The sequence below is a fragment of the Cryptomeria japonica genome, chromosome 9 (assembly GCF_030272615.1).
Source record: "Cryptomeria japonica chromosome 9, Sugi_1.0, whole genome shotgun sequence".
Lineage (NCBI taxonomy): Eukaryota > Viridiplantae > Streptophyta > Pinopsida > Cupressales > Cupressaceae > Cryptomeria > Cryptomeria japonica.
The window spans coordinates 582,596,690-582,668,778 of NC_081413.1; the positions used below are offsets into that span (position 1 = coordinate 582,596,690).

At 37.0% G+C, this 72,089-nt stretch overlaps 5 protein-coding genes across 5 annotated transcripts; all 5 read right to left on the reverse strand.

Annotated features, from left to right (window-relative positions):
• Nucleotides 1–6,410: 6,410 nt before the first annotated feature.
• On the reverse strand, nucleotides 6,411–8,068 carry LOC131858528 (cytochrome P450 71AU50-like). The gene is made up of 2 exons (XM_059211788.1): nucleotides 7,193–8,068; nucleotides 6,411–7,031 (listed from the first exon to the last, which is right to left on the reverse strand). Exons 1-2 carry the CDS (start codon nucleotides 8,066–8,068, stop codon nucleotides 6,420–6,422), a joined length of 1,488 nt encoding a protein of 495 aa, XP_059067771.1. The 3' UTR covers nucleotides 6,411–6,419.
• A 9,853-nt stretch (nucleotides 8,069–17,921) lies between these two features.
• LOC131032535 (cytochrome P450 71AU50-like) lies at nucleotides 17,922–19,570 on the reverse strand. Its single transcript, XM_059211789.1, has 2 exons — nucleotides 18,695–19,570; nucleotides 17,922–18,533 (listed from the first exon to the last, which is right to left on the reverse strand). The coding sequence occupies exons 1-2, from the start codon at nucleotides 19,568–19,570 to the stop codon at nucleotides 17,922–17,924; spliced, it is 1,488 nt and encodes a 495-aa protein (XP_059067772.1).
• Nucleotides 19,571–29,418: 9,848 nt separating this feature from the next.
• On the reverse strand, nucleotides 29,419–31,067 carry LOC131032534 (cytochrome P450 71AU50-like). Its single transcript, XM_059211790.1, has 2 exons — nucleotides 30,192–31,067; nucleotides 29,419–30,030 (listed from the first exon to the last, which is right to left on the reverse strand). The coding sequence occupies exons 1-2, from the start codon at nucleotides 31,065–31,067 to the stop codon at nucleotides 29,419–29,421; spliced, it is 1,488 nt and encodes a 495-aa protein (XP_059067773.1).
• Nucleotides 31,068–47,304: 16,237 nt separating this feature from the next.
• On the reverse strand, nucleotides 47,305–49,087 carry LOC131032532 (cytochrome P450 71AU50-like). The gene is made up of 2 exons (XM_059211791.1): nucleotides 48,212–49,087; nucleotides 47,305–48,050 (listed from the first exon to the last, which is right to left on the reverse strand). Exons 1-2 carry the CDS (start codon nucleotides 49,085–49,087, stop codon nucleotides 47,439–47,441), a joined length of 1,488 nt encoding a protein of 495 aa, XP_059067774.1. The 3' UTR covers nucleotides 47,305–47,438.
• A 16,386-nt stretch (nucleotides 49,088–65,473) lies between these two features.
• LOC131858529 (cytochrome P450 71AU50-like) lies at nucleotides 65,474–67,131 on the reverse strand. The gene is made up of 2 exons (XM_059211792.1): nucleotides 66,256–67,131; nucleotides 65,474–66,094 (listed from the first exon to the last, which is right to left on the reverse strand). The coding sequence occupies exons 1-2, from the start codon at nucleotides 67,129–67,131 to the stop codon at nucleotides 65,483–65,485; spliced, it is 1,488 nt and encodes a 495-aa protein (XP_059067775.1). The 3' UTR covers nucleotides 65,474–65,482.
• Nucleotides 67,132–72,089: the final 4,958 nt, after the last annotated feature.

Below are 72,089 nucleotides of genomic sequence, written 5' to 3' on the forward strand. Positions count from 1 at the left end.
ATTGTTCTTCATTCCCCAATCAAGGAAGGTCACCTAGAAGAAGGGAACACATGTGTCTTTTGAGTCAACATGAGAGAGACAAAAGAGATCTCAGTGCTTTGCATCATCCTCAAGTAGACAACACTAAGGACGACAAATAGAAGAATGAGAATAACATATAGAAGAAGTAACAAAAGAGAGGGGGAAAGAATTTGCTATGCTAATGTAACTAGTCTAGCATGTCATCTACCCCCCGATCTTGCTGATCAATGTTTCGGGAAGGCAGGGAACACGCTAGAGGAGGAACATCCAACACAGCAGATGGAGCTATCACAAGATCCAAACAAGGGCTATGTTCATGTTCCGAGCCACATTGTTCTTGTCTAGGAGCTAGGATAAGTGCTTTAGAAAATTCATTAGATAAATGGTTATCAATATCAACAAGTTCATATTCACTATCAAAAACAAGAGGAGTAACATTTTCATTATGAATAACATTTTCATCAAGATCATCATCAAGATTTATAAAAATAGGATCTTTAACTCGCACAGGATCAAGACCATCATGCATCTTATGGTTAGGAGATTTAGGCTCAATGTCCGGCTGAGGAGAAAATGGAATAATGCTTATTGAAGGTGTTTTTGGAGATTCCAAAGTTTGAGAAGCGGCTGCTTGAGCCCTAAGATGACGCTTTCGTCGGCGTTCACGTGCAGAATGATTTCGTCTAGTCTTAGTAGGAAGTGGAGAAGATAGAGGAGGAGGAATGTTCTCATCCTTATCACTTGGGTGTTTAGGTTGTGGTCTTTTAGGCTGGATAATAGGAGAAGAAGAAGGTCGCTTCTCTCTATAAAAGGAAGGAGGAGGAACTGCTCCATATAAAGGAGGAATTTTTGGTTTAGGAAGAAGACCAAGTTCATTATGACGAGGAGGTATAGGTCTACTTTTAGAAGGTTTATTAGGCATAGACATAGTCACATCCATAGGGATGGGTTGAGAATCTTCTTGAGGAAAGACATTAGTTTTATCTTTCAAAGGAAGAACTTCCTTCTCAAGAACGATAGGAATGTCGAGTTTGGGTGTTCTAGGTTCACTTAGAGATAGGATCATATCTATTTTCCACTTTTGATAAGATTTGAAAAGATGATCACTTCGCGGAGGAAGAGATTGGAATTGTTTAGGCCAAAAGTAATCAATAGGAACACTAGAAGTTCTTTCAGCTGGTTTAAAGAGACTATGATTGACAGTAACAACTTCACCATTATGGGGAAATTTTAAACTTTTATGAATAGGAGAAGCAATAGCTTTCATGGAAGATAGCCAAGGATAGCCAAGCTTCACACGAAATTGTTCGGATGAAGGGATAATAGCAAAGTTCACATCAAGAGATTTGTTATGGACCTCAATAGGCAATGTAATAGAACCAATTGCAGGAGAAGAAAATGCATCAAATAATTTCACAACCACATCTGTTTTGTCATAGATCACTTGATTCAATTGCAAAGTAAAAAGAAATTCCTCAGTAATAACATTAACCATGCAGGAAGGATCAATAAGCACTCCACGGCAAGGTGTATTCTTGACTTTTGCAACTATGTATAAAGGACCATCAGGTGCCCTGATAGTTTCACTAGAATCAAATGTGATGGAAGGTTCTTTAGGGTTTTCTTGCTGCTCTATAAAGTTAATCACATTCGGAGTCATAGACACAAGACCATCAGATGATAAAGAGGAATCATTAGTCTCAATCGCATTAGAGGTATGAGAAGGTAATGGATCAGTAAAAATTTGAAGATTTTGGTTAGGAGGAGCTACAGATGTGTTGCCTTTATCATTCACTCCAGAGACAGAAATAGTATTATTATCAATCAAATCTTGAATTTTACCCTTTAAAGAAAAACATTTTTCAGTATCATGACCAAGCTGATGATGAAAGTGACAAAAAACTTTATGATCAAAATAAGGTGAAGTAATCTTTGCAGGATCAATTTGCCTTATAGGAGGAAGAGTAAGCACATTTTGTTCCAATAACTTATTCATAATACCATGCAATGATTCATTCAAAGGAGTATACTTTCTTTCTTTCTTGAAAAATTTAGAAATAGGAGGCACACCTGATGCTGCATTCACATTGTTGTTGATGATGTTTTCATTGAATTTGATGGAATCTCTGTTCGGTTTAAACTTTCCAAATGGTTGTTGACTGCTATCACCCTTATCACTCGGAGCCATAGGATGTGATTGTTCCATTTGACTCACAGCCAGTTGATAATTGTGAAGAGTGGCACACAATTGTTGGAAAGAAGTAAACTCAGAAAACAGAAGTTTGTCTCGAATATCTTTTTGCAAATTAGAAATAAAGATTCTTTGAATATCATTATCAGGCACTGGAAAAGAAATTTGAGCATACAAATGCTTATATCTACCAATAAAATCAGTCAATTTTTCTTTAACACCTTGTTTACAATGCATTAAATCAATCAAAGTAACTTTAGGACTTATATTGTTTTGAAATTGTTGAATGAAAGCATTTGCAAGTTGTTCAAAAGAAGTAATAGAATAAGAAGGTAACGAGCAATACCATTGTAGGGCTTTATCTCTTAATGTTCTAGTGAATAGTTTTGCAAGCAACCTTGGGTCATAAGCAAAATCAGTACATATTGTTTGAAAAGTCTTAACATGTGTTAGAGGATCACCTTTACCATGATAAAGCTCCAAATGCGGGATTTCAACATGTTTAGGAGGGATAGCTCGAACAATGTCAAGAGAAAGTGGGCTTGCAACATCAAATGTGGGCACACTAAACTTAGATTGATTCATAGAGGTAATTTGTTGCTGTAAAGAAGAGACAGTTTGTGCAAGATTATTAATGGTCGCTTCAGTCGAAGAGTTCATATTAGGTGTGTTAGATTGAGATGGAGGTGTTATGTTATTGAAAGAAGGTAGAGAATAAGGTGGTGGGACCCTATGATAGGTAGTCATAGGAGATGATTGGATAGGAGGAACACTACAAGGAGGAATGGAATGATTAAATGAATTGCCCCCTTGCGTCATGTTCATTTGTGGAGATGTAATAGGGACACTCATTGAAGGAATGAATGAAGAAGTCGGATTAAATGAAGGAATAGGGTTAATTGAAGAGGAAGGATTGCCCCCATGACTAGTGATCACAGGGGGAATGTCTTGTATAGAAGTAGCCATGATGTTTGATGTAAAGGTAGGTATGCTAGCAATAGGAGTTGTCAAAGGAATAGAATGATTGGCTTGTGTGGGAGGTTGTGTATAACCTAAAGATTCAGCACAACTCTTCATAGGCATCACATTCGAATTCACAATGTGTGAAATACCACGCAAAATATCAATTCCATTCTTATCACTTTGAAGCATACGTTTTAGACCCTCAATTAAAGGAAGAGCTTGACTATCGGGATACTCATGAGACATCCATTGGTGAAAATCGTCAAATTGGTTATCCAATTTCGAAAGTTGTTCTACAGAAACCTCATGGAGAGCTTCTTCATCATTAGGAGGATTAGAGGAATTTCCCATGTCCTCGTTAAAAACCCTATTCAAATTAGGTTCCATCTCCTCGGTAGTTAAACCTCGGAAAGACTTAATTCTACGGCTTCGTCTAACGGGAAAAGTGTAAGTAGGGCTTGTTGTTGTAAAACTCATGCACTAGAGAGAGAGAAAAGATTTTGATTTTAGAGGTAGCAATTTCCAGTAAAACCAGCCAATCTTCCAAATTTAAGCTGTTAAATGCAATCACGACAGTCTCCCGAAATTTTGGAAAAAATGTTCGGGACCGTGGCGCTCGGAGTGCAACACGGTCCTTGCAACTTTTTTCGAAATTTGCAGGGATGAAAGGTATGATGATTTTAGAGCTAATCTGAAAAAATTGAGTGATTTTACGATCTGTAAATAGGCCTAATTAAAGTTGCAAATTCGAAATTGAACCCTATCAAGATTGTCAAAAAATGCAAAATTTGAATTTTGAAAAAGAGAGGGAAACTGAAATTTTGAATTTTATGATTTTACAGGGAATGTCAAAAGCAATGCAAATTTTGAAATTCAAAAATTCACTCAATTTCACGCAAAATTCAATTTTGAAAGCGGAAATCGAAGTTGTTGTAATTAAGCACTTAATTTCAAAAGTCACAAATTGCAAGAATTTGAATAAAGCACTAAAATTTCGAATGAATGCAAACACACTTTTCAGATTTAGGACAGTAAGAAACACAATTTTGACACAAAGTTTCAATTTCCACAATTTTTGAATGATTAGGAGCCTTAATCCAAGCAATCACAAGACCAACTTTGACTGTAATTTTGAAAGTGTTATAATTGATAAAATCAGCCAAAATTTTGGATTTTAGCAGGAAAATACAGTAAGATCTCGCTCCCGAAATTTCAGAAAAAATGTCGGGGACGATGGCGCTCGGAGTGCACACGGTCCTCGCAACTTTTTTCCAAATTTTCAGGGATGAAAGATATTGTGATTTTATTGCGGAATCCAAAGTTACAGCTGATTTGGAGATGTTTTGATCAGTGAAATTGTCGGACAAAGGTTGAATCAAGAGGGTTTCAAAAATTAGGGTTTTGACACTTAACCACTTAATTTTCAAAATTAAAGCACAGATATGAATTGATAATTTGTAATAGAAAAGTAGATCTGAAGCAAGCATTAACAATTAAATATTTCGCAAGTTCAATGTTCAAAAAGAAAATTTAGGGTTTGTATGCAATCACCTCTAAAATTTTGCAAAAGATCAAACATGGAAATGTAATCAAGGAATCAATTTTCAGATCTAAGCATGAAAAATCAAAAAGGATGTTCACGTTGGGTTCACCAAAATGTAAAGCGGAAAATCGCGATCAAACCCTAGTTGTCCTCCCCTCTTCCAACTCCGAGGAGAGAGAAGGGAGGTTTGCTAGGATTCGATAGTTTTCACTTAAGGGAGAGACTTTACATTCAAAAGAGGGGTTGAAACTCATAAGATCCAATCCCACACAATGCAAGATTGGATGCTAAATGAATTTCAAGGGTCAAGACAGCAAGGCTACCCTCTTTTGTAAAGAATGTTGATAGAGGAATTAAGCTAGGAATGCATAGAAAGTGAAAAAAGATTTGCTTATAAACTGAGTTCGGATTATAGGATGAAGCTGTGGACCTGAAATTAGCAGTAAAATGTCGATACGGCGCTGTCCTGCAAATTTAAGCAAAAGTTGTCGGGACCAATTGTCAAATTGTTTTTTTAATAAAAGCTGAAGTAATCTTATTAAACTCAAAGTATTTAGGTTAAATAAATTATTAATTTCCCTCTAAATTGATTTAAATAATTTAAATAAAAAATATTATTAAATTTAGAAAAGTATTATTATTATTATTCAGCCCATGGGGAAATTTTGATCTCCCTCAAGATATATGTATTGGTTGCATGGGATTTTATGGGTTTGATGGTTTTCTTTCCTGGTTCTTTCAATAACTTAAGCCGACAGATATAGATGCTTTAATTGTTCTATTATTTGAATAACTTAATTTTATTGCTTGAAAATTAAAGCCTCCATATTAGTTGGCTTAATTTATATATATAATAATATATATGCTAATTTATGTTTAATTCAAACATTATAAATTACCTATTATATCATTCATCTCAACAAGAATCTCAAGATGAAAAGAAGCTATGTTACATTAGGAAACTCCTAAAAGAAAAATTTCTTTCAAAATGGTAAATTAGTTTCTAATTTGAACTTATCAATTTTCAAAGACATCCAAAATAGTTGTTCAACCCACTATAGTTGAAAAGAACATTTACTAGCAATTATTGTACTCTTTATCATAACATGTAATATTGCTCAAAATTCTTTCATTTCATATAAACATTAATCTAACTTATTCACAATATTTAAGAAAATGTCTTTTAGAACAACTAACACTTATTTTACTCTTTACCACATGTTACATGTGTAACATGTAATATTGCTGTTTCTTTCTCAATTAATATAGGCAATACTTTAACTTATTTATAATGGTTAATCAAAGCTCTTTTAGAACAATTATCAAATATTTTCTTAAGAAAATCATAGAAAATAATTATATAATCAATTAAGATCAAATTAAACAAATTTTCCAAATAAAATAAATTATAAAATAATATTTCAATTCTACTTTTAAAAACAAATAAAAATCAACATCCGCCATTTATTTATGTTATCTTCAAAATAATGTGAATGCCAATTCATAGCTCTTCAAGTACATTAAATAAATTAATTTTAATCACATTTATCTAATTTATTATTGATATTAATATTCAGTACTGGAAAGGACTTAAGTATTCGCCAACTAATAGATGGCAGTGATAACCTATATTCCCAGTTAGAGTGGTGGGATGGTTTTTATTGTCTATATTAATAGTTTATCTCTCAACTCTATCCAAGGCTATGGTGGCCCTTCAGTGGCGAGCCTCCAGGAGGGAAGAGCAGAAAGAGGAAACTTTTTAGGTAAGCTCAAACCAAACTCTTCTTCCCTATTCACCTCACCCTCCACACTCCAATCAAAGCAATGTATGAGCTGAGCCACAGCCAAGTGAACAACGGAACTCCCCATGGACATTCCGGGGCATCCCCTCCTCCCTGCTCCGAATGGCAACAATTCAAAGTGTTGGCCTTTCAGATCTATGCTTGACCCAATAAATCTTTCAGGCTTGAATTCTAAAGGATCTTTCCAAATACAATCATCCCTTCCCATTGCCCAAACATTCACAAGCAACCTTGTTTTTGGTGGAACGTAATATCCTCCCACATTGCAACCCTCAGTGGATTCGTGTGGCACCATAAAGGCCCCTACTGGATGTAATCGAAATGTTTCCTTCATCACACACCGCAAGTAATCTAAGTTTACAAGATCACTCTCCCTTACAATGCGATCTCTCCCAACCTGCAATTCAATCTCTTGTTGCGCCCTTGCCATTACTTTAGGGTTTCTCAGCAGCTCAGTCATCGCCCATTCTATAGTTATAAGAGATGTGTCTACTCCAGCAAGTAGCATATCCTGCGAAAGCATTGAACTCGTTGGTTAGTGAGATCGTAGCAGAAAATTGTAATTTCACAATTTGACTAGAGAAAAAGAACAAATCCTAACATTGAACTAGCAATGGCAATTATTGAAACTGAACCGACCAAGATGATTGCTTTGATTGAAAGGCGAGAGACTTGAATCTCGGAACTTTCGCTCTCACCCATGTCCAGCATCACGTCCAAAAGGTCCGGATTGTCCGACCTTTTACTCCTCCTCCTCCTCAGCTCAACGCGCTCATCGATCAGCTTCTCGGCAAACGCATCGTATGCTTTATGAACGGCCTTCATACGGCGGCGGTAGCCTTGCAAATCAAGAAAGGAAAGAGAGGGAATGTAGTCCCCCACAATAATTACTCCCAACAGATGCATAATTTCAGTCATTATCTCTAAAAACGAATCGCCTCCGCTCAGTTCGGAGTATCTTCTGCCTGCAAACATTCTGCAGATAGTGTTGAGTGAGAGGGTGGAGATGAGATTCCGCAGTTCGACGGAACGCATGCCCTTCTCACTTCCTTCCCACACAGATCTCACCATGGCTGTCGCCTCTTCTTCTCTTACCCACCTGAATGACTCCGTTCTCTTGGTCGTCAGTAATTCCATCGTGCACAACTTTCTCATCTGCCGCCAGTATTCTCCATAGGGGGCCAGCGCCACGTCTCTGCGCTCGTAGCCCAGGTACTTGGCCCCCGATGTAGCTGGTCTGCTGGCGAAGATCAAATCATGGGTTTTAAGAAACTCTTTGGCCATGGCAGGAGAAGAGGCCACAACCGTGGGTACCGAGCCCAGGCGTAGAAACATAATGGGTCCGTACTTTTTTCCGAGCTGAGTCACGGACTTGGGAGGAAAGGTTCCCAAGAGATGGAGATTGCCTACTAGTGGCCATGGCCGTGGCCCTGGTGGCAATCCCAACTTTCCTTTGTTTCTCTTGCTTGCTGTCAGAAATCTGTATATTATCCAGAGGAAGATGAGCGAAAAACCCAGCTCCACTGCAGGGAAATTGAGCCATGCCATGTTTCGTTTGGATAGCCCGGCTTGCATATCTTTGATATCAACTTATCAGTATTTAAAGCAACTTGCCGGCCAAAAGTCGGGCACGTTCTTGGACTAAATTCTGCTCATTGAAGACTAACTTTCCTGCTCAATGCTGCACCAGATTCAATTTCCTACGGGCCGGCTTAACCGGCACACTCTAAGCATTCACTTAGGTGGCCAGGCCCACAAGCCTCAATTGCTGATGCTGAATTATCAGAAATCTAATAAAAAAGACAACAAAATAATAACAATGATCACATAAGATGCATAACATCTTTATGTGCTGTGTGTTGAGTTCTTTATCTCACATACATTGAGAGAAACAAAGCAAAAGTTAAATGTGCCTAGAAAACCTCGTTTGTTGGCTTGTTGTATGTGGTTTCCCTCATATTATTACTAAACCGAAAGCTTTTGTATGTTAACTAAACAACTGATGTGTTTTTTTTCACTTTAACCTACAAGTATTTTCTTTTAAGTTTGACTTTACAGATCTTAATTAATTACAAACAATAAATTAATAATAATGATTAACATAAAATTAATTAAGAAAATTTATTTTATTTTAAACAATAATTTTTTATAATGAATATTGAACTTTGAATATTTTTTAGCATGACTTTGGAGATCCTAATTTATTACAAACAATAAATTAATAATGACTAATATGAAATTAATTAAAATTTTTGATTTTATTTTAAATAGTATTTTTTATACTAAGTTATTCATAATAGATATTTAACTTTCAATATTTTATTCTTGTTTTGACATAAGCATGGTAATTAATTACTAATAATAAATTAGTAATGATTAATATTACACAAAATAATTTAAATTTAAAGTTTAAAAATAATTTTTTTAATAAAATTATTTATAATGAATATTAACACTAATTTAATTTTAAAGATTTTTAAACAGTAATAATAAGATATAATTATTAATATTTTAATTATTATATATAATAATTAATTATTGATTATTAAATATTTAAAGTTAATAAATTTATAGGACTGATACTAAAGTCCACTAAATACTTCTTTTTATTAAGGATAAGATAGGAGAGCAAGGAACACATCAAACTATTTTAGTAAGGGGTAGTTGTGAGTTTCTTGCTTTGCTTTTATCTAGTTCCTATGAAGAGAAATCGCTCGCTGTACAGATAAAAGATGATTATTCAATGTTGTTTTGTGTTTTGAAATGAAAGTTTAAATCTAAAGTTCTATGAAAATTGATATATAGCCAAATTAATATCTTATTCATAGCATTTTCTTCCTTTATATACTTTGAATAAAGAGTAAATCTATCATGATCATTTTCTTTATGAATATGGGCATAAAATTTCATTAGTTAAAAATTAGAATACATATTAAAAGAATAAAGGTAGATGAACACACGAGACACCTCAAGAGTCACAGGTGATAGAACAACAAACCAAAAAACTAGTCAGAGAGGTAAATCCCAGAGCATAAAGCATAAAAATCCTAAAATTTGCTAAGTGGTGAGAGCAATTCCTGTCAGTAGTAGGGAAAAATCCTTATCATTTGATTTAGGTACCCCATGTATCACTGGGTGTGGAGTGACGTTAGGAATATACTAGCAAGCATCATCTTTATCATCTTTTTCTTCTTTAGGAGCCACAAAATGCTAAGGAGTAATAGCAAGGGCAAGTCAAGGTAACCCTTTGGAGGGCACGGTGGTGGGGCAACCAGAACCACGTCCCTAGGAGGATCCAACACATCCAGTAGAGAAACCATCACCACCAACAGTAGAGGCTCCAACTTCTCCCCAAGGAGGTGGAGAAGTGGAGCGAAATCATATAGCTTTGGTGGACCCACGAATAGACTGTCAAGGGGTAGCCTGAGACCTGGGAGAGTGAGACCATCATGCAAAAAAGATCTACCCCCACCACCGACCCTAGGAAGGATAATGGCAGTGAGGGGATGAAGGGTCAAGAGTAATTGTAAGAAAAAAAATTACACCTTGTACAATTTAGCACAATAAATGTCATAATCCTCCTCGTCATCAGAGGTCATGTACCACTACTATTATCTTTTGGCCCACCTAGATCGCTCCATCATCTCTATACTAGAATCTTACCAACTCTGCTGACTTGTCATGCTCGATGTGTTAGTGTCCTATGAATCTGATAGTCCATAGGTGGCCATTTGTGTGTTTCAACTACACCTAGAAGAAATCCAAACACCTCTACAAGCACCCATTGACATCCATTTTCCTTCTAGGGCCTATGTCTCTCCCATTTAAAGCATTTCTGAGAATTCTACATCATTTCTTGTAGACAAAAGCTATTGGCAATCTTCTTGAGCAATATTAACAGGTTTTCATTAGTCTGCCATTATTGCAAGATTAGAGAACACACAACATTTTCAAAGAATCTTATTTTGAGCTCCATGGGGGAGTTATCTCTTTTGACCTCTCTCTCTCTCTCATATTGTTTTATAAATTCTCCTTTAATCTATATTTCGTTAATCTCTTATTATTTATTATCTATCCTTATTTATCTACCTTTTTTGTTTGAATTTACTTTGTTGTCCATACAGGTAGAAAATCTAAAACACAACCCCCAACATTTTCCTCCTTTGCATTTGTGCAGGTTTGTGTTCATGAGGAGCTCACTTAGCGGAAGGCCTCATAGCTTGGACCTCTTGTGTGTTCATCTTTTGCCTTACCCTCCGTCCTTTTATTTTATTTCTTATATCTGAATTTTTTTACATCTTTCAGTTATTTTACCCTTTTTGCATCCATACAGACATTTAGTGTCGTATGCAACTTTCTATTTATGTCCGTACAGGACGTCGTCATGTTGTAGTCTTAGATACACACACTTGTCATTTGCATAGAGACTTGTTAGGGTTGTCTGGGGGCTCTTTCTATCTTGTGCTAGCCTACCTTTTTTATTTGGTATCCCTTGACTCACCCTTTTTGCCAGTATAGAAGATGTACTAGAGGGTCGATTTGTTCTCTAGGATCCATCATCCTTGAGGTAACAAATTTGCTCCACTATATTTTGGTGAACCTGATGTGAAGCTTTTTTCTTTATTGTATCATGTATTTATCTTTTAGTTCATTGCATATATCTAAAATCTAATAAAAAAGAGAGCGTATCTTCCATCTCCATTTTTAGCATTTGTATTTCTTTTTCTTTATCTTTACATATAGAATTGTTTATTAGAAAATGAAACCCTCCGTGTCCCTATATTGTCGTCTAATTGTTGTGAGGCTTATTTATGAGCTTTACAACCCATACTTCCATAGGAGTCATAGTGAGGAGGACATCTAGATGGACTTTTCCTCCTGATCGTTGTAGTCCTCCTCTACCTAGTGCAATGATCACAAATCCTCTACCTCACGCAAACAAGCAATTCACCTCTCATCCTCTCTAGATTCCTTTAATGGGAGACTCATCATCTGGTAGCTCTCAGATTGACTTCCTGGATTAACTCTCTATTGCCTTCTCCTCCTATCATTGACCATGACCTTGTTGTCACTATTGACTTTGATTGGATTCCTTCTCTACTGGAGAACCTTAAGAGATTTTGGAGAAGGGTTCCTTTAACCTGGAGAATGTGCTCCCTCGGGCTGGGAATGTGATTATCATTTGAAGAGACATGCCCATCTTAGATAAGAAAGGGTTAGAGATGTTGAGGTTATTGTCCATGATTGTTCTATGTCGTGTACCCTTGGAAGATGCACCCCCTCCTGACATCTAGTCTGACTCCTCTGGTTCTCTGATTGATGTTAATATATCAGGGTTGAATATGCATATGGTGGATTCTACTTTTCCTAGCATCAATGCCTCATCCACTCCATTGGGTTACATGGGTATGTCTAGTAGCTTGATCTTTCCCTCCATCACGATACATATCTCTATAGTCAGTACTAGTACTACATCTTGTACTGGCACTAGTCATTTTGGGGATACTAGTGGAGATGGTGGCATATTTGGCACACCTCTAAATCCTCTACCCTCTAATTGTGTCTTGAACACTATCTAACATAACATGGGACAGTTATAGAACACAACTTACAAACATGTCCTTTGCTTCTATTCAATCATCTAGATGTGCATACTATAGGAAGAGTCCCCTTGACCTCACTATCCTGAACACTATCCTTCCTCCTGCGATGCGATCATTGAATTTCAATAGGTTCAATAGTGATTGGGAACCTAATGTGCACATTTACTCTTTTATGACCATGTGTAGTTATTACCACAATCTAGATTTTGTATTGCTTAAACTGTTCTCGTGGTCCCTTAAGGGAAGCACGTTAGAGTGGTATACCTCCTTGCCAGATAATTCCACCTGTATCTTAGATCAACTTATAGATCTATTTGTTAAATGATTTTAGGCTAACATTGGCAAAAGGGTTAATATCAGTGACCTTGTTCACTGTAACAAAAAAACCCAACAAAAAAGTCAAAAAAATTATCTTGAGATATCAGTCAATCTCTACCAAGATCCCCTTTGCCAACCCTGATAGTGATTTCTAGAGGATGTTCATTGGCAATCTGCAACCGACATTGAGGGAGACGTTGTCTCTTGATCGTTACCAGAACTTTTCCAATATGTTTTCTGCACTCACAAACTACCAGCACACCATGGCGTTGTTCAAATATTCTACTTCGAACCCTCGCGTTGGGTCCTTCGCAGGCACATCCTTGAAAGGGTCTATAAATAACAAACTTGTAGCTAATGTTGTGGTTGTTCCTTTGTTTTCTACTACAAAGGGATCACAATAGAATATTCTTCTCTAAATTGAATGAATCCTACTTAAGCATAATGCATCGATTGCTACAAGATAATCTGATTACCCTTCTTGAGGTTAGACCATTGTCCGATAACAAACCCTATCTACATTGATACGACAAAAAAATTTCATCACCATTGTGTACCTAGTCATGATAATGATCAATGTTATCATCTTTTAAATATTGTCCAAGGCCACATCAACAATGGTTGGATTAAATTTGGTGAGAAAAATCATAAGTAAAACAAGTTTATTGATAAGGTCAATAGTGATTTGTAGATCTACACCAATTCATTTCACCCACATTTGACAAATTTTATTTCTTCATCAGAGCCTCCTTCAGATGATGGTCTATTTATGAACATGGCTACCATCACTCCTATTTTTTTTCCTCCTAGCTAGAAGGGGAAGGTGTCTCACACGTCATTATCATTCACCCCCCTAGATTCCCCATATTGTAGAGAGCTTGCTTCTCTATACATCCCTGCTAAATTTAATGGTCAAATTATCATGGGTGTAATAGTTGACCCATTTTGCAGAGTCGATGTCATCATAGAGGAGACTATTCATGAATGGTTGGCATAGGTTTGCATATGACAAATGTTGAGCAACCCAGAGGACACATGGTGGTTTCTCTATCCCTCCTTTTGGAAACATGTTCTTGATGGTCCTCGTCGGCCACAAGATGGTTTCATCAACCTTTTCTATCATTTCCAAGTCAGAAATATTTTACATTAATTTGGGCATTACTTGGCTAATACAAGTCGACGTAGTCCCGTTAGTTGTGTATAAAATTTTGAAGTTCTCATGAGCATTGGATCCATTTCATCTAGGACACTTGATACGAAACCCTAATAGCTTGGGGAGATTTTTTATTCGATCATATTTTCCCTAGTCTAGTGGAGCCCATGCTTTCCTGTGTTGATTTGATGTACTGTGCTTACTATCAGTATAAGACAAGAGATTTATCCCCTAGGTCAGTGTAGCCTAGTTATTCGTGATCACTTCCTACATTGACTTTTGCTTCATCCATTTTGGTGCTGGAGCGAGTGGTGTCTTCTACTTCTTAATCATCAAGGGATGAGGTTAAACCCAATCCCTCGAGTAGACCTTTTTGTTTGACCTAGATTGTGTGACTTCTAGTGGTGTGCTCTATTCCCATGTCCGCCCTTAATGCAGATACGGGAAAGGCACCCACAACATCCAAGTCTATGACCCACCCTCCCTTTGAGCTCCAAATCTTGGTTGATATCCCTTGGCCTTCTCATTATCGTCCGAAGATGTGTTTCCCTTTCTCCCATTTATCTATAATAACTTCTTCACAGGCCACGCCAGCACCCCTTATTCCTCCAATCATTCCTCAGGAGGAGCAAGGTAGGGTTCCTGCTACTATAAATATCATACTAATCACATCTGTTGGGCCTTCTCTTGTTCCTAAATAGTTTAAGTGGCCTCACCTATGGAGCATGATGCTCTTCAATCCTCTTGGGCTTTAGTTGTTGGCCCTCATATTCATCATAATCAACATGTGCATGTGCATAAGCGCTATAGATGGACTAGGGCTCGAGAATGCGATATTTCTCTACAATCTACTGATTTATCTTCAGCACCAAGTTTTGTCGCATCGGATATTGTTTCATGAGCTTCTCTTATTTTTGCATCATCTTTGGTTTTACTTGCTGCTGGTTGAGGGCCTATTGATGAACTTCCTTCTAAATGGGTGCAGGATTTTATTACTCCTTCTTTGCGACCACCCCTAACTACCTCCTTGCCAAACATACCTCTATTGTCTGGGCCTATTGATATGTTGTACATGCAGGTAGTGTCTAGCACAACTTTATCTTCTCCTTCTGTTTCACAGTCGTTAGTGCATCAGAGTTTTCCGAGGGTTATTTAGCCTATTACGGTTGATAGAAGACCTGTTTCTCCACCAAACACAAGTTTGAGCAGGGGCCCATCCCAAATTTTTTATGATGAAAATCCTCACAGGTATGCTTCTTGTCCTTTTCTTTACCTCCTTCACTATCTGTTGCTTTTCCTATTTCTATGTGTTTCATTGAGAAGGCTCCACCTTTTCCTAATTTTTTCATTGTCCCTCCTTTGGAGAATGACAATCCTATTCTTGTTTTATCTCCTCCGATTAAGTCACTAGCTTCCTCTATGGAGGATATCTTCTTCATCTCCTTTAAGGAAGTCTCAAAATTGTCTATGATATATTTTTGATCATTCACCCTTGCCTCCTCCAAGTTTATGGACACAGACGTTGCTGTTGCTTCGCCCCTCACCCTTGCTGCTGGTAACATTCTTAGTGATGTTATTTTAGGTAGTTCCTATCCAAGCTTATCCTCCTTCTCCCTATGATCTAGATTGGGAAAATGATGATATCCTATGGGATAACCTTTAGGATGTTTATCTTTTATCTCCATGTTTTTTCATGTGAGCTTGATTGTGTATCTCCGCACTTGTTTTATATGTTTGTCCCCTCCTTGAGGACCTAGGTTATTGCATAGGTTCTAGGATACCAGAGGCTCACTGTCTTTATCTATTATGCTTTCCTATAGGACCCGAGTTACTCCGTAGATCCTTAGATACAGGAGATTTTTCAATCATGCACCTTCTTCTATTTGTCTCTCTACTTCTTCTATGATTTTTCCTATCTTGCTTAATTATGTTCGAGAACGATGAAAAAAAATGGGGCCATCTTTGGTCTACTTCCATGTTGAACCAAATTTTTATTTTATCCGTCTTCATGTGTTGTTCTTCAAATTTGATAAGTTTGGCGCTATGACGATATACCCATCTTGCAATTTTATTACATTTTTTTTCTCACTGCTATGGGTTTTGACGCCAAACTATCGAAACCCCCTATCCTCTTGCATTCATCTTTGATGATGTGGATATTTATGTATCACCAGCTAATGGTGGCATTCCACGGAAACATCTTAATATGTTTATGTACCACAACTGCTCTTCTCCTTACAATAGCATAGTTACTTTTTGACCACCAGCTGTTATAAATTTTGATCAGTTCTACAGATATCCTAAAATCACATAATTAATCAGTTATGAAAATTGTGATCCATCAGATGTACAATTTGTTTCAGGAGAAGTTTAGTTTGAGTCGCCTCCAATGAGACCTGAAATCGACTATTAAACTATATTTGAAGGAAATGGGCCGCTTTCTTTAACAATAATGCTTAGAGGACCACATATGAGTACTATTGGCCCATCAAACCTACACTATCATGGACAACCATTTTGTATGCAATTTGCATCTCAAATGGACACTATTTGGAATCAACAACTCATAAATAGATGGGGCGCACAAGGAGTTTTTTATAAATACACAATTGCATTGTGTCGGTTGACAAAGAATATCATCAAATTTGTAAAATAGAAATAGATAATGAAGAAGGTGAAGAAACATATAAATGGTCTCCTTTACACATCGATTTACCTAAGATATTTTACAAGTAGAAGTAAATAATAATGGATGAGAGAGGTTTTAAAACATTTCAAAATATATTTGGTTTCTCTATTTCTAGTAAATTTTCTGTAAATTTTATATTTTTCTCAAAAAATTAAGTTTACAAGGTAGAATAAATTGGGGTTTTATTATTCCACTTTATATGTTTATGTTTCTTTGTGATTAACACAAAAACAAATTTAAAACTAACACTATATGCAACTCAATGTTATTTTAAAATAAAAAAGAGAAATCTTGATCTAAATAAGGAATAACATAAATTAAACCATAATATTAAAAGAATTACAATTCTTCATATAAACCTAATTAAACATCAGAAAGAAATCAACATTAAAGTTTTATAATGATTATGTTTTAATTTGGGTTTACCCTTACTAAAGGTCAAATTGTTTTTTTAATAAATGCTGAAGTAATCTTATTAAACTCAAAGTATTTAGGTTAAATAAATTATTAATTTCGCTCTAAATTGATTTAAATAATTTAAATAAAAAATATTATTAAATTTAGAAAAGTATTATTATTATTATTCATCCCATGGGGAAATTTTGATCTCCCTCAAGATATATGTATTGGTTGCATGGGATTTTATGGGTTTGATGGTTTTCTTTCCTGGTTCTTTCAATAACTTAAGCTGACAGATATAGATGCTTTAATTGTTCTATTATTTCAATAACTTAATTTTATTGCTTGAAAATTAAAGCCTCCATATTAGTTGGCTTAATTTATATATATAATAATATATATGCTAATTTATGTTTAATTCAAACATTATAAATTACCTATTATATCATTCATCTCAACAAGAATCTCAAGATGAAAAGAAGCTATGTTACATTAGGAAACTCCTAAAAGAAAAATTTCTTTCAAAATGGTAAATTAGTTTCTAATTTGAACTTATCAATTTTCAAAGACATCCAAAATAGTTGTTCAACCCACTATAGTTGAAAAGAACATTTACTATCAATTATTTTTCTCTTTATCATAACATGTAATATTGCTCAAAATTCTTTCATTTCATATAAACATTAATCTAACTTATTCACAATATTTAAGAAAATGTCTTTTAGAACAACTAACACTTATTTTACTCTTTACCACATGTTACATGTGTAACATAAAATATTGCTGTTTCTTTCTCAATTAATATAGGCAATACTTTAACTTATTTATAATGGTTAATCAATGCTCTTTTAGAACAATTATCAAATATTTTCTTAAGAAAATCATAGAAAATAATTATATAATCAATTAAGATCAAATTAAACAAATTTTCCAAATAAAATAAATTTTAAAATATTATTTCAATTCTACTTTTAAAAACAAATAAAAATCAACATCCGCCATTTATTTATGTTATCTTCAAAATAATGTGAATGCCAATTCATAGCTCTTCAAGTACATTAAATAAATTAGTTTTAATCACATTTATCTAATTTATTATTGATATTAATATTCAGTACTGGAAAGGACTTAAGTATTCGCCAACTACTAGATGGCAGTGATAACCTATATTCGCAGTTAGAGTGGTGGGATGGTTTTTAGTGTCTATATTAATAGTTTATCTCTCAACTCTATCCAAGGCTATGGTGGCCCTTCAGTGGTGAGCCTCCAGGAGGGAAGAGCAGAAAGAGGAAGCTTTTTAGGTAAGCTCAAACCAAACTCTTCTTCCCTATTCACCTCACCCTCCACACTCCAATCAAAGCAATGTATGAGCTGAGCCACAGCCAAGTGAACAACGGAACTCCCCATGGACATTCCGGGGCATCCCCTCCTCCCTGCTCCGAATGGCAACAATTCAAAGTGTTGGCCTTTCAGATCTATGCTTGACCCAATAAATCTTTCAGGCTTGAATTCTAAAGGATCTTTCCAAATACAATCATCCCTTCCCATTGCCCAAACATTCACAAGCAACCTTGTTTTTGGTGGAACGTAATATCCTCCCACATTGCAACCCTCAGTGGATTCGTGTGGCACCATAAAGGCCCCTACTGGATGTAATCGAAATGTTTCCTTCATCACACACCGCAAGTAATCTAAGTTTACAAGATCACTCTCCCTTACAATGCGATCTCTCCCAACCTGCAATTCAATCTCTTGTTGCGCCCTTGCCATTACTTTAGGGTTTCTCAGCAGCTCAGTCATCGCCCATTCTATAGTTATAAGAGATGTGTCTACTCCAGCAAGTAGCATATCCTGCGAAAGCATTGAACTCGTTGGTTAGTGAGATCGTAGCAGAAAATTGTAATTTCACAATTTGACTAGAGAAAAAGAACAAATCCTAACATTGAACTAGCAATGGCAATTATTGAAACTGAACCGACCAAGATGATTGCTTTGATTGAAAGGCGAGAGACTTGAATCTCGGAACTTTCGCTCTCACCCATGTCCAGCATCACGTCCAAAAGGTCCGGATTGTCCGACCTTTTACTCCTCCTCCTCCTCAGCTCAACGCGCTCATCGATCAGCTTCTCGGCAAACGCATCGTATGCTTTATGAACGGCCTTCATACGGCGGCGGTAGCCTTGCAAATCAAGAAAGGAAAGAGAGGGAATGTAGTCCCCCACAATAATTACTCCCAACAGATGCATAATTTCAGTCATTATCTCTAAAAACGAATCGCCTCCGCTCAGTTCGGAGTATCTTCTGCCTGCAAACATTCTGCAGATAGTGTTGAGTGAGAGGGTGGAGATGAGATTCCGCAGTTCGACGGAACGCATGCCCTTCTCAATTCCTTCCCACACAGATCTCACCATGGCTGTCGCCTCTTCTTCTCTTACCCACCTGAATGACTCCGTTCTCTTGGTCGTCAGTAATTCCATCGTGCACAACTTTCTCATCTGCCGCCAGTATTCTCCATAGGGGGCCAGCGCCACGTCTCTGCGCTCGTAGCCCAGGTACTTGGCCCCCGATGTAGCTGGTCTGCTGGCGAAGATCAAATCATGGGTTTTAAGAAACTCTTTGGCCATGGCAGGAGAAGAGGCCACAACCGTGGGTACCGAGCCCAGGCGTAGAAACATAATGGGTCCGTACTTTTTTCCGAGCTGAGTCACGGACTTGGGAGGAAAGGTTCCCAAGAGATGGAGATTGCCTACTAGTGGCCATGGCCGTGGCCCTGGTGGCAATCCCAACTTTCCTTTGTTTCTCTTGCTTGCTGTCAGAAATCTGTATATTATCCAGAGGAAGATGAGCGAAAAACCCAGCTCCACTGCAGGGAAATTGAGCCATGCCATGTTTCGTTTGGATAGCCCGGCTTGCATATCTTTGATATCAACTTATCAGTATTTAAAGCAACTTGCCGGCCAAAAGTCGGGCACGTTCTTGGACTAAATTCTGCTCATTGAAGACTAACTTTCCTGCTCAATGCTGCACCAGATTCAATTTCCTACGGGCCGGCTTAACCGGCACACTCTAAGCATTCACTTAGGTGGCCAGGCCCACAAGCCTCAATTGCTGATGCTGAATTATCAGAAATCTAATAAAAAAGACAACAAAATAATAACAATGATCACATAAGATGCATAACATCTTTATGTGCTGTGTGTTGAGTTCTTTATCTCACATACATTGAGAGAAACAAAGCAAAAGTTAAATGTGCCTAGAAAACCTCGTTTGTTGGCTTGTTGTATGTGGTTTCCCTCATATTATTACTAAACCGAAAGCTTTTGTATGTTAACTAAACAACTGGTGTGTTTTTTTTCACTTTAACCTACAAGTATTTTCTTTTAAGTTTGACTTTACAGATCTTAATTAATTACAAACAATAAATTAATAATAATGATTAACATAAAATTAATTAAGAAAATTTATTTTATTTTAAACAATAATTTTTTATAATGAATATTGAACTTTGAATAATTTTTAGCGTGACTTTGGAGATCTTAATTTATTACAAACAATAAATTAATAATGACTAATATGAAATTAATTAAAATTTTTGATTTTATTTTAAATAGTATTTTTTATACTAATTTAGTCATAATAGATATTTAACTTTCAATATTTTATTCTTGTTTTGACATAAGCATGGTAATTAATTACTAATAATAAATTAGTAATGATTAATATTACACAAAATAATTTAAATTTAAATTTTAAAAATAATTTTTTAATAAAATTATTTATAATGAATATTAACACTAATTTAATTTTAAAGATTTTTAAATAGTAATAATAAGATATAATTATTAATATTTTAATTATTATATATAATAATTAATTATTGATTATTAAATATTTAAGGTTAATAAATTTATAGGACTGATACTAAAGTCCACTAAATACTTCTTTTTATTAAGGATAAGATAGGAGAGCAAGGAACACATCAAACTATTTTAGTAAGGGGTAGTTGTGAGTTTCTTGCTTTGCTTTTATCTAGTTCCTATGAAGAGAAATCGCTCGCTGTACAGATAAAAGATGATTATTCAATGTTGTTTTGTGTTCTGAAATGAAAGTTTAAATCTAAAGTTCTATGAAAATTGATATATAGCCAAATTAATATCTTATTCATAGCATTTTCTTCCTTTATATACTTTGAATAAAGAGTAAATCTATCATGATCATTTTTTTTATGAATATGGGTATAAAATTTCATTAATTAAAAATTAGAATACATATTAAAAGAATAAAGGTAGATGAACACACGACACACCTCAAGAGTCACAGGTGATAGAACAACAAACCAAAAAACTAGTCAGAGAGCTAAATCCTAGAGCATAAAGCATAAAAATCCTAAAATTTGCTAAGTGGTGAGAGCAATTCCTGTCAGCAGTAGGGGAAAATCCTTATCATTTGATTTAGGTACCCCATGTATCACTAGGTGTGGAGTGACGTTAGGAATATACTAGCAAGCATCATCTTTATCATCTTTTTCTTCTTTAGGAGCCACAAAATGCTAAGGAGTAATAGCAAGGGCAAGTCAAGGTAACCCTTTGGAGGGCACGGTGGTGGGGCAACCAGAACCACGTCCCTAGGAGGATCCAACACATCCAGTAGAGAAACCATCACCACCAACAGTAGAGGCTCCAACTTCTCCCCAAGGAGGTGGAGAGGTGGAGCGAAATCATATAGCTTTGGTGGACCCACGAATAGACCGTCAAGGGGTAGCCTAAGACCTAGGAGAGTGAGACCATCATGCAAAAAATATCTACCCCCACCATCGACCCTAGGAAGGATAATGGCAGTGAGGGGATGAAGGGTCAAGAGTAATTGTAAGAAAAAAAATTACACCTTGTACAATTTAGCACAATAAATGTCATAATCCTCCTCGTCATCAGAGGTCATGTACCACTACTTTTATCTTTTGGCCCACCTAGATCGCTCCATCATCTCTATACTAGAATCTTACCAACTCTGCTGACTTGTCATGCTCGATGTGTTAGTGTCCTATGAATCTGATAGTCCATAGGTGGCCATTTGTGTGTTTCAACTACACCTAGAAGAAATCCAAACACCTCTACAAGCACCCATTGACATCCATTTTCCTTCTAGGGCCTATGTCTCTCCCATTTAAAGCATTTCTGAGAATTCTACATCATTTCTTGTAGACAAAAGCTATTGGCAATCTTCTTGAGCAATATTAACAGGTTTTCATTAGTCTGCCATTATTGCAAGATTAGAGAACACACAACATTTTCAAAGAATCTTATTTTGAGCTTCATGGGGGAGTTATCTCTTTTGATCTCTCTCTCTCTCATATTGTTTTATAAATTCTCCTTTAATCTATATTTCGTTAATCTCTTATTATTTATTATCTATCCTTATTTATCTACCTTTTTTGTTTGAATTTACTTTGTTGTCCATAGAGGTAGAAAATCTAAAACACAACCCCCAACATTTTCCTCCTTTGCATTTGTGCAGGTTTGTGTTCATGAGGAGCTCACTTAGCGGAAGGCCTCATAGCTTGGACCTCTTGTGTGTTCATCTTTTGCCTTACCCTCTGTCCTTTTATTTTATTTCTTATATCTGAATTTTTTACATCTTTCAGTTATTTTACCTTTTTTGCATCCATACAGACATTTAGTGTCGTATGCAACTTTCTATGTATGTCCGTACAGGACGTCGTCATGTTGTAGTCTTAGATACACACACTTGTCATTTGCATAGAGACTTGTTAGGGTTGTCTGGGGGCTCTTTCTATCTAGTGCTAGCCTACCTTTTTTATTTGGTATCCCTTGACTCACCCTTTTTGCCAATATAGAAGATGTACTAGAGGGTCGATTTGTTCTCTAGGATCCATCATCCTTGAGGTAACAAATTTGCTCCACTATATTTTGGTGAACCTAATGTGAAGCTGTTTTCTTTATTGTATCATGTATTTATCTTTTAGTTCATTGCATATATCTAAAATCTAATAAAAAAGAGAGCGTATCTTCCATCTCCATTTTTAGCATTTGTATTTGTTTTTCTTTATCTTTACATATAGAATTGTTTATTAGAAAATGAAACCCTCCGTGTCCCTATATTGTCGTCTAATTGTTGTGAGGCTTATTTATGAGCTTTACAACCCATACTTCCATAGGAGTCATAGTGAGGGGGACATCTAGATGGACTTTTCCTCCTGATCGTTGTAGTCCTCCTCTACCTAGTGCAATGATCACAAATCCTCTACCTCACGCAAACAAGCAATTCACCTCTCATCCTCTCTAGATTGCTTTAATGGGAGACTCATCATCTGGTAGCTCTCAGATTGACTTCCTGGATTAACTCTCTATTGCCTTCTCCTCCTATCATTGACCATGACCTTGTTGTCACTATTGACTTTGATTGGATTCCTTCTCTACTGGAGAACCTTAAGAGATTTTGAAGAAGGGTTCCTTTAACCTGGAGAATGTGCTCCCTCGGGCTGGGAATGTGATTATCATTTGAAGAGACATGCCCATCTTAGATAAGAAAGGGTTAGAGATGTTGAGGTTATTGTCCATGATTGTTCTATGTCGTGTACCCTTGGAAGATGCACCCCCTCCTGACATCTAGTCTGACTCCTCTGGTTCTCTGATTGATGTTAATATATCAGGGTTGAATATGCATATGGTGGATTCTACTTTTCCTAGCATCAATGCCTCATCCACTCCATTGGGTTACATGGGTATGTCTAGTAGCTTGATCTTTCCCTCCATCAAGATACATATCTCTATAGTCAGTACTAGTACTACATCTTGTACTGGCACTAGTCATTTTGGGGATACTAGTGGAGATGGTGGCATATTTGGCACACCTCTAACTCCTCTACCCTCTAATTGTTTCTTGAACACTATCTAACATAACAAGGGACAGTTATAGAACACAACTTACAAACATGTCCTTTGCTTCTATTCAATCATCTAGATGTGCATACTATAGGAAGAGTCCCCTTGACCTCACTATCCTGAACACTATCCTTCCTCCTGCGATGCAATCATTGAATTTCAATAGGTTCAATAGTGATTGGGAACCTAATGTGCAAATTTACTCTTTTATGACCATGTGTAGTTATTACCACAATCTAGACTTTGTATTGCTTAAACTGTTCTCATGGTCCCTTAAGGGAAGCACGTTAGAGTGGTATACCTCCTTGCCAGATAATTCCACCTGTATCTGGGATCAACTTATAGATCTGTTTGTTAAATGATTTTAGGCTAACATTGGCAAAAGGGTTAATATCAGTGACCTTGTTCACTGTAACAAAAAACCCAACAAAAAAGTCAAAAAAATTATCTTGAGATATCAGTCAATCTCTACCAAGATCCCCTTTGCCAACCCTGATAGTGATTTCTAGAGGATGTTCATTGGCAATCTGCAACCGACATTGAGGGAGACGTTGTCTCTTGATCGTTACCAGAACTTTTCCAACATGTTTTCTGCACTCACAAACTACCAGCACACCATGGCGTTTTTCAAATATTCTACTTCGAACCCTCGCGTTGGGTCCTTCGCAGGCACATCCTTGAAAGGGTCTATAAAGAACAAACTTGTAGCTAATGTTGTGGTTGTTCCTTTGTTTGCTACTACAAAGGGATCACAATAGAATATTCTTCTCTAAATTGAATGAATCCTACTTAAGCATAATGCATCGATTGCTACAAGATAATCTGATTACCCTTCTTGAGGTTAGACCATTGTCCGATAACAAACCCTATCTACATTGATACGACAAAAAAATTTCATCACCATTGTGTACCTAGTCATGATAATGATCAATGTTATCATCTTTTAAATATTGTCCAAGACCACATCAACAATGGTTGGATTAAATTTGGTGAGAAAAATCATAAGTAAAACAAGTTTATTGATAAGGTCAATAGTGATTTGTAGATCTACACCAATAAATTTCACCCACATTTGACAAATTTTATTTCTTCATCAGAGCCTCCTTCAGATGATGGTCTATTTATGAACATGGCTACCATCACTCCTATTTTTTTTCCTCCTAGCTAGAAGGGGAAGGTGTCTCACACGTCATTATCATTCACCCCCCTAGATTCCCCATATTGTAGAGAGCTTGCTTCTCTATACATCCCTGCTAAATTTAATGGTCAAATTATCATGGGTGTAATAGTTGACCCATTTTGCAGAGTCCATGTCATCATAGAGGAGACTATTCATGAATGGTTGGCATAGGTTTGCATATGACAAATGTTGAGCAACCCAGAGGACACATGGTGGTTTCTCTATCCCTCCTTTTGGAAACATGTTCTTGATGGTCCTCGTCGGCCACAAGATGGTTTCATCAAACTTTTCTATCATTTCCAAGTCAGAAATATTTTACATTAATTTGGGCATTACTTGGCTAATACAAGTCGACGTAGTCCCGTTAGTTGTGTATAAAATTTTGAAGTTCTCACGAGCGTTGGATCCATTTCATCTAGGACACTTGATACGAAACCCTAATAGCTTGGGGAGATTTTTTATTCGATCATATTTTCCCTACTCTAGTGGGGCCCATGCTTTCCTGTGTTGATTTGATGTACTGTGCTTACTATCAGTATAAGACAAGAGATTTATCCCCTAGGTCAGTGTAGCCTAGTTATTCTTTATCACTTCCTACATTGACTTTTGCTTCATCCATTTTGGTGCTGGAGCGAGTGGTGTCTTCTACTTCTTCATCATCAAGGGATGAGGTTAAACCCAATCCCTCGAGTAGACCTTTTTGTTTGACCTAGATTGTGTGACTTCTAGTGGTGTGCTCTATTCCCATGTCCGCCCTTAATGCAGATACGGGAAAGGCACCCACAACATCCAAGTCTATGACCCACCCTCCCTTTGAGCTCCAAATCTTGGTTGATATCCCTTGGCCTTCTCATTATCATCGGAAGATGTGTTTCCCTTTCTCCCATTTATCTATAATAACTTCTTCACAGGCCACGCCAGCACCCCTTATTCCTCCAATCATTCCTCAGGAGGAGCAAGGTAGGGTTCCTGCTACTATAAATATCATAGTAATCACATCTGTTGGGCCTTCTCTTGTTCCTAACTAGTTTAAGTGGCCTCACCTATGGAGCATGATGCTCTTGAATCCTCTTGGGCTTCAGTTGGTGGCCCTCATATTCATCATAATCAACATGTGCGTGTGCATAAGCGCTATAGATGGACTAGGGCTCGAGAATGCGATATTTCTCTAGAATCTACTGATTTATCTTCAGCACCAAGTTTTGTCGCATCGGATATTGTTTCATGAGCTTCTCTTATTTTCGCATCATCTTTGGTTTTACTTGCTGCTGGTTGAGGGCCTATTGATGAACTTCCTTCTAAATGGGTGTAGGATTTTATTACTCCTTCTTTGCGACCACCCCTAACTACCTCCTTGCCAAACATACCTCTATTGTCTGGGCCTATTGATATGTTGTACATGCAGGTAGTGTCTAGCACAACTTTATCTTCTCCTTCTGTTTCACAGTCGTTAGTGCATCAGAGTTTTCTGAGGGTTATTTAGCCTATTACGGTTGATAGAAGACCTGTTTCTCCACCAAACACAAGTTTGAGCAGGGGCCCATCCCAAATTTTTTATGATGAAAATCCTCACAGGTATGCTTCTTGTCCTTTTCTTTACCTCCTTCACTATCTGTTGCTTTTCCTATTTCTATGTGTTTCATTGAGAAGGCTCCACCTTTTCCTAATTTTTTCATTGTCCCTCCTTTGGAGGATGACAATCCTATTCTTGTTTTATCTCCTCCGATTAAGTCACTAGCTTCCTCTATGGAGGATATCTTCTTCATCTCCTTTAAGGAAGTCTCAAAATTGTCTATGATATATTTTTTATCATTCCCCCTTGCCTCCTCCAAGTTTATGGACACGGACATTGTTGTTGCTTCGCCCCTCACCCTTGCTGCTGGTAACATTCTCGGTGATGTTATTTTAGGTAGTTCCTATCCAAGCTTATCCTCCTTCTCCCTATGATCTAGATTGGGAAAATGATGATATCCTATGGGATAACCTTTAGGATGTTTATCTTTTATCTCCATGTTTTTTCATGTGAGCTTGATTGTGTATCTCCGCACTTGTTTTATATGTTTGTCCCCTCCTTGAGGACCTAGGTTATTGCATAGGTTCTAGGATACCAGAGGCTCACTGTCTTTATCTATTATGCTTTCCTATAGGACCCGAGTTACTCCGTAGATCCTTAGATACAGGAGATTTTTCAATCATGCACCTTCTTCTATTTGTCTCTCTACTTCTTCTATGATTTTTCCTATCTTGCTTAATTATGTTCGAGAACGATGAAAAAAAATGGGGCCATCTTTGGTCTACTTCCATGTTGAACCAAATTTTTATTTTATCCGTCTTCATGTGTTGTTCTTCAAATTTGATAAGTTTGGCGCTATGACGATATACCCATCTTGCAATTTTATTACATTTTTTTTCTCACTGCTATGGGTTTTGACGCCAAACTATCGAAACCCCCTATCCTCTTGCATTCATCTTTGATGATGTGGATATTTATGTATCACCAGCTAATGGTGGCATTCCACGGAAACATCTTAATATGTTTATGTACCACAACTGCTCTTCTCCTTACAATAGCATAGTTACTTTTTGACCACCAGCTGTTATAAATTTTGATCAGTTCTACAGAGATCCTAAAATCACATAATTAATCAGTTATGAAAATTGTGATCCATCAGATGTACAATTTGTTTCAGGAGAAGTTTAGTTTGAGTCGCCTCCAATGAGACCTGAAATCGACTATTAAACTATATTTGAAAGAAATGGGCCGCTTTCTTTAACAATAATGCTTAGAGGACCACATATGAGTACTATTGGCCCATCAAACCTACACTATCATGGACAACCATTTTGTATGCAATTTGCATCTCAAATGGACACTATTTGGAATCAACAACTCATAAATAGATGGGGCGCACAAGGAGTTTTTTATAAATACACAATTGCATTGTGTCGGTTGACAAAGAATATCATCAAATTTGTAAAATAGAAATAGATAATGAAGAAGGTGAAGAAACATATAAATGGTCTCCTTTACACATTGATTTACCTAAGATATTTTACAAGTAGAAGTAAATAATAATGGATGAGAGAGGTTTTAAAACATTTCAAAATATATTTGGTTTCTCTATTTCTAGTAAATTTTCTGTAAATTTTATATTTTTCTCAAAAAATTAAGTTTACAAGGTAGAATAAATTGGGGTTTTATTATTCCACTTTATATGTTTATGTTTCTTTGTGATTAACACAAAAACAAATTTAAAACTAACACTATATGCAACTCAATGTTATTTTAAAATAAAAAAGAGAAATCTTGATCTAAATAAGGAATAACATAAATTAAACCATAATATTAAAAGAATTACAATTCTTCATATAAACCTAATTAAACATCAGAAAGAAATCAACATTAAAGTTTTATAATGATTATGTTTTAATTTGGGTTTACCCTTACTAAAGTTCAAATTGTTTTTTTAATAAATGCTGAAGTAATCTTATTAAACTCAAAGTATTTAGGTTAAATAAATTATTAATTTTGCTCTAAATTGATTTAAATAATTTAAATAAAAAATATTATTAAATTTAGAAAAGTATTATTATTATTATTCAGCCCATGGGGAAATTTTGACCTCCCTCAAGATATATGTATTGGTTGCATGGGATTTTATGGGTTTGATGGTTTTCTTTCCTGGTTCTTTCAATAACTTAAGCCGATAGATATAGATGCTTTAATTGTTCTATTATTTCAATAACTTAATTTTATTGCTTGAAAATTAAAGCCTCCATATTAGTTGGCTTAATTTATATATATAATAATATATATGCTAATTTATGTTTAATTCAAACATTATAAATTACCTATTATATCATTCATCTCAACAAGAATCTCAAGATGAAAAGAAGCTATGTTACATTAGGAAACTCCTAAAAGAAAAATTTCTTTCAAAATGGTAAATTAGTTTCTAATTTGAACTTATCAATTTTCAAAGACATCCAAAATAGTTGTTCAACCCACTATAGTTGAAAAGAACATTTACTATCAATTATTGTACTCTTTATCATAACATGTAATATTGCTCAAAATTCTTTCATTTCATATAAACATTAATCTAACTTATTCACAATATTTAAGAAAATGTCTTTTAGAACAACTAACACTTATTTTACTCTTTACCACATGTTACATGTGTAACATGTAATATTGCTGTTTCTTTCTCAATTAATATAGGCAATACTTTAACTTATTTATAATGGTTAATCAATGCTCTTTTAGAACAATTATCAAATATTTTCTTAAGAAAATCATAGAAAATAATTATATAATCAATTAAGATAAAATTAAACAAATTTTCCAAATAAAATAAATTATAAAATAATATTTCAATTCTACTTTTAAAAACAAATAAAAATCAACATCCGCCATTTATTTATGTTATCTTCAAAATAATGTGAATGCCAATTCATAGCTCTTCAAGTACATTAAATAAATTACTTTTAATCACATTTATCTAATTTATTATTGATATTAATATTCAGTACTGGAAAGGACTTAAGTATTCGCCAACTACTAGATGGCAGTGATAACCTATATTCGCAGTTAGAGTGGTGGGATGGTTTTTAGTGTCTATATTAATAGTTTATCTCTCAACTCTATCCAAGGCTATGGTGGCCCTTCAGTGGTGAGCCTCCAGGAGGGAAGAGCAGAAAGAGGAAACTTTTTAGGTAAGCTCAAACCAAACTCTTCTTCCCTATTCACCTCACCCTCCACACTCCAATCAAAGCAATGTATGAGCTGAGCCACAGCCAAGTGAACAACGGAACTCCCCATGGACATTCCGGGGCATCCCCTCCTCCCTGCTCCGAATGGCAACAATTCAAAGTGTTGGCCTTTCAGATCTATGCTTGACCCAATAAATCTTTCAGGCTTGAATTCTAAAGGATCTTTCCAAATACAATCATCCCTTCCCATTGCCCAAACATTCACAAGCAACCTTGTTTTTGGTGGAACGTAATATCCTCCCACATTGCAACCCTCAGTGGATTCGTGTGGCACCATAAAGGCCCCTACTGGATGTAATCGAAATGTTTCCTTCATCACACACCGCAAGTAATCTAAGTTTACAAGATCACTCTCCCTTACAATGCGATCTCTCCCAACCTGCAATTCAATCTCTTGTTGCGCCCTTGCCATTACTTTAGGGTTTCTCAGCAGCTCAGTCATCGCCCATTCTATAGTTATAAGAGATGTGTCTACTCCAGCAAGTAGCATATCCTGCGAAAGCATTGAACTCGTTGGTTAGTGAGATCGTAGCAGAAAATTGTAATTTCACAATTTGACTAGAGAAACAGAACAAATCCTAACATTGAACTAGCAATGGCAATTATTGAAACTGAACCGACCAAGATGATTGCTTTGATTGAAAGGCGAGAGACTTGAATCTCGGAACTTTCGCTCTCACCCATGTCCAGCATCACGTCCAAAAGGTCCGGATTGTCCGACCTTTTACTCCTCCTCCTCCTCAGCTCAACGCGCTCATCGATCAGCTTCTCGGCAAACGCATCGTATGCTTTATGAACGGCCTTCATACGGCGGCGGTAGCCTTGCAAATCAAGAAAGGAAAGAGAGGGAATGTAGTCCCCCACAATAATTACTCCCAACAGATGCATAATTTCAGTCATTATCTCTAAAAACGAATCGCCTCCGCTCAGTTCGGAGTATCTTCTGCCTGCAAACATTCTGCAGATAGTGTTGAGTGAGAGGGTGGAGATGAGATTCCGCAGTTCGACGGAACGCATGCCCTTCTCACTTCCTTCCCACACAGATCTCACCATGGCTGTCGCCTCTTCTTCTCTTACCCACCTGAATGACTCCGTTCTCTTGGTCGTCAGTAATTCCATCGTGCACAACTTTCTCATCTGCCGCCAGTATTCTCCATAGGGGGCCAGCGCCACGTCTCTGCGCTCGTAGCCCAGGTACTTGGCCCCCGATGTAGCTGGTCTGCTGGCGAAGATCAAATCATGGGTTTTAAGAAACTCTTTGGCCATGGCAGGAGAAGAGGCCACAACCGTGGGTACCGAGCCCAGGCGTAGAAACATAATGGGTCCGTACTTTTTTCCGAGCTGAGTCACGGACTTGGGAGGAAAGGTTCCCAAGAGATGGAGATTGCCTACTAGTGGCCATGGCCGTGGCCCTGGTGGCAATCCCAACTTTCCTTTGTTTCTCTTGCTTGCTGTCAGAAATCTGTATATTATCCAGAGGAAGATGAGCGAAAAACCCAGCTCCACTGCAGGGAAATTGAGCCATGCCATGTTTCGTTTGGATAGCCCGGCTTGCATATCTTTGATATCAACTTATCAGTATTTAAAGCAACTTGCCGGCCAAAAGTCGGGCACGTTCTTGGACTAAATTCTGCTCATTGAAGACTAACTTTCCTGCTCAATGCTGCACCAGATTCAATTTCCTACGGGCCGGCTTAACCGGCACACTCTAAGCATTCACTTAGGTGGCCAGGCCCACAAGCCTCAATTGCTGATGCTGAATTATCAGAAATCTAATAAAAAAGACAACAAAATAATAACAATGATCACATAAGATGCATAACATCTTTATGTGCTGTGTGTTGAGTTCTTTATCTCACATACATTGAGAGAAACAAAGCAAAAGTTAAATGTGCCTAGAAAACCTCGTTTGTTGGCTTGTTGTATGTGGTTTCCCTCATATTATTACTAAACCGAAAGCTTTTGTATGTTAACTAAACAACTGGTGTGTTTTTTTTCACTTTAACCTACAAGTATTTTCTTTTAAGTTTGACTTTACAGATCTTAATTAATTACAAACAATAAATTAATAATAATGATTAACATAAAATTAATTAAGAAAATTTATTTTATTTTAAACAATAATTTTTTATAATGAATATTGAACTTTGAATAATTTTTAGCGTGACTTTGGAGATCTTAATTTATTACAAACAATAAATTAATAATGACTAATATGAAATTAATTAAAATTTTTGATTTTATTTTAAATAGTATTTTTTATACTAATTTAGTCATAATAGATATTTAACTTTCAATATTTTATTCTTGTTTTGACATAAGCATGGTAATTAATTACTAATAATAAATTAGTAATGATTAATATTACACAAAATAATTTAAATTTAAATTTTAAAAATAATTTTTTAATAAAATTATTTATAATGAATATTAACACTAATTTAATTTTAAAGATTTTTAAATAGTAATAATAAGATATAATTATTAATATTTTAATTATTATATATAATAATTAATTATTGATTATTAAATATTTAAGGTTAATAAATTTATAGGACTGATACTAAAGTCCACTAAATACTTCTTTTTATTAAGGATAAGATAGGAGAGCAAGGAACACATCAAACTATTTTAGTAAGGGGTAGTTGTGAGTTTCTTGCTTTGCTTTTATCTAGTTCCTATGAAGAGAAATCGCTCGCTGTACAGATAAAAGATGATTATTCAATGTTGTTTTGTGTTCTGAAATGAAAGTTTAAATCTAAAGTTCTATGAAAATTGATATATAGCCAAATTAATATCTTATTCATAGCATTTTCTTCCTTTATATACTTTGAATAAAGAGTAAATCTATCATGATCATTTTTTTTATGAATATGGGTATAAAATTTCATTAATTAAAAATTAGAATACATATTAAAAGAATAAAGGTAGATGAACACACGACACACCTCAAGAGTCACAGGTGATAGAACAACAAACCAAAAAACTAGTCAGAGAGCTAAATCCTAGAGCATAAAGCATAAAAATCCTAAAATTTGCTAAGTGGTGAGAGCAATTCCTGTCAGCAGTAGGGGAAAATCCTTATCATTTGATTTAGGTACCCCATGTATCACTAGGTGTGGAGTGACGTTAGGAATATACTAGCAAGCATCATCTTTATCATCTTTTTCTTCTTTAGGAGCCACAAAATGCTAAGGAGTAATAGCAAGGGCAAGTCAAGGTAACCCTTTGGAGGGCACGGTGGTGGGGCAACCAGAACCACGTCCCTAGGAGGATCCAACACATCCAGTAGAGAAACCATCACCACCAACAGTAGAGGCTCCAACTTCTCCCCAAGGAGGTGGAGAGGTGGAGCGAAATCATATAGCTTTGGTGGACCCACGAATAGACCGTCAAGGGGTAGCCTAAGACCTAGGAGAGTGAGACCATCATGCAAAAAATATCTACCCCCACCATCGACCCTAGGAAGGATAATGGCAGTGAGCGGATGAAGGGTCAAGAGTAATTCTAAGAAAAAAAATTACACCTTGTACAATTTAGCACAATAAATGTCATAATCCTCCTCGTCATCAGAGGTCATGTACCACTACTTTTATCTTTTGGCCCACCTAGATCGCTCCATCATCTCTATACTAGAATCTTACCAACTCTGCTGACTTGTCATGCTCGATGTGTTAGTGTCCTATGAATCTGATAGTCCATAGGTGGCCATTTGTGTGTTTCAACTACACCTAGAAGAAATCCAAACACCTCTACAAGCACCCATTGACATCCATTTTCCTTCTAGGGCCTATGTCTCTCCCATTTAAAGCATTTCTGAGAATTCTACATCATTTCTTGTAGACAAAAGCTATTGGCAATCTTCTTGAGCAATATTAACAGGTTTTCATTACTCTGCCATTATTGCAAGATTAGAGAACACACAACATTTTCAAAGAATCTTATTTTGAGCTTCATGGGGGAGTTATCTCTTTTGATCTCTCTCTCTCTCATATTGTTTTATAAATTCTCCTTTAATCTATATTTCGTTAATCTCTTATTATTTATTATCTATCCTTATTTATCTACCTTTTTTGATTGAATTTACTTTGTTGTCCATAGAGGTAGAAAATCTAAAACACAACCCCCAACATTTTCCTCCTTTGCATTTGTGCAGGTTTGTGTTCATGAGGAGCTCACTTAGCGGAAGGCCTCATAGCTTGGACCTCTTGTGTGTTCATCTTTTGCCTTACCCTCTGTCCTTTTATTTTATTTCTTATATCTGAATTTTTTACATCTTTCAGTTATTTTACCTTTTTTGCATCCATACAGACATTTAGTGTCGTATGCAACTTTCTATGTATGTCCGTACAGGACGTCGTCATGTTGTAGTCTTAGATACACACACTTGTCATTTGCATAGAGACTTGTTAGGGTTGTCTGGGGGCTCTTTCTATCTTGTGCTAGCCTACCTTTTTTATTTGGTATCCCTTGACTCACCCTTTTTGCCAATATAGAAGATGTACTAGAGGGTCGATTTGTTCTCTAGGATCCATCATCCTTGAGGTAACAAATTTGCTCCACTATATTTTGGTGAACCTAATGTGAAGCTGTTTTCTTTATTGTATCATGTATTTATCTTTTAGTTCATTGCATATATCTAAAATCTAATAAAAAAGAGAGCGTATCTTCCATCTCCATTTTTAGCATTTGTATTTCTTTTTCTTTATCTTTACATATAGAATTGTTTATTAGAAAATGAAACCCTCCGTGTCCCTATATTGTCGTCTAATTGTTGTGAGGCTTATTTATGAGCTTTACAACCCATACTTCCATAGGAGTCATAGTGAGGAGGACATCTAGATGGACTTTTCCTCCTGATCGTTGTAGTCCTCCTCTACCTAGTGCAACGATCACAAATCCTCTACCTCACGCAAACAAGCAATTCACCTCTCATCCTCTCTAGATTCCTTTAATGGGAGACTCATCATCTAGTAGCTCTCAAATTGACTCCTCGATTAACTCTCTATTGCCTTCTCTTCCTATCATTGACCATGACCTTGTTGTCACTATTGACTTTGATTGGATTCCTTCTCTACTGGAGAACCTTAAGAGAGTTTGAAGAAGTGTTCCTTTAACCTGGAGAATGTGCTCCCTCGGGCTGGGAATGTGATTAACATTTGAAGAGACATGCCCATCTCAGATAAGAAAGGGTTAGAGATGTTGAGGTTATTGTCCATGATTGTTCTATGTCGTGTACCCTTGGAAGATGCACGCCCTCGCGACATCTAGTCTAACTCCTTTCGTTCTCTGATTGACGTTAATATATCAGGATTGAATATGCATATGGTGGATTCTACTTTTCCTAGCATCAATGCCTCATCCACTCCATTGGGTTACATGGGTATGTCTAGTAGCTTGATCTTTCCCTCCATCACGACACATATCTCTATAGTCAGTACTAGTACTACATCTTGTAGTGGCACTAGTCATTTTGGGGATACTAGTGGAGATGGTGGCATATTTGGCACACCTCTAACTCCTCTACCCTCTAATTGTTTCTTGAACACTATCTAACATAACAAGGGACAGTTATAGAACACAACTTACAAACATGTCCTTTGCTTCTATTCAATCATCTAGATGTGCATACTATAGGAAGAGTCCCCTTGACCTCACTATCCTGAACACTATCCTTCCTCCTGCGATGCAATCATTGAATTTCAATAGGTTCAATAGTGATTGGGAACCTAATGTGCAAATTTACTCTTTTATGACCATGTGTAGTTATTACCACAATCTAGACTTTGTATTGCTTAAACTGTTCTCATGGTCCCTTAAGGGAAGCACGTTAGAGTGGTATACCTCCTTGCCAGATAATTCCACCTGTATCTGGGATCAACTTATAGATCTATTTGTTAAATGATTTTAGGCTAACATTGGCAAAAGGGTTAATATCAGTGACCTTGTTCACTGTAACAAAAAACCCAACAAAAAAGTCAAAAAAATTATCTTGAGATATCAGTCAATCTCTACCAAGATCCCCTTTGCCAACCCTGATAGTGATTTCTAGAGGATGTTCATTGGCAATCTGCAACCGACATTGAGGGAGACGTTGTCTCTTGATCGTTACCAGAACTTTTCCAATATGTTTTCTGCACTCACAAACTACCAGCACACCATGGCGTTGTTCAAATATTCTACTTCGAACCCTCGCGTTGGGTCCTTCGTAGGCACATCCTTGAAAGGGTCTATAAAGAACAAACTTGTAGCTAATGTTGTGGTTGTTCCTTTGTTTGCTACTACAAAGGGATCACAATAGAATATTCTTCTCTAAATTGAATGAATCCTACTTAAGCATAATGCATCGATTGCTACAAGATAATTTGATTACCCTTCTTGAGGTTAGACCATTGTCCGATAACAAACCCTATCTACATTGATACGACAAAAAAATTTCATCACCATTGTGTACCTAGTCATGATAATGATCAATGTTATCATCTTTTAAATATTGTCCAAGACCACATCAACAATGGTTGGATTAAATTTGGTGAGAAAAATCATAAGTAAAACAAGTTTATTGATAAGGTCAATAGTGATTTGTAGATCTACACCAATAAATTTCACCCACATTTGACAAATTTTATTTCTTCATCAGAGCCTCCTTCAGATGATGGTCTATTTATGAACATGGCTACCATCACTCCTATTTTTTTTCCTCCTAGCTAGAAGGGGAAGGTGTCTCACACGTCATTATCATTCACCCCCCTAGATTCCCCATATTGTAGAGAGCTTGCTTCTCTATACATCCCTGCTAAATTTAATGGTCAAATTATCATGGGTGTAATAGTTGACCCATTTTGCAGAGTCGATGTCATCATAGAGGAGACTATTCATGAATGGTTGGCATAGGTTTGCATATGACAAATGTTGAGCAACCCAGAGGACACATGGTGGTTTCTCTATCCCTCCTTTTGGAAACATGTTCTTGATGGTCCTCGTCGGCCACAAGATGGTTTCATCAAACTTTTCTATCATTTCCAAGTCAGAAATATTTTACATTAATTTGGGCATTACTTGGCTAATACAAGTCGACGTAGTCCCGTTAGTTGTGTATAAAATTTTGAAGTTCTCACGAGCGTTGGATCCATTTCATCTAGGACACTTGATACGAAACCCTAATAGCTTGGGGAGATTTTTTATTCGATCATATTTTCCCTACTCTAGTGGGGCCCATGCTTTCCTGTGTTGATTTGATGTACTGTGCTTACTATCAGTATAAGACAAGAGATTTATCCCCTAGGTCAGTGTAGCCTAGTTATTCTTTATCACTTCCTACATTGACTTTTGCTTCATCCATTTTGGTGCTGGAGCGAGTGGTGTCTTCTACTTCTTCATCATCAAGGGATGAGGTTAAACCCAATCCCTCGAGCAGACCTTTTTGTTTGACCTAGATTGTGTGACTTCTAGTGGTGTGCTCTATTCCCATGTCCGCCCTTAATGCAGATACGGTAAAGGCACCCACAACATCCAAGTCTATGACCCACCCTCCCTTTGAGCTCCAAATCTTGGTTGATATCCCTTGGCCTTCTCATTATCATCAGAAGATGTGTTTCCCTTTCTATCATTTATCTATAATAACTTCTTCATAGGCCATGCCAGCACCCCTTATTCCTCCAATCATTCCTCAGGAGGAGCAAGGTAGGGTTCCTGCTACTATAAATATCATAGTAATCACATCTGTTGGGCCTTCTCTTGTTCCTAACTAGTTTAAGTGGCCTCACCTATGGAGCATGATGCTCTTGAATCCTCTTGGGCTTCAGTTGGTGGCCCTCATATTCATCATAATCAACATGTGTGTGTGCATAAGCACTATAGATGGACTAGGGCTCGAGAATGCGATATTTCTCTAAAATCTACTGATTTATCTTCAGCACCCAGTTTTGTCGCATCGGATATTGTTTCATGAGCTTCTCTTATTTTCGCATCATCTTTGGTTTTACTTGCTGCTGGTTGAGGGCCTATTGATGAACTTCCTTCTAAATGGGTGTAGGATTTTATTACTCCTTCTTTGCAACCACCCGTAACTACCTCCTTGCCAAACATACCTCTATTGTCTGGGCCTATTGATATGTTGCACATGCAGGTAGTGTCTAGCACAACTTTATCTTCTCCCCCTGTTTCATAGTCGTTAGTGCATCAGAGTTTTTCGAGGGTTCTTTAGCCTATTACGGTTAATAGAAGACCTGTTTCTCCACCAAACACAAGTTTGAGCAGGGGCCCATCGCAAATTTTTGATGATGAAAATCCTCATAGGTATGCTCCTTGTCCTTTCCTTTACCTCCTTCACTATCTGTTGCTTTTCCTATTTCTATGTGTGTCATTGAGAAGGCTCCACCTTTTCCTAATTTTTTCATTGTCCCTCCTTTGGAGGATGACATTCCTATTCTTGTTTTATCTCCTCCGATTAAGTCACTAGCTTCCTCTATGGAGGATATCTTCTTCATCTCCTTTAAGGAAGTCTCAAAATTGTCTATGATATATTTTTTATCATTCCCCCTTGCCTCCTCCAAGTTTATGGACACGGACGTTGTTGTTGCTTCGCCCCTCACCCTTGCTGCTGGTAACATTCTCGGTGATGTTATTTTAGGTAGTTCCTATCCAAGCTTATCCTCCTTCTCCCTATGATCTAGATTGGGCAAATGATGGTATCCTATGGGATAACCTTTAGGATGTTTATCTTTTATCTCCATGTTTTTTCATGTGAGCTTGATTGTGTATCTCCGCACTTGTTTTATATGTTTGTCCCCTCCTTGAGGACCTAGGTTATTGCATAGGTTCTAGGATACCAGAGGCTGACTATCTTTATCTATTATGCTTTCCTATAAGACCTGAGTTACTCCGTAGATCCTTTGATACAGGAGATTTTTCAATCATGCACCTTCTTCTATTTGTCTCTCTACTTCTTCTATGATTTTTCCTATCTTGCTTAATGATATTCGGGAACGATGAAAAAAAATGGGGCCATCTTTGGTCTACTTCCATGTTGAACCAAATTTTTATTTTATCCATCTTCATGTGTTGTTCTTCAAATTTGATAAGTTTGGCACTATGACGATATACCCATCTTGCAATTTTATTACATTTTTTTTCTCACTGGTATGGGTTTTGACACCAAACTATCGAAACCCCCTATCCTCTTGCATTCATCATTGATGATGTGGACATTTATGTATCACCAGCTAATGGTGGCATTCCACGGAAACATCTTAATATGTTTATGTACCACAACTGCTCTTCTCCTTAGAATAGCTTAGTTACTTGTCGACCACCAGCTGTTATAAATTTTGATCAGTTCTATAGAGATCCTAAAATCACATAATTAATCAGTTATGAAAATTGTGATCCATCAGATGTACAATTTGTTTCAGGAGAAGTTTAGTTTGAGTCGCCTCCAATGAGACCTGAAATCGACTATTAAACTATATTTGAAGGAAATGGGCCGCTTTCTTTAACAATAATGCTTAGAGGACCACATATGAGTACTATTGGCCCATCAAACCTACACTATCATGGACAACCATTTTGTATGCAATTTGCATCTCAAATGGACACTATTTGGAATCAACAACTCATAAATAGATGGGGCGCACAAGGAGTTTTTTATAAATACACAATTGCATTGTGTCGGTTGACAAAGAATATCATCAAATGTGTGTAAAGAGGAAAATCGCGATCGAACCCTAGTTGTCCTCCCCTCTTCCAACTCCGAGGAGAGAGAAGGGAGGTTCACTAGGATTCAATGGTTTTCACTTAAGGGAGAGACTTTACATTCAAAAGAGGGGTTGAAACTCATAAGATCCAATCCCACACAATGCAAGATTGGATGCTAAATGAATTTCAAGGGTCAAGACAGCAAGGCTACCCTCTTTTGTAAAGAATGTTGATAGAGGAATTAAGCTAGGAATGCATAGAAAGTGACAAAGATTCGCTTATAAACTGAGTTCACATTATAGGATGAAGGTGCGGACCTGGAATTAGTAGTAAAATGTCGATACGGCGCTGTCCTGCAAATTTAAGCAAAAGTTGTTGGGATGATGGTGCCCGGCGCCACGGTCTTCCGAAAAATCCGCGAAACGAATGGGGATCTGTTCGTCTCTGCACAAGGATTCCAGATCTTCAATCTCAGCCATGTACCTACAACCTACACACAGAAAAGTGAAGACGATTGGGGGGTTAGGGATTAGGGGTTTGCCTTTAGGTCAAACCCCGGTTTTGGAATTAACCAAGAAATGAGCAAGTGCTGTAAATGTAAATGACTGTAATGTAAAACAAGTACTAATACCTTGTTCTAAGGATGTTTGTATCCTTATGTGCGAAGGTTTAGATGTTGTTGTTTGTTGTATGTTGTAGTAGCATGTAGTAAGTGATCTCCTCTTCAATGGTTGAATCCTTGACTTGAATGCAACACTTAACCTTGAATGGAGACTTGAAATGATCAATTGCTTGAATGCTTGAATGCTTGAATGCTTGAATGTTGGAATCTTGCTTTTGCCTTTTTTTTTATCTACCCCCAAATGTGAGAGGAAAATGTAGTTTATATACTTGCCAATTAGGGTTAAAAGATTGATTTTCCCGACCTTAGGCCGACCAGGAAATGTAATTTCCAAATTGCAAACAAAAAGACTTGCAATCTCCTTAGGAGACCGGGCCCAAAATAGGACCCAGGGACCTGGGCGCTGGGCACCATGGTCCTGGGGACCAGGGCGCTAGGCGCCCTAGTCCTGAGGGACTAGGGCGCTGGGCGCTCTGGTCCCACCTCCCGGGACAGCAAGGTGCAAGGAGGTTCAGGCCAAGGTGCTTGAAAAATGCAGTTTTTGGTGTCGTGAGCAAGTTTCGGGGCCTCCATTCAGGTTGCATGTTGCATCGCCATCGTGAAGACCAAAATGTAGTCGAAATTGCAAGTGTCGCAATTTTAGGACGCTACATTTAGCCCCCACTTTAGCGGGAGTATGTATGCTCATACTTCCGGTAAAGTACAAGGAAACAACATTGAAAGACTTTCACCACATCAAGGAGACAAGAAACACCAAGCCCCCAGTGGACTAAGGATCTTACGACTTCAATTGACAAAGTAAAAGGGAAGATCATGAGGGAGAACCATGACTGTCAGTAGTAAGGTTCCCTCACTATGAGTCATGCAAGCGAAATACCGAAAATTTTCAAGGCAAAGCTAAGTTCGCCAAGAAATTTTCAAGTATCGTGAAAGGATAGACAGGGTGTATGCCCCCCTACGTTAAAGCGATCACACACACCTCAATGGGGGTGATTGTTTTAACGTAGTGATACACAAAAAATGAGAAGGAAAGGAGCACGTTATCACAAAGATTTAGCCCCCAAGTGTGAGATAAACCGAAGGATAATAGACACAAACACAAAGCACGAGGTGACTTTGCTTTCCTCGGGGTCAGTATGCTGTATGATAAGTCATGTATATATATCATATGTATGTATGTGTAATTGTTCTTCATTCCCCAATCAAGGAAGGTCACCTAGAAGAAGGGAACACATGTGTCTTTTGAGTCAACATGAGAGAGACCAAAGAGATCTCAGTGCTTTGCATCGTCCTCAAGTAGACAACACTAAGGACGACAAATAGAAGAATGAGAATAACATATAGAAGAAGTAACAAAAGAGAGGGGGAAAGAATTTGCTATGCTAATGTAACTAGTCTAGCATGTCATCTACCCCCCGATCTTGCTGATCAATGTTTCGGGAAGGCAGGGAACACGCTAGAGGAGGAACATCCAACACAGCAGATGGAGCTATCACAAGATCCAAACAAGGGCTATGTTCATGTTCCGAGCCACATTGTTCTTGTCTAGGAGCTAGGATAAGTGCTTTAGAAAATTCATTAGATAAATGGTTATCAATATCAACAAGTTCATATTCACTATCAGAAACAAGAGGAGTAACATTTTCATCAAGATCATCATCAAGATTTATAAAAATAGGATCTTTAACTCGCACAGGATCAAGACCATCATGCATCTTATGGCTAGGAGATTTAGGCTCAATGTCCGGCTGAGGAGAAAATGGAATAATGCTTGTTGAAGGTGTTTTTGGAGATTCCAAAGTTTGAGAAGCGGCTGCTTGAGCCCTAAGACGACGCTTTCGTCGGCGTTCACGTGCAGAATGATTTCGTCTAGTCTTAGTAGGAAGTGGAGAAGATAGAGGAGGAGGAATGTTCTCATCCTTATCACTTGGGTGTTTAGGTTGTGGTCTTTTAGGCTGGATAATAGGAGAAGAAGAAGGTCTCTTCTCTCTATAAAAGGAAGGAGGAGGAACTGCTCCATATAAAGGAGGAATTTTTGGTTTAGGAAGAAGACCAAGTCCATCATGACGAGGAGGTATAGGTCTACTTTTAGAAGGTTTATTAGGCATAGACATAGTCACATCCATAGGGATGGGTTGAGAATCTTCTTGAGGAAAGACATTAGTTTTATCTTTCAAAGGAAGAACTTCCTTCTCAAGAACGATAGGAATGTCGAGTTTGGGTGTTCTAGGTTCACTTAGAGATAGGATCATATCTGTTTTCCACTTTTGATAAGATTTGAAAAGATGATCACTTCGCGGAGGAAGAGATTGGAATTGTTTAGGCCAAAAGTAATCAATAGGAACACTAGAAGTTCTTTCAGCTGGTTTAAAGAGACTATGATTGACAGTAACAACTTCACCATTATGGGGAAATTTTAAACTTTTATGAATAGGAGAAGCAATAGCTTTCATGGAAGATAGCCAAGGATAGCCAAGCTTCACACGAAATTGTTCGGATGAAGGGATAATAGCAAAGTTCACATCAAGAGATTTGTTATGGACCTCAATAGGCAATGTAATAGAACCAATTGCAGGAGAAGAAAATGCATCAAATAATTTCACAACCACATCTGTTTTGTCATAGATCACTTGATTCAATTGCAAAGTAAAAAGAAATTCCTCAGTAATAACATTAACCATGCAGGAAGGATCAATAAGCACTCCACGGCAAGGTGTATTCTTGACTTTTGCAACTATGTATAAAGGACCATCAGGTGCCCTGATAGTTTCACTAGAATCCAATGTGATGGAAGGTTCTTTAGGGTTTTCTTGCTGCTCTATAAAGTTAATCACATTCGGAGTCATAGACACAAGACCATCAGATGATAAAGAGGAATCATTAGTCTCAATCGCATTAGAGGTATGAGAAGGTAATGGATCAGTAAAAATCTGAAGATTTTGGTTAGGAGGAGCTACAGATGTGTTGCCTTTATCATTCACTCCAGAGACAGAAATAGTATTATTATCAATCAAATCTTGAATTTTACCCTTTAAAGAAAAACATTTTTCAGTATCATGACCAAGCTGACGATGAAAGTGACAAAAAACTTTATGATCAAAATAAGGTGAAGTAATCTTTGCAGGATCAATTTGCCTTATAGGAGGAAGAGTAAGCACATTTTGTTCCAATAACTTATTCATAATACCATGCAATGATTCATTCAAAGGAGTATACTTTCTTTCTTTCTTGAAAAATTTAGAAATAGGAGGCACACCTGATGCTGCATTCACATTGTTGTTGATGATGTTTTCATTGAATTTGATGGAATCTCTGTTCGGTTTAAACTTTCCAAATGGTTGTTGACTGCTATCACCCTTATCACTCGGAGCCATAGGATGTGATTGTTCCATTTGACTCACAGTCAATTGATAATTGTGAAGAGTGGCACACAATTGTTGGAAAGAAGTAAACTCAGAAAACAGAAGTTTGTCTCGAATATCTTTTTGCAAATTAGAAATAAAGATTCTTTGAATATCATTATCAGGCACTGGAAAAGAAATTTGAGCATACAAATGCTTATATCTACCAATAAAATCAGTCAATTTTTCTTTAACACCTTGTTTACAATGCATTAAATCAATCAAAGTAACTTTAGGACTTATATTGTTTTGAAATTGTTGAATGAAAGCATTTGCAAGTTGTTCAAAAGAAGTAATAGAATAAGAAGGCAACGAGCAATACCATTGTAGGGCTTTATCTCTTAATGTTCTAGTGAATAGTTTTGCAAGCAACCTTGGGTCATAAGCAAAATCAGTACATATTGTTTGAAAAGTCTTAACATGTGTTAGAGGATCACCTTTACCATGATAAAGCTCCAAATGCGGGATTTCAACATGTTTAGGAGGGATAGCTCGAACAATGTCAAGAGAAAGTGGGCTTGCAACATCAAATGTGGGCACACTAAACTTAGATTGATTCATAGAGGTAATTTGTTGCTGTAAAGAAGAGACAGTTTGTGCAAGATTATTAATGGTCGCTTCAGTCGAAGAGTTCATATTAGGTGTGTTAGATTGAGATGGAGGTGTTATGTTATTGAAAGAAGGTAGAGAATAAGGTGGTGGGACCCTATGATAGGTAGTCATAGGAGATGATTGGATAGGAGGAACACTACAAGGAGGAATGGAATGATTAAATGAATTGCCCCCTTGCGTCATGTTCATTTGTGGAGATGTAATAGGGACACTCATTGAAGGAATGAATGAAGAAGTCAGATTAAATGAAGGAATAGGGTTAATTGAAGAGGAAGGATTGCCCCCATGACTAGTGATCACAGGGGGAATGTCTTGTATAGAAGTAGCCATGATGTTTGATGTAAAGGTAGGTATGCTAGCAATAGGAGTTGTCAAAGGAATAGAATGATTGGCTTGTGTGGGAGGTTGTGTATAACCTAAAGATTCAGCACAACTCTTCATAGGCATCACATTCGAATTCACAATGTGTGAAATACCACGCAAAATATCAATTCCATTCTTATCACTTTGAAGCATACGTTTTAGACCCTCAATTAAAGGAAGAGCTTGACTATCGGGATACTCATGAGACATCCATTGGTGAAAATCGTCAAATTGGTTATCCAATTTTGAAAGTTGTTCTACAGAAACCTCATGGAGAGCTTCTTCATCATTAGGAGGATTAGAGGAATTTCCCATGTCCTCGTTAAAAAGGCTATTCAAATTAGGTTCCATCTCCTCGGTAGTTAAACCTCGGAAAGACTTAATTCTACGGCTTCGTCTAACGGGAAAAGTGTAAGTAGGGCTTGTTGTTGTAAAACTCATGCACTAGAGAGAGAGAAAAGATTTTGATTTTAGAGGTAGCAATTTCCAGTAAAACCAGCCAATCTTCCAAATTTAAGCTGTTAAATGCAATCACGACAGTCTCCCGAAATTTTGGAAAAAATGTTCGGGACCGTGGCGCTCGGAGTGCAACACGGTCCTTGCAACTTTTTTTGAAATTTGCAGGGATGAAAGGTATGATGATTTTAGAGCTAATCTGAAAAAATTGAGTGATTTTACGATCTGTAAATAGGCCTAATTAAAGTTGCAAATTCGAAATTGAACCCTATCAAGATTGTCAAAAAATGCAAAATTTGAATTTTGAAAAAGAGAGGGAAACTGAAATTTTGAATTTTATGATTTTAGAGGGAATGTCAAAAGCAATGCAAATTTTGAAATTCAAAAATTGACTCAATTTCACGCAAAATTCAATTTTGAAAGCGGAAATCGAAGTTGTTGTAATTAAGCACTTAATTTCAAAAGTCACAAATTGCAAGAATTTGAATAAAGCACTGAAATTTCGAATGAATGCAAACACACTTTTCAGATTTAGGACAGTAAGAAACACAATTTTGACACAAAGTTTCAATTTCCATAATTTTTGAATGATTAGGAGCCTTAATCCAAGCAATCACAAGACCAACTTTGACTGTAATTTTGAAAGTGTTATAATTGATAAAATCAGCCAAAATTTTGGATTTTAGCAGGAAAATACAGTAAGATCTCGCTCCCGAAATTTCAGAAAAAATGTCGGGGACGATGGCGCTCGGAGTGCACACGGTCCTCGCAACTTTTTTCCAAATTTTCAGGGATGAAAGATATTGTGATTTTATTGCGGAATCCAAAGTTACAGCTGATTTGGAGATGTTTTGATCAGTGAAATTGTCGGACAAAGGTTGAATCAAGAGGGTTTCAAAAATTAGGGTTTTGACACTTAACCACTTAATTTTCAAAATTAAAGCACAGATATGAATTGATAATTTGTAATAGAAAAGCAGATCTGAAGCAAGCATTAACAATTAAACATTTCGCAAGTTCAATGTTCAAAAAGAAAATTTAGGGTTTGTATGCAATCACCTCTAAAATTTTGCAAAAGATCAAACATGGAAATGTAATCAAGGAATCAATTTTCAGATCTAAGCATGAAAAATCAAAAAGGATGTTCACGTTGGGTTCACCAAAATGTAAAGCGGAAAATCGCGATCGAACCCTAGTTGTCCTCCCCTCTTCCAACTCCGAGGAGAGAGAAGGGAGGTTCGCTAGGATTCGATGGTTTTCACTTAAGGGAGAGACTTTACATTCAAAAGAGGGGTTGAAACTCATAAGATCCAATCCCACACAATGCAAGATTGGATGCTAAATGAATTTCAAGGGTCAAGACAGCAAGGCTACCCTCTTTTGTAAAGAATGTTGATAGAGGAATTAAGCTAGGAATGCATAGAAAGTGACAAAGATTTGCTTATAAACTGAGTTCGGATTATAGGATGAAGCTGTGGACCTGAAATTAGCAGTAAAATGTCGATACGGCGCTGTCCTGCAAATTTAAGCAAAAGTTGTCGGGACGAATTGTCAAATTGTTTTTTTAATAAAAGCTGAAGTAATCTTATTAAACTCAAAGTATTTAGGTTAAATAAATTATTAATTTCCCTCTAAATTGATTTAAATAATTTAAATAAAAAATATTATTAAATTTAGAAAAGTATTATTATTATTATTCAGCCCATGGGGAAATTTTGATCTCCCTCAATATATATGTATTGGTTGCATGGGATTTTATGGGTTTGATGGTTTTCTTTCCTGGTTCTTTCAATAACTTAAGCCGACAGATATAGATGCTTTAATTGTTCTATTATTTCAATAACTTAATTTTATTGCTTGAAAATTAAAGCCTCCATATTAGTTGGCTTAATTTATATATATAATAATATATATGCTAATTTATGTTTAATTCAAACATTATAAATTACCTATTATATCATTCATCTCAACAAGAATCTCAAGATGAAAAGAAGCTATGTTACATTAGGAAACTCCTAAAAGAAAAATTTCTTTCAAAATGGTAAATTAGTTTCTAATTTGAACTTATCAATTTTCAAAGACATCCAAAATAGTTGTTCAACCCACTATAGTTGAAAAGAACATTTACTAGCAATTATTGTACTCTTTATCATAACATGTAATATTGCTCAAAATTCTTTCATTTCATATAAACATTAATCTAACTTATTCACAATATTTAAGAAAATGTCTTTTAGAACAACTAACACTTATTTTACTCTTTACCACATGTTACATGTGTAACATGTAATATTGGTGTTTCTTTCTCAATTAATATAGGCAATACTTTAACTTATTTATAATGGTTAATCAAAGCTCTTTTAGAACAATTATCAAATATTTTCTTAAGAAAATCATAGAAAATAATTATATAATCAATTAAGATCAAATTAAACAAATTTTCCAAATAAAATAAATTATAAAATAATATTTCAATTCTACTTTTAAAAACAAATAAAAATCAACATCCGCCATTTATTTATGTTATCTTCAAAATAATGTGAATGCCAATTCATAGCTCTTCAAGTACATTAAATAAATTAATTTTAATCACATTTATCTAATTTATTATTGATATTAATATTCAGTACTGGAAAGGACTTAAGTATTGGCCAACTACTAGATGGCAGTGATAACCTATATTCCCAGTTAGAGTGGTGGGATGGTTTTTATTGTCTATATTAATAGTTTATCTCTCAACTCTATCCAAGGCTATGGTGGCCCTTCAGTGGCGAGCCTCCAGGAGGGAAGAGCAGAAAGAGGAAACTTTTTAGGTAAGCTCAAACCAAACTCTTCTTCCCTATTCACCTCACCCTCCACACTCCAATCAAAGCAATGTATGAGCTGAGCCACAGCCAAGTGAACAACGGAACTCCCCATGGACATTCCGGGGCATCCCCTCCTCCCTGCTCCGAATGGCAACAATTCAAAGTGTTGGCCTTTCAGATCTATGCTTGACCCAATAAATCTTTCAGGCTTGAATTCTAAAGGATCTTTCCAAATACAATCATCCCTTCCCATTGCCCAAACATTCACAAGCAACCTTGTTTTTGGTGGAACGTAATATCCTCCCACATTGCAACCCTCAGTGGATTCGTGTGGCACCATAAAGGCCCCTACTGGATGTAATCGAAATGTTTCCTTCATCACACACCGCAAGTAATCTAAGTTTACAAGATCACTCTCCCTTACAATGCGATCTCTCCCAACCTGCAATTCAATCTCTTGTTGCGCCCTTGCCATTACTTTAGGGTTTCTCAGCAGCTCAGTCATCGCCCATTCTATAGTTATAAGAGATGTGTCTACTCCAGCAAGTAGCATATCCTGCGAAAGCATTGAACTCGTTGGTTAGTGAGATCGTAGCAGAAAATTGTAATTTCACAATTTGACTAGAGAAAAAGAACAAATCCTAACATTGAACTAGCAATGGCAATTATTGAAACTGAACCGACCAAGATGATTGCTTTGATTGAAAGGCGAGAGACTTGAATCTCGGAACTTTCGCTCTCACCCATGTCCAGCATCACGTCCAAAAGGTCCGGATTGTCCGACCTTTTACTCCTCCTCCTCCTCAGCTCAACGCGCTCATCGATCAGCTTCTCGGCAAACGCATCGTATGCTTTATGAACGGCCTTCATACGGCGGCGGTAGCCTTGCAAATCAAGAAAGGAAAGAGAGGGAATGTAGTCCCCCACAATAATTACTCCCAACAGATGCATAATTTCAGTCATTATCTCTAAAAACGAATCGCCTCCGCTCAGTTCGGAGTATCTTCTGCCTGCAAACATTCTGCAGATAGTGTTGAGTGAGAGGGTGGAGATGAGATTCCGCAGTTCGACGGAACGCATGCCCTTCTCACTTCCTTCCCACACAGATCTCACCATGGCTGTCGCCTCTTCTTCTCTTACCCACCTGAATGACTCCGTTCTCTTGGTCGTCAGTAATTCCATCGTGCACAACTTTCTCATCTGCCGCCAGTATTCTCCATAGGGGGCCAGCGCCACGTCTCTGCGCTCGTAGCCCAGGTACTTGGCCCCCGATGTAGCTGGTCTGCTGGCGAAGATCAAATCATGGGTTTTAAGAAACTCTTTGGCCATGGCAGGAGAAGAGGCCACAACCGTGGGTACCGAGCCCAGGCGTAGAAACATAATGGGTCCGTACTTTTTTCCGAGCTGAGTCACGGACTTGGGAGGAAAGGTTCCCAAGAGATGGAGATTGCCTACTAGTGGCCATGGCCGTGGCCCTGGTGGCAATCCCAACTTTCCTTTGTTTCTCTTGCTTGCTGTCAGAAATCTGTATATTATCCAGAGGAAGATGAGCGAAAAACCCAGCTCCACTGCAGGGAAATTGAGCCATGCCATGTTTCGTTTGGATAGCCCGGCTTGCATATCTTTGATATCAACTTATCAGTATTTAAAGCAACTTGCCGGCCAAAAGTCGGGCACGTTCTTGGACTAAATTCTGCTCATTGAAGACTAACTTTCCTGCTCAATGCTGCACCAGATTCAATTTCCTACGGGCCGGCTTAACCGGCACACTCTAAGCATTCACTTAGGTGGCCAGGCCCACAAGCCTCAATTGCTGATGCTGAATTATCAGAAATCTAATAAAAAAGACAACAAAATAATAACAATGATCACATAAGATGCATAACATCTTTATGTGCTGTGTGTTGAGTTCTTTATCTCACATACATTGAGAGAAACAAAGCAAAAGTTAAATGTGCCTAGAAAACCTCGTTTGTTGGCTTGTTGTATGTGGTTTCCCTCATATTATTACTAAACCGAAAGCTTTTGTATGTTAACTAAACAACTGGTGTGTTTTTTTTCACTTTAACCTACAAGTATTTTCTTTTAAGTTTGACTTTACAGATCTTAATTAATTACAAACAATAAATTAATAATAATGATTAACATAAAATTAATTAAGAAAATTTATTTTATTTTAAACAATAATTTTTTATAATGAATATTGAACTTTGAATAATTTTTAGCGTGACTTTGGAGATCTTAATTTATTACAAACAATAAATTAATAATGACTAATATGAAATTAATTAAAATTTTTGATTTTATTTTAAATAGTATTTTTTATACTAATTTAGTCATAATAGATATTTAACTTTCAATATTTTATTCTTGTTTTGACATAAGCATGGTAATTAATTACTAATAATAAATTAGTAATGATTAATATTACACAAAATAATTTAAATTTAAATTTTAAAAATAATTTTTTAATAAAATTATTTATAATGAATATTAACACTAATTTAATTTTAAAGATTTTTAAATAGTAATAATAAGATATAATTATTAATATTTTAATTATTATATATAATAATTAATTATTGATTATTAAATATTTAAGGTTAATAAATTTATAGGACTGATACTAAAGTCCACTAAATACTTCTTTTTATTAAGGATAAGATAGGAGAGCAAGGAACACATCAAACTATTTTAGTAAGGGGTAGTTGTGAGTTTCTTGCTTTGCTTTTATCTAGTTCCTATGAAGAGAAATCGCTCGCTGTACAGATAAAAGATGATTATTCAATGTTGTTTTGTGTTCTGAAATGAAAGTTTAAATCTAAAGTTCTATGAAAATTGATATATAGCCAAATTAATATCTTATTCATAGCATTTTCTTCCTTTATATACTTTGAATAAAGAGTAAATCTATCATGATCATTTTTTTTATGAATATGGGTATAAAATTTCATTAATTAAAAATTAGAATACATATTAAAAGAATAAAGGTAGATGAACACACGAGACACCTCAAGAGTCACAGGTGATAGAACAACAAACCAAAAAACTAGTCAGAGAGCTAAATCCTAGAGCATAAAGCATAAAAATCCTAAAATTTGCTAAGTGGTGAGAGCAATTCCTGTCAGCAGTAGGGGAAAATCCTTATCATTTGATTTAGGTACCCCATGTATCACTAGGTGTGGAGTGACGTTAGGAATATACTAGCAAGCATCATCTTTATCATCTTTTTCTTCTTTAGGAGCCACAAAATGCTAAGGAGTAATAGCAAGGGCAAGTCAAGGTAACCCTTTGGAGGGCACGGTGGTGGGGCAACCAGAACCACGTCCCTAGGAGGATCCAACACATCCAGTAGAGAAACCATCACCACCAACAGTAGAGGCTCCAACTTCTCCCCAAGGAGGTGGAGAGGTGGAGCGAAATCATATAGCTTTGGTGGACCCACGAATAGACCGTCAAGGGGTAGCCTGAGACCTAGGGGAGTGAGACCATCATGCAAAAAATATCTACCCCCACCACCGACCCTAGGAAGGATAATGGCAGTGAGGGGATGAAGGGTCAAGAGTAATTGTAAGAAAAAAAATTACACCTTGTACAATTTAGCACAATAAATGTCATAATCCTCCTCGTCATCAGAGGTCATGTACCACTACTTTTATCTTTTGGCCCACCTAGATCGCTCCATCATCTCTATACTAGAATCTTACCAACTCTGCTGACTTGTCATGCTCGATGTGTTAGTGTCCTATGAATCTGATAGTCCATAGGTGGCCATTTGTGTGTTTCAACTACACCTAGAAGAAATCCAAACACCTCTACAAGCACCCATTGACATCCATTTTCCTTCTAGGGCCTATGTCTCTCCCATTTAAAGCATTTCTGAGAATTCTACATCATTTCTTGTAGACAAAAGCTATTGGCAATCTTCTTGAGCAATATTAACAGGTTTTCATTAGTCTGCCATTATTGCAAGATTAGAGAACACACAACATTTTCAAAGAATCTTATTTTGAGCTCCATGGGGGAGTTATCTCTTTTGACCTCTCTCTCTCTCTCATATTGTTTTATAAATTCTCCTTTAATCTATATTTCGTTAATCTCTTATTATTTATTATCTATCCTTATTTATCTACCTTTTTTGTTTGAATTTACTTTGTTGTCCATATAGGTAGAAAATCTAAAACACAACCCCCAACATTTTCCTCCTTTGCATTTGTGCAGGTTTGTGTTCATGAGGAGCTCACTTAGCGGAAGGCCTCATAGCTTGGACCTCTTGTGTGTTCATCTTTTGCCTTACCCTCCGTCCTTTTATTTTATTTCTTATATCTGAATTTTTTTACATCTTTCAGTTATTTTACCCTTTTTGCATCCATACAGACATTTAGTGTCGTATGCAACTTTCTATTTATGTCCGTACAGGACGTCGTCATGTTGTAGTCTTAGATACACACACTTGTCATTTGCATAGAGACTTGTTAGGGTTGTCTGGGGGCTCTTTCTATCTTGTGCTAGCCTACCTTTTTTATTTGGTATCCCTTGACTCACCCTTTTTGCCAGTATAGAAGATGTACTAGAGGGTCGATTTGTTCTCTAGGATCCATCATCCTTGAGGTAACAAATTTGCTCCACTATATTTTGGTGAACCTGATGTGAAGTTGTTTTCTTTATTGTATCATGTATTTATCTTTTAGTTCATTGCATATATCTAAAATCTAATAAAAAAGAGAGCGTATCTTCCATCTCCATTTTTAGCATTTGTATTTCTTTTTCTTTATCTTTACATATAGAATTGTTTATTAGAAAATGAAACCCTCCGTGTCCCTATATTGTCGTCTAATTGTTGTGAGGCTTATTTATGAGCTTTACAACCCATACTTCCATAGGAGTCATAGTGAGGAGGACATCTAGATGGACTTTTCCTCCTGATCGTTGTAGTCCTCCTCTACCTAGTGCAATGATCACAAATCCTCTACCTCACGCAAACAAGCAATTCACCTCTCATCCTCTCTAGATTCCTTTAATGGGAGACTCATCATCTGGTAGCTCTCAGATTGACTTCCTGGATTAACTCTCTATTGCCTTCTCCTCCTATCATTGACCATGACCTTGTTGTCACTATTGACTTTGATTGGATTCCTTCTCTACTGGAGAACCTTAAGAGATTTTGAAGAAGGGTTCCTTTAACCTGGAGAATGTGCTCCCTCGGGCTGGGAATGTGATTATCATTTGAAGAGACATGCCCATCTTAGATAAGAAAGGGTTAGAGATGTTGAGGTTATTGTCCATGATTGTTCTATGTCGTGTACCCTTGGAAGATGCACCCCCTCCTGACATCTAGTCTGACTCCTCTGGTTCTCTGATTGATGTTAATATATCAGGGTTGAATATGCATATGGTGGATTCTACTTTTCCTAGCATCAATGCCTCATCCACTCCATTGGGTTACATGGGTATGTCTAGTAGCTTGATCTTTCCCTCCATCACGATACATATCTCTATAGTCAGTACTAGTACTACATCTTGTACTGGCACTAGTCATTTTGGGGATACTAGTGGAGATGGTGGCATATTTGGCACACCTCTAAATCCTCTACCCTCTAATTGTGTCTTGAACACTATCTAACATAACATGGGACAGTTATAGAACACAACTTACAAACATGTCCTTTGCTTCTATTCAATCATCTAGATGTGCATACTATAGGAAGAGTCCCCTTGACCTCACTATCCTGAACACTATCCTTCCTCCTGCGATGCGATCATTGAATTTCAATAGGTTCAATAGTGATTGGGAACCTAATGTGCACATTTACTCTTTTATGACCATGTGTAGTTATTACCACAATCTAGATTTTGTATTGCTTAAACTGTTCTCGTGGTCCCTTAAGGGAAGCACGTTAGAGTGGTATACCTCCTTGCCAGATAATTCCACCTGTATCTTAGATCAACTTATAGATCTATTTGTTAAATGATTTTAGGCTAACATTGGCAAAAGGGTTAATATCAGTGACCTTGTTCACTGTAACAAAAAAACCCAACAAAAAAGTCAAAAAAATTATCTTGAGATATCAGTCAATCTCTACCAAGATCCCCTTTGCCAACCCTGATAGTGATTTCTAGAGGATGTTCATTGGCAATCTGCAACCGACATTGAGGGAGACGTTGTCTCTTGATCGTTACCAGAACTTTTCCAATATGTTTTCTGCACTCACAAACTACCAGCACACCATGGCGTTGTTCAAATATTCTACTTCGAACCCTCGCGTTGGGTCCTTCGTAGGCACATCCTTGAAAGGGTCTATAAATAACAAACTTGTAGCTAATGTTGTGGTTGTTCCTTTGTTTTCTACTACAAAGGGATCACAATAGAATATTCCTCTCTAAATTGAATGAATCCTACTTAAGCATAATGCATCGATTGCTACAAGATAATCTGATTACCCTTCTTGAGGTTAGACCATTGTCCGATAACAAACCCTATGTACATTGATACGACAAAAAAATTTCATCACCATTGTGTACCTAGTCATGATAATGATCAATGTTATCATCTTTTAAATATTGTCCAAGACCACATCAACAATGGTTGGATTAAATTTGGTGAGAAAAATCATAAGTAAAACAAGTTTATTGATAAGGTCAATAGTGATTTGTAGATCTACACCAATAAATTTCACCCACATTTGACAAATTTTATTTCTTCATCAGAGCCTCCTTCAGATGATGGTCTATTTATGAACATGGCTACCATCACTCCTATTTTTTTTCCTCCTAGCTAGAAGGGGAAGGTGTCTCACACGTCATTATCATTCACCCCCCTAGATTCCCCATATTGTAGAGAGCTTGCTTCTCTATACATCCCTGCTAAATTTAATGGTCAAATTATCATGGGAGTAATAGTTGACCCATTTTGCAGAGTCGATGTCATCATAGAGGAGACTATTCATGAATGGTTGGCATAGGTTTGCATATGACAAATGTTGAGCAACCCAGAGGACACATGGTGGTTTCTCTATCCCTCCTTTTGGAAACATGTTCTTGATGGTCCTCGTCGGCCACAAGATGGTTTCATCAAACTTTTCTATCATTTCCAAGTCAGAAATATTTTACATTAATTTGGGCATTACTTGGCTAATACAAGTCGACGTAGTCCCGTTAGTTGTGTATAAAATTTTGAAGTTCTCACGAGCGTTGGATCCATTTCATCTAGGACACTTGATACGAAACCCTAATAGCTTGGGGAGATTTTTTATTCGATCATATTTTCCCTACTCTAGTGGGGCCCATGCTTTCCTGTGTTGATTTGATGTACTGTGCTTACTATCAGTATAAGACAAGAGATTTATCCCCTAGGTCAGTGTAGCCTAGTTATTCTTTATCACTTCCTACATTGACTTTTTCTTCATGAATTTTGGTGCTGGAGCGAGTGGTGTCTTCTACTTCTTCATCATCAAGGGATGAGGTTAAACCCAATCCCTCGAGCAGACCTTTTTGTTTGACCTAGATTGTGTGACTTCCAGTGGTGTGCTCCATTCCCATGTCCGCCCTTAATGCAGATACGGCAAAGGCACCCACAACATCCAAGTCTATGACCCACCCTCCCTTTGAGCTCCAAATCTTGGTTGATATCCCTTGGCCTTCTCATTATCATCGGAAGATGTGTTTCCCTTTCTATCATTTATCTATAATAACTTCTTCATAGGCCATGCCAGCACCCCTTATTCCTCCAATCATTCCTCAGGAGGAGCAAGGTAGGGTTCCTGCTACTATAAATATCATAGTAATCACATCTGTTGGGCCTTCTCTTGTTCCTAACTAGTTTAAGTGGCCTCACCTATGGAGCATGATGCTCTTGAATCCTCTTGGGCTTTAGTTGGTGGCCCTCATATTCATCATAATCAACATGTGTGTGTGCATAAGCACTATAGATGGACTAGGGCTCGAGAATGCGATATTTCTCTACAATCTACTGATTTATCTTCAGCACCCAGTTTTGTCGCATCGGATATTGTTTCATGAGCTTCTCTTATTTTCGCATCATCTTTGGTTTTACTTGCTGCTGGTTGAGGACCTATTGATGAACTTCCTTCTAAATGGGTGTAGGATTTTATTACTCCTTCTTTGCAACGACCCGTAGCTACCTCCTTGCCAAACATACCTCTATTGTCTGGGCCTATTGATATGTTGCACATGCAGGTAGTGTCTAGCACAACTTTATCTTCTCCCCCTGTTTCATAGTCGTTAGTGCATCAGAGTTTTTCGAGGGTTCTTTAGCCTATTACGGTTAATAGAAGACCTGTTTCTCCACCAAACACAAGTTTGAGCAGGGGCCCATCCCAAATTTTTGATGATGAAAATCCTCACAGGTATGCTCCTTGTCCTTTTCTTTACCTCCTTCACTATCTGTTGCTTTTCCTATTTCTATGTGTGTCATTGAGAAGGCTCCACCTTTTCCTAATTTTTTCATTGTCCCTCTTTTGGAGGATGACATTCCTATTCCTGTTTTATCTCCTCCGATTAAGTCACTAGCTTCCTCTATGGAGGATATCTTCTTCATCTCCTTTAAGGAAGTCTCAAAATTGTCTATGATATATTTTTTATCATTCCCCCTTGCCTCCTCCAAGTTTATGGACACGGACGTTGTTGTTGCTTCGCCCCTCACCCTTGCTGCTGGTAACATTCTCGGTGATGTTATTTTAGGTAGTTCCTATCCAAGCTTATCCTCCTTCTCCCTATGATCTAGATTGGGCAAATGATGGTATCCTATGGGATAACCTTTAGGATGTTTATCTTTTATTTCCATGTTTTTTCATGTGAGCTTGATTGTGTATCTCCGCACTTGTTTTATATGTTTGTCCCCTCCTTGAGGACCTAGGTTATTGCATAGGTTCTAGGATACCAGAGGCTGACTGTCTTTATCTATTATGCTTTCCTATAAGACCCGAGTTACTCCGTAGATCCTTTGATACAGGAGATTTTTCAATCATGCACCTTCTTCTATTTGTCTCTCTACTTCTATGATTTTTCCTATCTTGCTTAATGATATTCGGGAACGATGAAAAAAAATGGGGCCATCTTCGGTCTACTTCCATGTTGAACCAAATTTTTATTTTATCCGTCTTCATGTGTTGTTCTTCAAATTTGATAAGTTTGGCACTATGACGATATACCCATCTTGCAATTTTATTAGATTTTTTTTCTCACTGCTATGGGTTTTGACGCCAAACTATCGAAACCCCCTATCCTCTTGCATTCATCATTGATGATGTGGACATTTATGCATCACCAGCTAATGGTGGCATTCCACGGAAACATCTTAATATGTTTATGTACCACAACTGCTCTTCTCCTTAGAATAGCTTAGTTACTTGTCGACCACCGGCTGTTATAAATTTTGATCAGTTCTACAGAGATCCTAAAATCACATAATTAATCAGTTATGAAAATTGTGATCCATCAGATGTACAATTTGTTTCAGGAGAAGTTTAGTTTGAGTCACCTCCAATGAGACCTGAAATCGACTATTAAACTATATTTGAAGGAAATGGGCCGCTTTCTTTAACAATAATGCTTAGAGGACCACATATGAGTACTATTGGCCCATCAAACCTACACTATCATGGACAACCATTTTGTATGCAATTTGCATCTCAAATGGACACTATTTGGAATCAACAACTCATAAATAGATGGGGCGCACAAGGAGTTTTTTATAAATACACAATTGCATTGTGTCGGTTGACAAAGAATATCATCAAATGTGTGTAAAGAGGAAAATCGCGATCGAACCCTAGTTGTCCTCCCCTCTTCCAACTCCGAGGAGAGAGAAGGGAGGTTCACTAGGATTCAATGGTTTTCACTTAAGGGAGAGACTTTACATTCAAAAGAGGGGTTGAAACTCATAAGATCCAATCCCACAAAATGCAAGATTGGATGCTAAATGAATTTCAAGGGTCAAGACAGCAAGGCTACCCTCTTTTGTAAAGAATGTTGATAGAGGAATTAAGCTAGGAATGCATAGAAAGTGACAAAGATTCACTTATAAACTGAGTTCACATTATAGGATGAAGGTGCGGACCTGGAATTAGTAGTAAAATGTCGATACGGCGCTGTCCTGCAAATTTAAGCAAAAGTTGTTGGGACGATGGCGCCCGGCGCCACGGTCCTCCGAAAAATCCGCGAAACGAATGGGGATCTGTTCGTCTCTGCACAAGGATTCCAGATCTTCAATCTCAGCCATGTACCTGCAACCTACACACAGAAAAGCGAAGACGATTGGGGGGTTAGGGATTAGGGGTTTGCCTTTAGGTCAAACCCCGGTTTTGGAATTAACCAAGAAATGAGCAAGTGCTGTAAATATAAATGACTGTAATGTAAAACAAGTACTAATACCTTGTTCTAAGGATGTTTGTATCCTTATGTGCGAAGGTTTAGATGTTGTTGTTTGTTGTATGTTGTAGTAGCATGTAGTAAGTGATCTCCTCTTCAATGGTTGAATCCTTGACTTGAATGCAACACTTAGCCTTGAATGGAGACTTGAAATGATCAATTGCTTGAATGCTTGAATGCTTGAATGCTTGAATGTTGGAATCTTGCTTTCGCCTTTTTTTTTATCTACCCCCAAATGTGAGAGGAAAATGTAGTTTATATACTTGCCAATTAGGGTTAAAAGATTGATTTTCCCGACCTTAGGCCGACCAGGAAATGTAATTTCCAAATTGCAAACAAAAAGACCTGCAATCTCCTTAGGAGACCGGGCCCAAAATAGGACCCAGGGACCTGGGCGCTGGGCGCCATGGTCCTGGGGACCAGGGCGCTAGGCGCCCTAGTCCTGAGGGACCAGGGCGCTGGGCGCTCTGGTCCCACCTCCCGGGACAGCAAGGTGCAAGGAGGTTCAGGCCAGGGTGCTTGAAAAATGCAGTTTTTGGTGTCGTGAGCAAGTTTCGGGGTCTCCATTCAGGTTGCGTGTTGCATCGCCATCGTGAAGACCGAAATGTAGTCGAAATTGCAAGTGTCGCAATTTTTAGGACGCTACATTTAGCCCCCACTTTAGCGGGAGTATGTATGCTCATACTTCCGGTAAAGTACAAGGAAACAACATTGAAAGACTTTCACCACATCAAGGAGACAAGAAACACCAAGCCCCCAGTGGACTAAGGATCTTACGACTTCAATTGACAAAGTAAAAGGGAAGATCATGAGGGAGAACCATGACTGTCAGTAGTAAGGTTCCCTCACTATGAGTCATGCAAGCGAAATACCGAAAATTTTCAAGGCAAAGCTAAGTTCGCCAAGAAATTTTCAAGTATCGTGAAAGGATAGACAGGGTGTATGCCCCCCTACGTTAAAGCAATCACACACGCCTCAATGGGGGTGATTGTTTTAACGTAGTGATACACATAAAAAATGAGAAGGAAAGGAGCACGTTATCACAAAGATTTAGCCCCCAAGTGTGAGATAAACCCAAGGATAATAGACACAAACACAAAGCACGAGGTGACTTCGCTTTCCTCGGGGTCAGTATGCTGTATGATAAGTCATGTATATATATCATATGTATGTATGCATAATTGTTCTTCATTCCCCAATCAAGGAAGGTCACCTAGAAGAAGGGAACACATGTGTCTTTTGAGTCAACATGAGAGAGACCAAAGAGATCTCAGTGCTTTGCATCGTCCTCAAGTAGACAACACTAAGGACGACAAATAGAAGAATGAGAATAACATATAGAAGAAGTAACAAAAGAGAGGGGGAAAGAATTTGCTATGCTAATGTAACTAGTCTAGCATGTCATCTACCCCCCGATCTTGCTGATCAATGTTTCGGGAAGGCAGGGAACACGCTAGAGGAGGAACATCCAACACAGCAGATGGAGCTATCACAAGATCCAAACAAGGGCTATGTTCATGTTCCGAGCCACATTGTTCTTGTCTAGGAGCTAGGATAAGTGCTTTAGAAAATTCATTAGATAAATGGTTATCAATATCAACAAGTTCATATTCACTATCAGAAACAAGAGGAGTAACATTTTCATTATGAATAACATTTTCATCAAGATCATCATCAAGATTTATAAAAATAGGATCTTTAACTCGCACAGGATCAAGACCATCATGCATCTTATGGTTAGGAGATTTAGGCTCAATGTCCGGCTGAGGAGAAAATGGAATAATGCTTGTTGAAGGTGTTTTTGGAGATTCCAAAGTTTGAGAAGCGGCTGCTTGAGCCCTAAGATGACGCTTTCGTCGGCGTTCACGTGCAGAATGATTTCGTCTAGTCTTAGTAGGAAGTGGAGAAGATAGAGGAGGAGGAATGTTCTCATCCTTATCACTTGGGTGTTTAGGTTGTGGTCTTTTAGGCTGGATAATAGGAGAAGAAGAAGGTCGCTTCTCTCTATAAAAGGAAGGAGGAGGAACTGCTCCATATAAAGGAGGAATTTTTGGTTTAGGAAGAAGACCAAGTTCATTATGACGAGGAGGTATAGGTCTACTTTTAGAAGGTTTATTAGGCATAGACATAGTCACATCCATAGGGATGGGTTGAGAATCTTCTTGAGGAAAGACATTAGTTTTATCTTTCAAAGGAAGAACTTCCTTCTCAAGAACGATAGGAATGTCGAGTTTGGGTGTTCTAGGTTCACTTAGAGATAGGATCATATCTGTTTTCCACTTTTGATAAGATTTGAAAAGATGATCACTTCACGGAGGAAGAGATTGGAATTGTTTAGGCCAAAAGTAATCAATAGGAACACTAGAAGTTCTTTCAGCTGGTTTAAAGAGACTATGATTGACAGTAACAACTTCACCATTATGGGGAAATTTTAAACTTTTATGAATAGGAGAAGCAATAGCTTTCATGGAAGATAGCCAAGGATAGCCAAGCTTCACACGAAATTGTTCGGATGAAGGGATAATAGCAAAGTTCACATCAAGAGATTTGTTATGGACCTCAATAGGCAATGTAATAGAACCAATTGCAGGAGAAGAAAATGCATCAAATAATTTCACAACCACATCTGTTTTGTCATAGATCACTTGATTCAATTGCAAAGTAAAAAGAAATTCCTCAGTAATAACATTAACCATGCAGGAAGGATCAATAAGCACTCCACGGCAAGGTGTATTCTTGACTTTTGCAACTATGTATAAAGGACCATCAGGTGCCCTGATAGTTTCACTAGAATCAAATGTGATGGAAGGTTCTTTAGGGTTTTCTTGCTGCTCTATAAAGTTAATCACATTCGGAGTCATAGACACAAGACCATCAGATGATAAAGAGGAATCATTAGTCTCAATCGCATTAGAGGTATGAGAAGGTAATGGATCAGTAAAAATTTGAAGATTTTGGTTAGGAGGAGCTACAGATGTGTTGCCTTTATCATTCACTCCAGAGACAGAAATAGTATTATTATCAATCAAATCTTGAATTTTACCCTTTAAAGAAAAACATTTTTCAGTATCATGACCAAGCTGACGATGAAAGTGACAAAAAACTTTATGATCAAAATAAGGTGAAGTAATCTTTGCAGGATCAATTTGCCTTATAGGAGGAAGAGTAAGCACATTTTGTTCCAATAACTTATTCATAATACCATGCAATGATTCATTCAAAGGAGTATACTTTCTTTCTTTCTTGAAAAATTTAGAAATAGGAGGCACACCTGATGCTGCATTCACATTGTTGTTGATGATGTTTTCATTGAATTTGATGGAATCTCTGTTCGGTTTAAACTTTCCAAATGGTTGTTGACTGCTATCACCCTTATCACTCGGAGCCATAGGATGTGATTGTTCCATTTGACTCACAGCCAGTTGATAATTGTGAAGAGTGGCACACAATTGTTGGAAAGAAGTAAACTCAGAAAATAGAAGTTTGTCTCGAATATCTTTTTGCAAATTAGAAATAAAGATTCTTTGAATATCATTATCAGGCACTGGAAAAGAAATTTGAGCATACAAATGCTTATATCTACCAATAAAATCAGTCAATTTTTCTTTAACACCTTGTTTACAATGCATTAAATCAATCAAAGTAACTTTAGGACTTATATTGTTTTGAAATTGTTGAATGAAAGCATTTGCAAGTTGTTCAAAAGAAGTAATAGAATAAGAAGGTAACGAGCAATACCATTGTAGGGCTTTATCTCTTAATGTTCTAGTGAATAGTTTTGCAAGCAACCTTGGGTCATAAGCAAAATCAGTACATATTGTTTGAAAAGTCTTAACATGTGTTAGAGGATCACCTTTACCATGATAAAGCTCCAAATGCGGGATTTCAACATGTTTAGGAGGGATAGCTCGAACAATGTCAAGAGAAAGTGGGCTTGCAACATCAAATGTGGGCACACTAAACTTAGATTGATTCATAGAGGTAATTTGTTGCTGTAAAGAAGAGACAGTTTGTGCAAGATTATTAATGGTCGCTTCAGTCGAAGAGTTCATATTAGGTGTGTTAGATTGAGATGGAGGTGTTATGTTATTGAAAGAAGGTAGAGAATAAGGTGGTGGGACCCTATGATAGGTAGTCATAGGAGATGATTGGATAGGAGGAACACTACAAGGAGGAATGGAATGATTAAATGAATTGCCCCCTTGCGTCATGTTCATTTGTGGAGATGTAATAGGGACACTCATTGAAGGAATGAATGAAGAAGTCGGATTAAATGAAGGAATAGGGTTAATTGAAGAGGAAGGATTGCCCCCATGACTAGTGATCACAGGGGGAATGTCTTGTATAGAAGTAGCCATGATGTTTGATGTAAAGGTAGGTATGCTAGCAATAGGAGTTGTCAAAGGAATAGAATGATTGGCTTCTGTGGGAGATTGTGTATAACCTAAAGATTCAGCACAACTCTTCATAGGCATCACATTCGAATTCACAATGTGTGAAATACCACGCAAAATATCAATTCCATTCTTATCACTTTGAAGCATACGTTTTAGACCCTCAATTAAAGGAAGAGCTTGACTATCGGGATACTCATGAGACATCCATTGGTGAAAATCGTCAAATTGGTTATCCAATTTCGAAAGTTGTTCTACAGAAACCTCATGGAGAGCTTCTTCATCATTAGGAGGATTAGAGGAATTTCCCATGTCCTCGTTAAAAACCCTATTCAAATTAGGTTCCATCTCCTCGGTAGTTAAACCTCGGAAAGACTTAATTCTACGGCTTCGTCTAACGGGAAAAGTGTAAGTAGGGCTTGTTGTTGTAAAACTCATGCACTAGAGAGAGAGAAAAGATTTTGATTTTAGAGGTAGGAATTTCCTGTAAAACCAGCCAATCTTCCAAATTTAAGCTGTTAAATGCAATCACGACAGTCTCCCAAAATTTTGGAAAAAATGTTCGGGACCGTGGCGCTCGGAGTGCAACACGGTCCTTGCAACTTTTTTCGAAATTTGCAGGGATGAAAGGTATGATGATTTTAGAGCTAATCTGAAAAAAATTGAGTGATTTTACGATCTGTAAATAGGCCTAATTAAAGTTGCAAATTTGAAATTGAACCCTATCAAGATTGTCAAAAAATGCAAAATTTGAATTTTGAAAAAGAGAGGGAAACTGAAATTTTGAATTTTATGATTTTACAGGGAATGTCAAAAGCAATGCAAATTTTGAAATTCAAAAATTCACTCAATTTCACGCAAAATTCAATTTTGAAAGCGGAAATCGAAGTTGTTGTAATTAAGCACTTAATTTCAAAAGTCACAAATTGCAAGAATTTGAATAAAGCACTAAAATTTCGAATGAATGCAAACACACTTTTCAGATTTAGGACAGTAAGAAACACAATTTTGACACAAAGTTTCAATTTCCACAATTTTTGAATGATTAGGAGCCTTAATCCAAGCAATCACAAGACCAACTTTGACTGTAATTTTGAAAGTGTTATAATTGATAAAATCAGCCAAAATTTTGGATTTTAGCAGGAAAATACAGTAAGATCTCGCTCCCGAAATTTCAGAAAAAATGTCGGGGACGATGGCGCTCGGAGTGCACACGGTCCTCGCAACTTTTTTCCAAATTTTCAGGGATGAAAGATATTGTGATTTTATTGCGGAATCCAAAGTTACAGCTGATTTGGAGATGTTTTGATCAGTGAAATTGTCGGACAAAGGTTGAATCAAGAGGGTTTCAAAAATTAGGGTTTTGACACTTAACCACTTAATTTTCAAAATTAAAGCACAGATATGAATTGATAATTTGTAATAGAAAAGTAGATCTGAAGCAAGCATTAACAATTAAACATTTCGCAAGTTCAATGTTCAAAAAGAAAATTTAGGGTTTGTATGCAATCACCTCTAAAATTTTGCAAAAGATCAAACATGGAAATGTAATCAAGGAATCAATTTTCAGATCTAAGCATGAAAAATCAAAAAGGATGTTCACGTTGGGTTCACCAAAATGTAAAGCGGAAAATCGCGATCAAACCCTAGTTGTCCTCCCCTCTTCCAACTCCGAGGAGAGAGAAGGGAGGTTTGCTAGGATTCGATAGTTTTCACTTAAGGGAGAGACTTTACATTCAAAAGAGGGGTTGAAACTCATAAGATCCAATCCCACACAATGCAAGATTGGATGCTAAATGAATTTCAAGGGTCAAGACAGCAAGGCTACCCTCTTTTGTAAAGAATGTTGATAGAGGAATTAAGCTAGGAATGCATAGAAAGTGACAAAGATTTGCTTATAAACTGAGTTCGGATTATAGGATGAAGCTGTGGACCTGAAATTAGCAGTAAAATGTCGATACGGCGCTGTCCTGCAAATTTAAGCAAAAGTTGTCGGGACGAATTGTCAAATTGTTTTTTTAATAAAAGCTGAAGTAATCTTATTAAACTCAAAGTATTTAGGTTAAATAAATTATTAATTTCCCTCTAAATTGATTTAAATAATTTAAATAAAAAATATTATTAAATTTAGAAAAGTATTATTATTATTATTCAGCCCATGGGGAAATTTTGATCTCCCTCAAGATATATGTATTGGTTGCATGGGATTTTATGGGTTTGATGGTTTTCTTTCCTGGTTCTTTCAATAACTTAAGCCGATAGATATAGATGCTTTAATTGTTCTATTATTTCAATAACTTAATTTTATTGCTTGAAAATTAAAGCCTCCATATTAGTTGGCTTAATTTATATATATAATAATATATATGCTAATTTATGTTTAATTCAAACATTATAAATTACCTATTATATCATTCATCTCAACAAGAATCTCAAGATGAAAAGAAGCTATGTTACATTAGGAAACTCCTAAAAGAAAAATTTCTTTCAAAATGGTAAATTAGTTTCTAATTTGAACTTATCAATTTTCAAAGACATCCAAAATAGTTGTTCAACCCACTATAGTTGAAAAGAACATTTACTAGCAATTATTGTACTCTTTATCATAACATGTAATATTGCTCAAAATTCTTTCATTTCATATAAACATTAATCTAACTTATTCACAATATTTAAGAAAATGTCTTTTAGAACAACTAACACTTATTTTACTCTTTACCACATGTTACATGTGTAACATGTAATATTGCTGTTTCTTTCTCAATTAATATAGGCAATACTTTAACTTATTTATAATGGTTAATCAAAGCTCTTTTAGAACAATTATCAAATATTTTCTTAAGAAAATCATAGAAAATAATTATATAATCAATTAAGATCAAATTAAACAAATTTTCCAAATAAAATAAATTATAAAATAATATTTCAATTCTACTTTTAAAAACAAATAAAAATCAACATCCGCCATTTATTTATGTTATCTTCAAAATAATGTGAATGCCAATTCATAGCTCTTCAAGTACATTAAATAAATTAATTTTAATCACATTTATCTAATTTATTATTGATATTAATATTCAGTACTGGAAAGGACTTAAGTATTGGCCAACTACTAGATGGTAGTGATAACCTATATTCCCAGTTAGAGTGGTGGGATGGTTTTTATTGTCTATATTAATAGTTTATCTCTCAACTCTATCCAAGGCTATGGTGGCCCTTCAGTGGCGAGCCTCCAGGAGGGAAGAGCAGAAAGAGGAAACTTTTTAGGTAAGCTCAAACCAAACTCTTCTTCCCTATTCACCTCACCCTCCACACTCCAATCAAAGCAATGTATGAGCTGAGCCACAGCCAAGTGAACAACGGAACTCCCCATGGACATTCCGGGGCATCCCCTCCTCCCTGCTCCGAATGGCAACAATTCAAAGTGTTGGCCTTTCAGATCTATGCTTGACCCAATAAATCTTTCAGGCTTGAATTCTAAAGGATCTTTCCAAATACAATCATCCCTTCCCATTGCCCAAACATTCACAAGCAACCTTGTTTTTGGTGGAACGTAATATCCTCCCACATTGCAACCCTCAGTGGATTCGTGTGGCACCATAAAGGCCCCTACTGGATGTAATCGAAATGTTTCCTTCATCACACACCGCAAGTAATCTAAGTTTACAAGATCACTCTCCCTTACAATGCGATCTCTCCCAACCTGCAATTCAATCTCTTGTTGCGCCCTTGCCATTACTTTAGGGTTTCTCAGCAGCTCAGTCATCGCCCATTCTATAGTTATAAGAGATGTGTCTACTCCAGCAAGTAGCATATCCTGCGAAAGCATTGAACTCGTTGGTTAGTGAGATCGTAGCAGAAAATTGTAATTTCACAATTTGACTAGAGAAAAAGAACAAATCCTAACATTGAACTAGCAATGGCAATTATTGAAACTGAACCGACCAAGATGATTGCTTTGATTGAAAGGCGAGAGACTTGAATCTCGGAACTTTCGCTCTCACCCATGTCCAGCATCACGTCCAAAAGGTCCGGATTGTCCGACCTTTTACTCCTCCTCCTCCTCAGCTCAACGCGCTCATCGATCAGCTTCTCGGCAAACGCATCGTATGCTTTATGAACGGCCTTCATACGGCGGCGGTAGCCTTGCAAATCAAGAAAGGAAAGAGAGGGAATGTAGTCCCCCACAATAATTACTCCCAACAGATGCATAATTTCAGTCATTATCTCTAAAAACGAATCGCCTCCGCTCAGTTCGGAGTATCTTCTGCCTGCAAACATTCTGCAGATAGTGTTGAGTGAGAGGGTGGAGATGAGATTCCGCAGTTCGACGGAACGCATGCCCTTCTCACTTCCTTCCCACACAGATCTCACCATGGCTGTCGCCTCTTCTTCTCTTACCCACCTGAATGACTCCGTTCTCTTGGTCGTCAGTAATTCCATCGTGCACAACTTTCTCATCTGCCGCCAGTATTCTCCATAGGGGGCCAGCGCCACGTCTCTGCGCTCGTAGCCCAGGTACTTGGCCCCCGATGTAGCTGGTCTGCTGGCGAAGATCAAATCATGGGTTTTAAGAAACTCTTTGGCCATGGCAGGAGAAGAGGCCACAACCGTGGGTACCGAGCCCAGGCGTAGAAACATAATGGGTCCGTACTTTTTTCCGAGCTGAGTCACGGACTTGGGAGGAAAGGTTCCCAAGAGATGGAGATTGCCTACTAGTGGCCATGGCCGTGGCCCTGGTGGCAATCCCAACTTTCCTTTGTTTCTCTTGCTTGCTGTCAGAAATCTGTATATTATCCAGAGGAAGATGAGCGAAAAACCCAGCTCCACTGCAGGGAAATTGAGCCATGCCATGTTTCGTTTGGATAGCCCGGCTTGCATATCTTTGATATCAACTTATCAGTATTTAAAGCAACTTGCCGGCCAAAAGTCGGGCACGTTCTTGGACTAAATTCTGCTCATTGAAGACTAACTTTCCTGCTCAATGCTGCACCAGATTCAATTTCCTACGGGCCGGCTTAACCGGCACACTCTAAGCATTCACTTAGGTGGCCAGGCCCACAAGCCTCAATTGCTGATGCTGAATTATCAGAAATCTAATAAAAAAGACAACAAAATAATAACAATGATCACATAAGATGCATAACATCTTTATGTGCTGTGTGTTGAGTTCTTTATCTCACATACATTGAGAGAAACAAAGCAAAAGTTAAATGTGCCTAGAAAACCTCGTTTGTTGGCTTGTTGTATGTGGTTTCCCTCATATTATTACTAAACCGAAAGCTTTTGTATGTTAACTAAACAACTGATGTGTTTTTTTTCACTTTAACCTACAAGTATTTTCTTTTAAGTTTGACTTTACAGATCTTAATTAATTACAAACAATAAATTAATAATAATGATTAACATAAAATTAATTAAGAAAATTTATTTTATTTTAAACAATAATTTTTTATAATGAATATTGAACTTTGAATATTTTTTAGCGTGACTTTGGAGATCTTAATTTATTACAAACAATAAATTAATAATGACTAATATGAAATTAATTAAAATTTTTTATTTTATTTTAAATAGTATTTTTTATACTAAGTTATTCATAATAGATATTTAACTTTCAATATTTTATTCTTGTTTTGACATAAGCATGGTAATTAATTACTAATAATAAATTAGTAATGATTAATATTACACAAAATAATTTAAATTTAAAGTTTAAAAATAATTTTTTTAATAAAATTATTTATAATGAATATTAACACTAATTTAATTTTAAAGATTTTTAAACAGTAATAATAAGATATAATTATTAATATTTTAATTATTATATATAATAATTAATTATTGATTATTAAATATTTAAAGTTAATAAATTTATAGGACTGATACTAAAGTCCACTAAATACTTCTTTTTATTAAGGATAAGATAGGAGAGCAAGGAACACATCAAACTATTTTAGTAAGGGGTAGTTGTGAGTTTCTTGCTTTGCTTTTATCTAGTTCCTATGAAGAGAAATCGCTCGCTGTACAGATAAAAGATGATTATTCAATGTTGTTTTGTGTTTTGAAATGAAAGTTTAAATCTAAAGTTCTATGAAAATTGATATATAGCCAAATTAATATCTTATTCATAGCATTTTCTTCCTTTATATACTTTGAATAAAGAGTAAATCTATCATGATCATTTTCTTTATGAATATGGGCATAAAATTTCATTAGTTAAAAATTAGAATACATATTAAAAGAATAAAGGTAGATGAACACACGAGACACCTCAAGAGTCACAGGTGATAGAACAACAAACCAAAAAACTAGTCAGAGAGGTAAATCCCAGAGCATAAAGCATAAAAATCCTAAAATTTGCTAAGTGGTGAGAGCAATTCCTGTCAGTAGTAGGGGAAAATCCTTATCATTTGATTTAGGTACCCCATGTATCACTGGGTGTGGAGTGACGTTAGGAATATACTAGCAAGCATCATCTTTATCATCTTTTTCTTCTTTAGGAGCCACAAAATGCTAAGGAGTAATAGCAAGGGCAAGTCAAGGTAACCCTTTGGAGGGCACGGTGGTGGGGCAACCAGAACCACGTCCCTAGGAGGATCCAACACATCCAGTAGAGAAACCATCACCACCAACAGTAGAGGCTCCAACTTCTCCCCAAGGAGGTTGAGAAGTGGAGCGAAATCATATAGCTTTGGTGGACCCACGAATAGACTGTCAAGGGGTAGCCTGAGACCTGGGAGAGTGAGACCATCATGCAAAAAAGATCTACCCCCACCACCGACCCTAGGAAGGATAATGGCAGTGAGGGGATGAAGGGTCAAGAGTAATTGTAAGAAAAAAAATTACACCTTGTACAATTTAGCACAATAAATGTCATAATCCTCCTCGTCATCAGAGGTCATGTACCACTACTATTATCTTTTGGCCCACCTAGATCGCTCCATCATCTCTATACTAGAATCTTACCAACTCTGCTGACTTGTCATGCTCGATGTGTTAGTGTCCTATGAATCTGATAGTCCATAGGTGGCCATTTGTGTGTTTCAACTACACCTAGAAGAAATCCAAACACCTCTACAAGCACCCATTGACATCCATTTTCCTTCTAGGGCCTATGTCTCTCCCATTTAAAGCATTTCTGAGAATTCTACATCATTTCTTGTAGACAAAAGCTATTGGCAATCTTCTTGAGCAATATTAACAGGTTTTCATTAGTCTGCCATTATTGCAAGATTAGAGAACACACAACATTTTCAAAGAATCTTATTTTGAGCTCCATGGGGGAGTTATCTCTTTTGACCTCTCTCTCTCTCTCATATTGTTTTATAAATTCTCCTTTAATCTATATTTCGTTAATCTCTTATTATTTATTATCTATCCTTATTTATCTACCTTTTTTGTTTGAATTTACTTTGTTGTCCATACAGGTAGAAAATCTAAAACACAACCCCCAACATTTTCCTCCTTTGCATTTGTGCAGGTTTGTGTTCATGAGGAGCTCACTTAGCGGAAGGCCTCATAGCTTGGACCTCTTGTGTGTTCATCTTTTGCCTTACCCTCCGTCCTTTTATTTTATTTCTTATATCTGAATTTTTTTACATCTTTCAGTTATTTTACCCTTTTTGCATCCATACAGACATTTAGTGTCGTATGCAACTTTCTATTTATTTCCGTACAGGACGTCGTCATGTTGTAGTCTTAGATACACACACTTGTCATTTGCATAGAGACTTGTTAGGGTTGTCTGGGGGCTCTTTCTATCTTGTGCTAGCCTACCTTTTTTATTTGGTATCCCTTGACTCACCCTTTTTGCCAGTATAGAAGATGTACTAGAGGGTCGATTTGTTCTCTAGGATCCATCATCCTTGAGGTAACAAATTTGCTCCACTATATTTTGGTGAACCTGATGTGAAGCTTTTTTCTTTATTGTATCATGTATTTATCTTTTAGTTCATTGCATATATCTAAAATCTAATAAAAAAGAGAGCGTATCTTCCATCTCCATTTTTAGCATTTGTATTTCTTTTTCTTTATCTTTACATATAGAATTGTTTATTAGAAAATGAAACCCTCCGTGTCCCTATATTGTCGTCTAATTGTTGTGAGGCTTATTTATGAGCTTTACAACCCATACTTCCATAGGAGTCATAGTGAGGAGGACATCTAGATGGACTTTTCCTCCTGATCGTTGTAGTCCTCCTCTACCTAGTGCAATGATCACAAATCCTCTACCTCACGCAAACAAGCAATTCACCTCTCATCCTCTCTAGATTCCTTTAATGGGAGACTCATCATCTGGTAGCTCTCAGATTGACTTCCTGGATTAACTCTCTATTGCCTTCTCCTCCTATCATTGACCATGACCTTGTTGTCACTATTGACTTTGATTGGATTCCTTCTCTACTGGAGAACCTTAAGAGATTTTGAAGAAGGGTTCCTTTAACCTGGAGAATGTGCTCCCTCGGGCTGGGAATGTGATTATCATTTGAAGAGACATGCCCATCTTAGATAAGAAAGGGTTAGAGATGTTGAGGTTATTGTCCATGATTGTTCTATGTCGTGTACCCTTGGAAGATGCACCCCCTCCTGACATCTAGTCTGACTCCTCTGGTTCTCTGATTGATGTTAATATATCAGGGTTGAATATGCATATGGTGGATTCTACTTTTCCTAGCATCAATGCCTCATCCACTCCATTGGGTTACATGGGTATGTCTAGTAGCTTGATCTTTCCCTCCATCACGATACATATCTCTATAGTCAGTACTAGTACTACATCTTGTACTGGCACTAGTCATTTTGGGGATACTAGTGGAGATGGTGGCATATTTGGCACACCTCTAAATCCTCTACCCTCTAATTGTGTCTTGAACACTATCTAACATAACATGGGACAGTTATAGAACACAACTTACAAACATGTCCTTTGCTTCTATTCAATCATCTAGATGTGCATACTATAGGAAGAGTCCCCTTGACCTCACTATCCTGAACACTATCCTTCCTCCTGCGATGCGATCATTGAATTTCAATAGGTTCAATAGTGATTGGGAACCTAATGTGCACATTTACTCTTTTATGACCATGTGTAGTTATTACCACAATCTAGATTTTGTATTGCTTAAACTGTTCTCGTGGTCCCTTAAGGGAAGCACGTTAGAGTGGTATACCTCCTTGCCAGATAATTCCACCTGTATCTTAGATCAACTTATAGATCTATTTGTTAAATGATTTTAGGCTAACATTGGCTAAAGGGTGAATATCAGTGACCTTGTTCACTGTAACAAAAAACCCAACAAAAAAGTCAAAAAAATTATCTTGAGATATCAGTCAATCTCTACCAAGATCCCCTTTGCCAACCCTGATAGTGATTTCTAGAGGATGTTCATTGGCAATCTGCAACCGACATTGAGGAAGACGTTGTCTCTTGATCATTACCAGAACTTTTCCAATATGTTTTCTGCACTCACAAACTACCAGCACACCATGGCGTTGTTCAAATCTTCTACTTCGAACCCTCGCGTTGGGTCCTTCGCAGGCACATCCTTGAAAGGGTCTATAAATAACAAACTTGTAGCTAATGTTGTGGTTGTTCCTTTGTTTTCTACTACAAAGGGATCACAATAGAATATTCTTCTCTAAATTGAATGAATCCTACTTAAGCATAATGCATCGATTGCTACAAGATAATCTGATTACCCTTCTTGAGGTTAGACCATTGTCCGATAACAAACCCTATCTACATTGATACGACAAAAAAATTTCATCACCATTGTGTACCTAGTCATGATAATGATCAATGTTATCAT

Coding starts and splice junctions, on each gene's coding strand:
- LOC131032532 (XM_059211791.1), bottom strand. CDS start 49,087: ATGGCATGGCTCAATTTCCCTGCAGTGGAGCTGGGTTTTTCGCTCATC. Junction 48,051..48,211: donor GCGAAAGTTCCGAGATTCAA/GTCTCTCGCCTT, acceptor ATGCTTTCGCAG/GATATGCTACTTGCTGGAGT.
- LOC131032535 (XM_059211789.1), bottom strand. CDS start 19,570: ATGGCATGGCTCAATTTCCCTGCAGTGGAGCTGGGTTTTTCGCTCATC. Junction 18,534..18,694: donor GCGAAAGTTCCGAGATTCAA/GTCTCTCGCCTT, acceptor ATGCTTTCGCAG/GATATGCTACTTGCTGGAGT.
- LOC131858529 (XM_059211792.1), bottom strand. CDS start 67,131: ATGGCATGGCTCAATTTCCCTGCAGTGGAGCTGGGTTTTTCGCTCATC. Junction 66,095..66,255: donor GCGAAAGTTCCGAGATTCAA/GTCTCTCGCCTT, acceptor ATGCTTTCGCAG/GATATGCTACTTGCTGGAGT.
- LOC131858528 (XM_059211788.1), bottom strand. CDS start 8,068: ATGGCATGGCTCAATTTCCCTGCAGTGGAGCTGGGTTTTTCGCTCATC. Junction 7,032..7,192: donor GCGAAAGTTCCGAGATTCAA/GTCTCTCGCCTT, acceptor ATGCTTTCGCAG/GATATGCTACTTGCTGGAGT.
- LOC131032534 (XM_059211790.1), bottom strand. CDS start 31,067: ATGGCATGGCTCAATTTCCCTGCAGTGGAGCTGGGTTTTTCGCTCATC. Junction 30,031..30,191: donor GCGAAAGTTCCGAGATTCAA/GTCTCTCGCCTT, acceptor ATGCTTTCGCAG/GATATGCTACTTGCTGGAGT.